This window comes from Schistocerca gregaria, chromosome 3, assembly GCF_023897955.1.
Source record: "Schistocerca gregaria isolate iqSchGreg1 chromosome 3, iqSchGreg1.2, whole genome shotgun sequence".
Taxonomy (NCBI): Eukaryota; Metazoa; Arthropoda; class Insecta; order Orthoptera; family Acrididae; genus Schistocerca; species Schistocerca gregaria.
In genome coordinates, this window is record NC_064922.1 from 624722069 (window position 1) to 624794157 (window position 72089).

Below are 72089 nucleotides of genomic sequence, written 5' to 3' on the forward strand. Positions count from 1 at the left end.
ATTCATGGCACACAATGAATAAACGCAGCAATCTAGTCCAGGAAACTATGCTGCTATGCCGAAGGTCACTCAACAACATACAAGAGATACTGAATCCCACACAATGATTACCATTTTTCTCTGTCCATCTTGCGCTACATATTACTAATTTAATGATGTTACTTCACGGATGGTTTAGTCCCAAGCTTAACTCAAGGTCTGTCCCATATTGGAATGAGGACTGGGTCGACTGCCAGGATACAGAAGGTAACTAACAACGACACGAAATTGGACACGGATATTTACTGGTCTTCTAAAGAGACCCCGATGGCCGGACGATGATAAATCACAGCTAAACAAATTTCCGAAGACAGATCTCTGTCCTTGAAACAGGATTCGAAATGAGCAAATTTTGTAACAAGTAAAGTGTCCGAGAAAGACGAATAGCTCTCTTTGAAATCAGTATTTGAATGAAAAATGCACGGATTTAGTAGCTGTGTGTGGTATATTTAATTAGATGAATCTTAAATGAAAAATCATGCCCCGTTATTTTGTGCCTCTCTCGCCTATCTTGCCGCTCAATTGGAAAGGCACAGTAGAAAAAAAACCTCTGGACCGAACACGTAGATATCGTTAGCTGTCCTGAAATATTTGTCTTGTTATCGTGGAACTATCTGAATGGAGCTGCGATCCTACATATTGCAGGTGGTGCTGAATTTCATACTCCTAACGCCTCCGCTCATAAGCAGTGCTCTGCGTCGTCCACTAGAAGCGGGCAAAAAATAATTCAAAGTTGCAACAGGCGTGGTTCTCGTTCGAAAAGTAATGCACGCACTTGGCAATAAGTATGAGTGTCCAACGCTAGACTGTAACTTACAACATCCATTTGATTTTCGTGCGCTTGGAAACATGCCAGTGTTTGCGCTGGCAAACGACACGCGATGTATGAGCCGTGCGTAACACAACGAAAGCGTAGTGGAACTAAGTACACGATAGCTGAAGTGTCTCTATTTACAAGGTGAATGGTACATTCGACTTCTGCAGTGTACAGAGCAAATTACGCAAGCAACAAGTAAAAAGCCACCTACGCAACTACAAAAACTATAGCTAGCAGTTTTTTTTAATAAAATGCCTACTCTTAGAACGGTCTTTGCCCTAAAATGATTTTCAAACGTCTTCATAACGACTAATTTAGAACTGTCAACGTTACTTATTGCAGTGTTTGGAAGAATGAAAAACAGAAATATAGGCTTCGTTCTTTTACTGATAATTTTGATATGACTTCGAAAATGCACTACTGGCCATTAAAATTGCTACACCAAGAAAAATGCAGATGATAGACGGGTATTCATTGGACAGATATATAATACTAGAACTGACATGTGATTACATTTTCACGCAATTTGGGTGCACGGGTCCTGAGAAATCAGTACTCCGAACAGCAACCTCTGCCCGTTATAACGGCCTTGATACGCCTGGGCATTGAGTCAAACATAGCTTGGATGGCGTGTACAGGTACAGCTGGCCATGCAGCTTCAACACGTTACCACAGTTCATCAAGAGTAGTTGCTCGGCCACCATTCACCAGACATTATCAATCGGTGAGAGATCTGGAGAATGTGCTGGCCAGGGCAGCAGTTGAACATTTGCTGCATCCAGAAAGGCCCGTGCAGGACCTGCAACATGCGGTGGTGCATTATCCTGCTGAAATGTAGGATTAAGTAGGGATCGAATGAAGGGTAGAGCCACGGGTCGTAACACATCTGAAATGTAACGCCCACTGTTCGTGCCGTCATTGCGACCAAGAGGTGATCGAGATGTGTAACCAATGGTACGCCACACCGTCACGCCGGGTGATACGCCAGTATGGCGATGACGAATACGTGCTTCCAATGTGCGTTCACCGCGATGTCGCCAAACACGGATGCGACCATCATGATGCTGTAAACAGAACCTAGTTTTGTCAGAAAAAATGACGTTTTGCCATTCGTGCCCCCAGGTTCGTCGTTGACTACACCATCGCAGGCGCTCCTGTCTGTGATGCAGCGTCAAGGGTAACCGCTGCCATGGTCTCCGAGCTGATAGTCCATACTGCTGCAAACGTAGTCAAACTGTTCGTGCAAATAGTTATTGTCTTGCAAACGTCCCCATCTGTTGACTCAGTGATCGAGACGTGGTTGCACGGTCCGTTGCAGCCATGCTTATAAGATGCCTGTCATCTCGACTTCTAGTGATACGAGGCCGTTGGGATCCACCACGGCGTTCCGTATTATTCTCCTGAACCCACCAATTCCATATTCTGCTAACATCAATGTCGCGATACGATGAACCACAATCGCGATAGGCTACAAACCGACCTTTATCAGAGTCGGAAACGTGATGGTAGGCATTTCTCCTCCTTACACGAGGCATCACAACAACGTTTCACCAGGCAACGCCGGTCAGCTGCTGTTTGTGTATGAGAAATCTGTTGGAAACTTCCCTCATTTCAGCATTGTAGGTGTCGCCACCGGCGCCAACCTTGTGTGAACGCTCTGAAAAGCTAATCATTTGCATATCACAGCATATTCTTCCTGTAGGTTAAATTTCGCTTCTGTAACACGTCATCTTCGTGATGTAGCAATTTTAATGGCCAGTAGTGTATTTTTTAACAACTAGAATCTCTGCAAAATTCATCAGTCAAGGATGGCAATCAGATAAAATCATGGAGCACGAAAAGAAGCTCTATAGGTCTCAGGTCACTTGGAAAAGTAACTAAGGATGGGAATCTTGGACTACAATTTATAAACGTATTAACGTATGTTATCGAGCTTTAGTAATTCTGATCTAGCATGGGAAGAGCTGATAAAGTAGTACTACTTTCGGAAAAATAAAGTGTATCCATTCCCGAACTTACGTTACGCAGATAAAACACATTAACGATACAAGATTGTCCAGAGCTGTACACTACCATCAGGATAAGTACTATGTACTTGTATTGACCATTTATTTAACAATAATAGTTACAATTGTCGTCGTAGTGAAAGACTTTATAGTAATTAAAGAGTTTTAATGGAGGACGCAAACAGCCACGAACAGTTTTTAAAAGGCTGAAGATGGGTCTGATAGCCTGAAATTGGTAATGACAATAAAATAAAGCTTCCTTAAAGATATTTGTGGCTTCTGTTTATTAGCTGCAAGCAGTGACCAGACGCAGCACGGATATATAGCAATTAACAGTAAGTTTAATTATCCACGCAGGTGAAAACATTATGAAGATTTCGGTTCAAATGGCTCTAAGCACTACGGGACTTAACATCTGAGGTCATCAGTCACCTAGACGTAGACCTACTTAATCCTAACTAACCTAAGGACATCACACACAGCCATTCGCGAGGCAGGATTCGAACCTGCGACCGTAGCAGTAGCGCGGTTCCGGACTGAAGCTCCTTGAACCGCTCGGCCACAGCGCCCGGCGAAGATTTAGGGCATACCGCTGTGTCAACGATGAGGTTATTTGAGATGGGTAAGAAAATCGAAATGAACAAAAGCAGAGCCTTTTGAGAAAGAAAAAGCTATAGTGGCGTTCGCCGTAACCGATGTAGGGAAACCACAAGGAACCCAAATGTCTATAGGTAGACGGCGTCTTCAACCCCGCGTCTCTCAAATGCGAGTCCAAAACCACTGCCCCACGCCAGTCGGTTGTGACAGAATGGTAATAGTGTAATGTTGTTACTTTAATTTGTTATGTGAAAGCGGTGCTGATAGACAATAAAAGAGGGTTAAAAGCTGTGAGCTATCTGAGGAAGTTAACGTTGCATTACTGAGCAACTGTTTCACCAGGTATCCAATCTAGCTTACCAAGTTTCCAACCAGACTAACATTAATTATAATCTTTTAATAGTCATACGAAAACCGGTGATACATACATAGAAAAGAGAATTTAAATAAAAATAAATAAATCAGTTTATATTTGGAAATTTATTTTAACATTGATCATTGAAATTTCAGCATATTAAACTTGAGTCATAACTAAGCTGGTGCCTTATTTTGGATTGTGAAAATGTGAGTTTGTAATCTTACGGAACACATCAAATAGGGAGCTAAGATTAGGAGACTGCATACAACACTACATTCATAAAATAACACACGAAAAACATTGAAACATATGTAAGAGGAAATTAACCACAACCAACCGATTCAATTTTCACCCAAAGAAGTAACGTTCGTAGCGCAATCCTGTCCGTCATGTAATTACCACACCCTGGTATACTAAATTCATACTAATTCTCTGTGAAATTTTCCCGAAAAGAATAGCTGAGAGCTACTTTGATGATTACACCACATGCTTCACGTGGTTAACTTGCTTTACACAAAGAGTGTAATGCCACAATAATTTTGGTAATTAAAATAAATTAGATCGAAAAGCAATTTACAAAAGAAAAACCTCGAACTGGTTACTATCGTCTTACTATTAACCTGATGGGTCAAACAATTGTATAAGCACGTGGTACTGGTCTCACGAAGTACACCCCACGTGGATTGAACATAAAGAAAAGTTGCTATATTGAAAAATGTTGTTAAGGCGAGACGTTATAATCTCACGCACATTCGCATTTAAGATTGATGATCTTAGTTAGAGTTACTGATCAACACGTGGTTCGACTTTACTCAAAAACTAGTGACAAAGCAACTAATGTAAAATAATCTGAAGTTCGCACTCGAAATACACTGCATTGCAACTTAAGATAACATTAGATATTTTAGAGCTAAACCTGAAATAAAGTTGATTAAATTTTCAGTTAGGCTGAACTTAAGAAATCCATTGTCCTGCGGACTTAGCAGACACGCGCTTAGCCAGAGATCTTACCACTTCAGACGCTCGCCGCGGACAGACTGCCCTGGGCTCCTACCGAGCGTGCTTCCCGATACAAAACGGAAGTGACCAGAGGGGCAGCTTCCTATACCAACATGACAAGGGACGGACAGAACCATACTGAGGATAGAAACCTGTTTGCTTTTAGAAAGCATAGCTACCTGTTCCGACGTTGGTCCTATTGTTCTCTAGCAGACAGGCTTGTCTGCTACCCTCAAGCATGCAACTAGAAATACATTTGCTCATTCATCCTCTCACACAGAAGGGAAGGGGGATGACAATATCTTATCATATACAGTACATAAAAGAAAGCGGATGTAGGTTCCGTATGAGACTGTGTGACATGAATTACATATAAACCGTGTTTTAAAGTGTAGTAGTTCCTGTTTATGTGGAAAAGTAACACTGCTCAGTCTCCTCCCAGATAGTCAGAAACACCACAGTGAATTTAGAAGAGGAATTTGTGCCGTAAATGGCAACAGATTTAAGAAATTAACATAAAAGGAATCCAACAGAGACCTTTTAATAGTAGTAGTAGTGGTACACGGTCCAGTGATACTAATGTGCAATAACCACTCGCAGACGGCAGGTGGTAGCACTACTAACCTTGGAGTGTATATAAAACGCTTTGTGGAAAAAGAGGGTGGGGGGGGGGGGAGGTGGGGGTACGTGGGAAGCAGTACAGTCGTTGTCGTAATGCAAGATCGGAGAGATTTATCGGACGTCCAAAAGGGCACAATAACTCTCCTTGGGGTTAAGGATGGAAGCATTTCCGAAACGTGTAAGTTTTCTAGCTGTTCCCGTGCCGCCGGGATTGCCAAAACGGCGCTGTTCATAACCGGCGCTCAGGCAACCGTGGTGCAGCATGACAGGGACGAATGACAGCTCCGGAGATGCGTACGGGCGAACAGACGTGTAACTGTTGAGCAAGTGACGGCCTAATGAAACAAGGGGCTACCAGTAGCGTCTCGTCAACGACCGTTCCGTGAAAGTTGCTGCTTGTGGGCTACCGCAGCAGGCAGCTGGTTTATGCACCGATGCTGACTGCTGTTCATCGACGGCGAAGACTGGAGTTTGGATGGCAATACCGCAACTGGACGTACACTGGATGGCAACAAGTGGTCTTTTCGGATGAAACACGTTTTATAGTCCTTTGGGCAAATAGCCATTGGTGTACAGCGTGGAATGTCTGTAAGCAAACACGCTGCAACAGTCGTCCGAGCATTGTGGTCTAGGGAACGTTTTCGTGCTACTCGTCATTCTGGAAAGCACTTTGGGTCAACACAAGTATATATCTGTCCTTGGGGACCATGTTCGCCTCTACATGTAGTTTGTGTTTCCTCGACGAGATGGCATCTCCCAGCAGGACCACGCAATGTGTCTCACAGCTCGCAGTATGCGCGTGTAGCACAGGATCGGTTTACTGTACTCCCCTGGCCACCAGACTCCCCGGATTTAATCCCAGTCGAGAATCTGTGGGACCACCTGGATTGGGTTGCGTGCGGTAAAAATAGAGAGAAACCTCGGGCTGCTAGCAGCGGTGCTCGAGTCGGCGTGGCTCCGGATTCCTGTTGGTATCTTCCTAAGCCTCACTGGTTCTCTTCCTGGACGTCTTGCAGCGGCCCGCGTTAGAGAAGTTGGTAATTCAGGCTTTCGACAGGTGGCCACATTAAATGGGGGAAGGGGGGGAGGGGTAGGAACAACAAACCGGACGGCTTGGAGCAGGAGATGCGCCCAGGACATTTTAATTTCCACTGTTTATACCTTTACAAATAAATTCATAAAACTTTGTCAGCATGACCATGAAGGATTCAGAATTCACACTCATGGGATTGGAAGTTCAAAAACACAGCAAAATTAATTCTTTTTACATGTGAAATTTCAACATTTTTTTCACTTACGGTTGGCTGCAATTGTTGCTGTAGGTACTCTTCATAGGTAAGAGAGATTGGCTCTGTGGCGCTTGACATCTGAGGTCATCAGTCCCCTAGAACTTAGAACTACTTAAACCTAACTAACCTAAGGACATCACACATATCCATGCCCGAGGCAGGCTTCGAACCTGCGACAGTAGCGCCGGCCGGAGTGGCCGAGCGGTTCTAGGCGCTACAGTCGCAGGTTCGAATCCTGCCTCGGGCATGGACGTATGTGATGTCCTTAGGTTAGTTAGGTTTAAGTAGTTGTAAGTTCTAGGGGACTGATGACCTCAGCAGTTAAGTCCCATAGTGCTCAGAGCCATTTGAACCATTTTGCGACCGTAGCAGTCGCGCGGTTCCGGGCTGAAGCGTCTACAACCGCTGGGCCACCGCGGCAGGCGAAAAGAGTTTCTTCAATGAATTTCCACAGCATACAAACCATACTTGCAGGTGTATGAAACTCAAGAATTTGTTTAATTTATGAAAAAAATGAATGCACTGTTACATTTTAAACTTCATGTTTAGAAAAAGCTCAAATTTTATAGTTAATTATCTCAGTTTTACCATAGTTTTTAGTAGATTTCGAAAATTCTAGTGCGTAATACACCTCTAAGTATGGTTTCTATGCTGTGCAAAATTCATCGAACAATCACTCGTACTTACGAAGAAAACTGTATCTATAGCAACAAATGAAGCCAACAGTAAGTGAAAATTATGATGAAATTTCACATGTAAAAGAAATGTATTTTGTTATATTTTTGTACTTCCAATGGTTTGAGTGCGAATCGTGAATCCTTCCTGGTCACGCTTGCAGATTCTTATGACAGTGTAAATCAAAATGTCCTGTGGTGCCCCTCCTGCTCCGAGCCGGCACGTTTGACATCCTGCCTCCCATCATGTGACTGGACAGTGTAGCAGCACTGGTAGTAGTACGCCTGTTTAAGGTCCCTACTGATTGTGGATTCGCCTACCTCGTTACAGCACTGGGCCGTTAGTACGCAAAGGCTGATGGCACGACGTGGGGTGACGAAACATACAACAACAAAGCGACAAAATTGCAGTCTAAATGGCTCGGTAACAAGAACATGTGCCTGAAATAAATATACTGATAACGCGTTTAAATCATTAGGGTGTTTATGAGAACTCACGTAGTATAACGTTTAAATCATTTCGCCGTGAAATGAAACTAAATGTAAGCGCACAATCCTTATCTCTAAATCTTATTCGCTCTAATTTTAACATTAAACCGATTCCATGCAGTATCTCTCGAAGGCGACGTTCTAATTATCACAATACTCTCTTAACTAGGGCCCAGGAGCTCTCCTAGGAAGTGTCCGAACCGTCAAAGCGCAATCCAACATCTGAGACGGCGTCACTGTGTAGCCTCTCCTAACTGAAATGAAACAACGTGAAAAGTGCTCAGGCAACAGATCCATTGTTCTCGAGCCGTCATTCGCAATAAGTACGAGTTTTATGCCATGCAAAGTACAGTCGTAAGAAAGTAACTGATTTCACTGAGGTATGCAGTATGACTGATAAGTAGAATGGTCATAAACATTGAAATTTAAGCTTCTGATTGGTCTGTAGAGTAACGGAACGAAGACAGAGGAGGCGCCTGACCCTAGGTACACCATTGCACGTGTTAGCCCACCGCCGGAATTTTGTAACATCATTCAGGAGTGATGCTGTCTGACTCACTTCGTCTGCGGGCTAGACATCTTCGCAGAAAACTTGCTGCACGCATTTCCTCTCCCTACAACGGTGTGTGGCACAGACTAGGAAAGTCTGTACTACTCTTCATCATTCTGCCAAAAAACTACGCTACTTAACCCAACCAGCTATTTAATTGGTTCTTAATAAATTCCTTTGGTTACTCCCTTAATATTTATAATGTTCAGTTACAACAGGGAGTACGTAGCAGGACAACTATGTAGTAAGAATAGTTGTCGTTCTAAAAATAGAACTTCCGGTAGTGGCAGTGCTAGTGACAATTATAGCCACGATGGTAACAGAATGGAATCAAAGCTAGAAGTAGACTGTCATTCTTCTCCTGCAGCAGTAAAGAACACCCTAAGTGAAATGCCACCAGAGGAAAATTTCCACATAGCGTAGTACAATAATGGTTCTTGGTGGTTGTTGTGGTTGTTGGGATGTTTAAGGGGGTCTAAATAGCTAAGGTCATCAGTCCCAATAATGGTTCTATAGTAACCTTATCACAATAGCAGTACAGTACGCAGAGAAAGACAACATGTCAAAAAATTTTACCCATTTACTAGTATTTAATCTTTAATGAAAAATTATGAATGTGAATTAAAACTGTAGGAAATATCCAATCCATAAAACGGATGTAAATGCATTAACAAAACTTTCATCAGTTCTGGTTGTATTCTTTACTTGTACGTAACGTTGGCTGCCAGGTTTTGTAAAGGACACAGTTAGGATCTCAATCAGATAACGCAGTTTCCGTAAACTGCTCAAAACGATAATTGGTATACTCCCTTCAAGAGCCAGCTCCTTAGTAATTTCATACTTCACGTAAACGGAATGATCCCCAATCAAAATGATATTGCTGCCAGGCCAAAATCGTACCCTCAAAGTATGAAAGTGAAGGACTGCAAGCTCAGGAGGAACACATCCGTAGAACATCAGGCGCCCTTTGGGGCTTTAGACTTGGGCCGAGATTTTTGATTCCGTGCAATCTCGCTCCAGCAACATGTAACATTTACGAGGGCTGGATCCAAAGGATTTACAGCTAGCGTACATGGAAGAATTCATAGATGATGGATCCCCTTTAATGATACGGATAGTGTTGCTGAAACATTTCCTTCGGTAAAAAGTAAATAACCTAGTGAAGAACTGGCAACGACTGTCGAAGATTCGACATACATTGAAGCGCCAAAGAATATGGTATACAGAGATATGTAAACAGGCTTAATACGACGCTGGGGTTGGCAATGCCTACTATATTAGACAACAAGCGTCTGCTGCCGTTTTTAGATTTGGTACTGTTGCTGCAATGGCAGATTGTCAAGATTAAAGTCAGTTTGAAGTGGGGATTTTCTCGTACGACCATTTCACGACTGCACCGTGAATATTAGGAATCCGCAAAGCATCAAATCTCCTCCATCGCCACGGCCGGAAAAAGATCCTGCAAGAACGAGATCAACGACGACTGAAAAGAATCGTTCAACGGGACAGAAGTGCAACCTTTCCGCAAATTGCTGCAGATTTCAATACTGGGACATCAACAAGTGTCAGCATGCGAACCGTTCAACGAATTGTTATCGATATGAGCTTTCGGAGCCGAAGGCCCATTCGTGTACCCTTGATCACTGCACGACACAAACCCTTGCGACTCGCCTGGGCCCGTCAACAACGACATTGAACTGTTGATGATTGGAAACATCTTGACTAGTCGGACAGATCTCGTTTCAAATTGTATCGATCGAATGGACGTGTACGGGTATAGAGATAACCTCTCGAATCCATGGATCGTGCATGTCAGCAGGGGACTGATGAAGCTTTTGAAGGCTCTGTAATGGTGTGGGGCGTGTACAGATTGAGTAACATGGGACCCCTGATACGTCTAGATACGACTCTGACACGTGACACGTTCGTAAGCATCTAGTCTGATAACTTGCGTCTATTGATGTCTATTGTGCATTCCGACAGATTTGGGCAATTCGAGCAGGACAATGCGACACCCCACACGTCCAGACATGGTACAGAGTGGCTGCAGGAATACTCTTCTGAGTTTAAATGCTTCCGCTGGTCACCAAACTCCCCTGACATGATCAATATTGAGCATATCTGGGATACCTTACAACGTGCTGTTCAGAAGCGATCTCCACCCACTCGTCCCCTTACGGATTTATGGAGAGCCCTGCAGCATTCACGGTGGTAGTTGCCTCCAGCACTACTTCAGACATTAGTCTAGTCCACGCCACGTTGTGGTGCGGCACTTCTGCGTGCTCGCCGGGGCCCTACACGGTATTAGGCAGGTGTACCAGTTTCTTTGGCTCTTCTGTGTAAGTCAAATTTGCCATTAAAGATACGTTCTTTCTTCATCTAATAAATATGTGGGATCCTGCCCACTCGTCTCTTATACGGTGCCTAGGAAGCGGTTTTCTCGGATAGCTGGACAACATGCAAGCAAACTATATTAATAGAGTTTATTACAGAAACTGCATTGACAATACTTAACTTTCGTTTCTACATGATGGGTCGAAAGAATTGGCGACATGCAAATAATCAACGTCTTTTGATACGTACAATTCCATGCAAGCTAATCACTCAAGTTCATAAGTCACTGGTATCTTTAATATCATTACGGCTCTTCTAGTGCGCGTTTTCTACTGTCCTGCCGAAGCTAGGCAGCGTTCCGTTTTTATTCTTTTCACGCCTGGCGTGGTGACGTCGTAGTCAGCGTGCTATTGGCTGACGACGTCTCACAGCCCTCTCTGCCGTTGTATCATTCTAAATCTTCGTGCCGGCGCTTGTCGTTACGCCGGAACAAAATGTAATTTGATAACAAGTTCTAACAGAAGAACAAGAAAAATTTTCATTTAATTGCAAGAACATTGTTTTTGAGGCCATCACAAGGAAAATTTGAAACTGTAATGTTGTTATTAAGCAAATGTACAAACGTCTCAGTATAGGTGACGTAGAATGAAATAAAGTGAACAATCTTTTTCAGATGAATACGTTTTAACAGAAATGGTATGAAGTGTCTAATTAATGCCTGTAAATACGTGGTTTTGCGATGTTTGATATTGAGCTATACCACTTCCACGAATAACGCCCCAAGTACAGTCCTCATCATATGTTCATTATAGTTCCCTAATAACGAACTAAAAATCATTGTGTCTCTAGACCAAAACCATTTTCTTGCTCTTCTGGAGAATCACCCATGTTCTCAATCGATATATATAGAGATGGGCATCAAGTACACAAATAATGAAACACATGCTGCAGCCTATTTTCTTATAAGTCGTTTTTACAGTCTCAGACAATTCAACATATATCATAACTTCCATACTTCCAAGGAATACTTTTAACTACTTTAACATAAACAGTTTGTGCTGATTTTCCGTGTTCTTTAGAAATGTTAGGAAAATCTTAATTACAAACAAATGTCTTGATTCGAGGACCAAGAAAAACGCAACGTTTCCCACGGAAAACGATGGCAACAGATCTGGCAAACAACTGAATGCCACAGATCCTTTGAGAAAAGCTGGTACAACTATTCCACGCGTTCCAATATGATCAGAAAAGGTAGCCAACACTTTTGAGGGTATACACGTTGTTCCTATGTAATGTGCTATGTCCCCAAAGTTAACGGTAGGTTTACGCCAGTATCTTCTTTGATAATGTTTCATACTGTATACGCTACTCCAGAGACAGACGGTACCTAAATCTTAATATGTTTTCCTTGAAGACCCATCGTGAAGTAATTTGGTTTGAACCCCCCTATAACTTAATAGTCCAATTTAGTTGAACATAGTAATTCCATTTCTGTGGCCAGAATCCGTGTATTCTGGGAGATGTGCGTCCTGCAAGACAAACTACGCGACGTATTTCGCCGCACATATATTTTGAAAAGTTTGTTGGATAAAACTCAGCCCTGCCACATGATAATGCACTCTAACACAAACAATCCGAAGCTCCACGGAGAAATTATCTAAAGGGGATGGAAATTGGTATGCGTGATGCACAATTACAAACAAGCAAACGAATACAATTTCCCGAAAAACTGGATGTTTTATTCAAGAGAAAGAGCTTCAAAATTCCTGAAAAATCGCAAAATCCTGAACTTACATTTCAGCAAAATTCCAAGATGCTACTCCAGGCGGGTGTAAAATGAATGTGCGCAACGGAAAAGAATAAACGCTAAAATGCAGATTTGGCCCGGTCTGTTTATCCCCTGAAGCAGACCTTAGGATCTCTTATTTCTATAAATTACAATCTAAACATAAATGAATGAAGAAGGTAACTACTCCCAGCAAATGAAAACGTTGTTCCTGTTTATATATTTATTGTAGATTAAAAAAAGACCTTTATATTACAAAGTTTATATTTCCTAAGTGAAATTACTAACGTGTTGCCCAACTCTGCCCCTTATTATGACTGCTCGGTCTAGTATCACTAACGCGAAATGACTGACATCATCTATGTAACAAGCACTAGAAGGCACTACTTTCAAAAATGATCTACCGTGGTGTGGGACCTCAGTGGAAAGAAACTAACGTGATCACAGCTGTTTAGCTTTTACAGCACTAATAAGCCGAAGCAATTTGCGATATCACCGTATGTACTGTGTCCGGTGCGTCGAAGTGATGGTTCTCGTACTCGTCTGTGACGATGGAAGAACTCCAGCCACAAACAACCTCTTTCAAACACTAGGACGGCACAAGGCGGTCCTCTGACTAATATAATCTAAGACTGTCTTCTCCTCTCTGTGTTCTACAGACGAGAAACGCCAACTCACAGCCACAAGGACGGAGTTCAGATAACGCCTCAACGTAAGTATATGCAGATGAAATGCTCTCAATTAGTGAACGCTGCGTACTCAACGACGACTTCCGACCCGGAAGTGAAGTCCAGAATCGTATAGGTTCGCAACGGTACAGTTCCTAACTGTTCTAACTATAAACTCTCCTGAGAGCAAAGACAGCAAGCCTGTCTGTACCAACAAAACGCATCATTTTCCGGAAACCACGGAATATTCTCCCTCTCTACTGATTCTTCCGAACGCCGACCAAACATATTTTAGTCTTTTGTCGTCCAGCGCGCAAAGTTTGTGAGGAAATACCTATACTCACACTAAGGTACGCTTCTGAGTAAAAAGCCTTGGAAATAATCCAGCCTGCGTGGTTTCCGAGGTGCCGCTTCTTCGTTCCTCTCACCCGGTTTCCTAGATTTGCAAATTTCAGAAGTATTATCCGGTGATCTTTACAGCCCTACTACAATAGCGGCCGGTCGCGACTCTATTGTGCCCCAGCGCTCAGGTGTATGAACGTCCGTCTTGCTACTCCCTGTGTTTAAGCAGGATCAACACACCTGTGTGGGCCTTCCACCCAGGGCTTGAGTTCCACCTGCCGATTCATTTCCACTGGCATTCCAACTTCTACTAGTATAGGCAATCATCCATCACGCCATTTTTATATTAAAGACACTCCATCACCTTTCAGTCATTAGCTGTTACCAGTTATTTACAAGCCGCATGTGACAATGTCAATCTCCTTTAAATATTCATATATACGAAGGACAACCTACCAAATGATATATAATTGTGGTTGTAGTTCACGGCAAAGTATGTGGATGAGTGTTTGTAAGGCGCGAAATTGTAGCCATCTTACAAAATAATCCCCGCCAGAAAACGACAAGAGCTTGTCAAACCCTGCCTTGACCAACAAGGTCACCGGGTGTTTCCCAATTGAGGACGTTTGGAACGTTGTAGGGAAGGCCCTCCAGCCAGCTTGGATTTTTTGGACAGATTTTGGCATGATATCTCTCAGGTGGATATCAATGCTAAGCCGAATAGCTGGTTGCTTACATGCCAGCGGTGCACCAACGTGCTGTTGTCTTGTTCAATTTCTGAAGCCCTTTGCCTTTAATAAATCATCCAGTTTTTCTGAAGTGGTCCTCACTCTTATGTATGTACATGAACATCAGAACTACTGATTTCCGTCCCTGCGGACAGTTCCTTCGGGGGTTCTTTTTTATCTTTGAGTGTATAAGTGTAAATAAGGGTCATCAACCTCGTTTCGACCCATTGGACACACAATAATTGTCACCACTCCAGCTTCCTAATAAAACCCCAAGGCAATTGAACTACTCTCAGAAAGGCTCTCAAATCTGACCGCTGGACTGGTAGCGACATACACCTTAAAAAGCCACGGCTATCGTTGTCTAGAAAGTTCCATCGATAATCTCCTTCAAAACAAAACGAGATACGTCTACATCTACATCACTACGCTGCTGTTTACACTCAAGTGCCTGGCAAGGGTTCATCGAACCACCTTCAAGCTATTTCTCTCGAACAGCGCCGGAAAAAGCGAATACTTAAATATTTACAACGAGCCCTCATTTCTCATATTATGACGAGCAGTCTTACCTATATAGATGAGTGCTAACAAAATATTTTCGCATCCGCAAGAAATAGTTGGTAAGAGAAATTTTATGAGAAAAACCTACCGCAACGTTGAACGTATTTACTTTAATGTTAGCCATCCCAGTTAGCGCATTATATCCGAGGCACACTGTCCCCTATTTCGCGATAATACAAAACGAGCTGCCCTTCTTTGAACGAGCGGTTCTAGGTGCTTTAGTCCGCTACGGCCGCAGGTTCGCATCCTGCCTCGGGCATGGATGTGTGTAATGTCCTTAAGTTAGCTAGGTTTAAGTAGTTCTAAGTTATACGGTACTGATGACCTCAGATGATCCATAGTGCTCAGAGCCATTTTTAGCCTCCTTTGAACTTCCTATCTGATGCCGAATGGTTACCACGCAACAGTACTTCAGAAGAAGACGGACAAGCGTAGTGTAAGCGGTCTCTTTAATAGACCTGTTAGACGTCTCGGTATTCTGCTAATATATCGCAATATTTGGTTCTCCTTCCCAACAACATTATATATTTGATCATTTCAATGTGAGCTATTCTTAATCGCAATCCGTAAGCATTTACTCGAATTCACACGCTTTAGCTTTGTGTGATTTACAGTGTAATCGAAACATAGTGGATTCCTTCTAGTAGTCATGTGGATGATTTCAAGCTTTTCATTATTTGTAGTCCATTGCCACGTTTCCCATCATACAGATATCTTGTCTAAAACATTATGCAGTTGGTTTTGATCGTCTTATGTCTTTACAGGACGATAAACGACAGCATTATCGCAAACATACATCAAAACAGCAGAGGACCTTATAATACTTCCTTAGGAAACGGCAGATATTACTCCTGTTTTACTCGACAACTTTGTGTCAGTTACTGCGAACTGTGATCTTTCTGAGAGGAAATCACAAATGCAGTCTCGTAACTGAGTCAATACTGCGTATGCACACAATTTTATTAGCTTGCGACGAACGGTGTGAAAAGCCTTCTGGAAGTCTAAAAATATGAAATCAATCTAACATCCCCTTTCGATAACACTCATTACTTCATGAGAATAAAGAGATATTTGTGTTTGACAAGAATGATATTTTCTGAATCCTTGTCGGCTGTTTCTCAACAAATTGTTTTCTTCGGGGTTCATAATGTTCGAGCACAAGATATATTTCAAAATCCTACTGCAAATCGACGTCTCTGATACTGGTCTGTAATTCGGCGGATTACTTCTGTTTCCTTTCTGAATATTAGTGTGACCTTTGCAACATTCCAATCATCAGGTGCGGAGCTTTCGATAAGCGAGTGGTTGCATATGATTTGCTATAGCTATGGAGCTGTTGTATCAACATACTCTGGGTGCTGAACGCAACCTAACTGCTATACAGCCTGGGCTGTATAGCAGTTAGTGATTTAAGTTGCTTTGCTACACTGAGGCGATCTATGTATATGTTACTCATGTTGATAGTTCTCGATTCGAATTCTTGAATATTTAATTCGGTTTCTTTGGTAAAGGAGTTTCGAAAAAAGGTGTTTAGTAACTCATCTATAGTGACACTGACGTCAGTAACGTTACCTTTTCTATCGCGCAGTGAACGTGTTGATTGCGTCTTGCCGCTGATTCACTTTACAATGGCCAAAATCTCTTCGATTTTTCTACCAAATTCGGAGACAGTTTCGTTGCGGAAACTATTAAAAGCATCTCGCATAGAAGTTTGAGCTAAATTTTAAGCTTCTGTACAATTTCATCAATGCTGGTGTTTTTTTCTTTTAAATTTGGCATAATTTTCTTGTTTCTTCTCCAACAGTGTTCTCACCAGTTTCCTGTACCATGAGGTATCTGTACCACTCTGCTCAACGCTTACATTGATTCAAAGGAGTGGAGGCTGCCTCTCTGGAAGGAGCCAACCGAATTTTTATCAGCTTCTTTAAATAGATATATTTTGTGTTTAGCTTCGCTGGATCTGGATGTTACGGTTACGGTATTCAGGCTTGCAACAACAACATTGTGGTCATTAATCTCTGTATTCGTAATGAAGCTCCTTATTTTCTCAGGATTAGTCGTTGCTAAGAGCTCAAGTAAGGTTCCGCATCCATTCACACTTGGAGTGGGCCCCTGAAATACGATTTCTGACGATGTTTTATGCCTACCACCTACTTTATAAATGTAATTTCGTCAACGTATCGGGAATAGATGGAAGTCTAGCTGCAATTGTTTCAGTAGGGTCCCTATTTCAAATGAGACTCTAATGTTCTTTGAACTGTTCAGCCCCATATCATGTAAGGGGCAGGGGGCATGTAAACGAATCAGTTATTAATTTATTCTGGTTGTCAAGTAAAACATCTACAAATACTACCTCAAGGAAATATTTGCTTCAACTTCGCTACATGGTTAAGTATACTGACAACAATAAAAACTGCACCATCGGTTATATTTTATGTAGCCTTTCTGATCGCGCTTAGGTCTTTTGCAAAAGTTTCGGCTAGAAGGATTTGAGCTTCGTTGGTTTCTGTTAGCAGCAGTTCAAAACATAAAAAAGCAAAAAACACAACCTTTAAATATTCACAAGAAAATCTGAATTTATAGAAATCAATTAAATTTTGTCTAATTCATTAAACACTAACTCTGACTTCATGCTGTCATGTGAGCCCCTGATTACTGAACAGGTGCTCCCAAAGTAAATTGCAGTACTTGCCCAAAATATCGTGAAATGACTGACTCGAATTTCACAACTGCTCACACGGACATACTTCCTGTAAGAAATCTTTATAGATCACTATGAGTCTCTCAGGAATTCTACATCTACATCTACATCTACATGACTACTCTGTAATTCACATTTAAGTGCTTGGCAGAGGGTTCATCGAACCACAATCATACTAACTCTCTACTATTCCACTCCCGAACAGCGAGCGGGAAAAACGAACACCTAAACCTTTCTGTTCGAGCTCTGATTTCTCTTATTTTATTTTGATGATCATTCCTACCTATGTAGGTTGGGCTCAACAAAATATTTTCGCATTCGGAAGAGAAAGTTGGTGACTGAAATTTCGTAAAAAGGTCTCGCCGCGACGAAAAACGTCTATGCTTTAATGACTTCCATCCCAACTCGTGTATCATATCTGCCACACTCTCTCCCCTATAACGTGATAATACAAAACGAGCTGCCCTTTTTTGCACCCTTTCGATGTCCTCCGTCAATCCCACCTGGTAAGGATCCCACACCGCGCAGCAATATTCTAACAGAGGACGAACGAGTGTAGTGTAAGCTGTCTCTTTAGTGGACTTGTTGCATCTTCTAAATGTCCTGCCAATGAAACGCAACCTTTGGCTCGCCTTCCCGACAATATTATCTATGTGGTCCTTCCAACTGAAGTTGTTCGTAATTTTAACACCCAGGTACTTAGTTGAATTGACAGCCTTGAGAATTGTACTATTTATCGAGTAATCGAATTCCAACGGATTTCTTTTGGAACTCATGTGGATCATCTCACACTTTTCGTTATTTAGCGTCAACTGCCACCTGACGCACCATACAGCAATCTTTTCTAAATCGCTTTGCAGCTGATACTGGTCTTCGGATGACCTTACTAGACGGTAAATTACAGCATCATCTGCGAACAGTCTAAGAGAACTGCTCAGATTGTCACCCAGGTCATTTATATAGATCAGGAACAGTAGAGGTCCCAGGACGCTTCCCTGGGGAACACCTGATATCACTTCAGTTTTACTCGATGATTTGCCGTCTATTACTACGAACTGCGACCTTCCTGATAGGAAATCACGAATCCAGTCGCACAACTGAGACGATACCCCATAGCTCCGCAGCTTGATTAGAAGTCGCTTATGAGGAACGGTGTCAAAAGCTTTCCGGAAATCTAGAAATACGGAATCAACTTGAGATCCCCTGTCGATAGCGGCCATTACTTCGTGCGAATATAGAGCTAGCTGCGTTGCACAAGAACGATGTTTTCTGAAGCCATGCTGATTATGTGTCAATAGATCGTTCTCTTCGAGGTGATTCATAATATTTGAATACAGTATATGCTCCAAAACCCTACTGCAAACCGACGTCAATGATATAGGTCTGTAATTAAATTGATTACTCCTACTACCCTTCTTGAACACTGGTGCGACCTGCGCAATTTTCCAATCTGTAGGTACAGATCTATCGGTGAGCGAGCGGTTGTATATGAGTGCTAAGTAGGGAGCTATAGTATCAGCGTAATCTCAAAGGAACCTAATCGGTATACAATCTGGACCTGAAGACTTACCCGTATCAAGCGATTTGAGTTGCTTCGCAACCCCTGAGGTATCTACTTCTAAGAAACTCATGCTAGCAGATGTTCGTGTTTCAAATTCTGGAATATTCCATTCGTCTTCCCTGGTGAAGGAATTTCGGAAAACTGCGTTCAATAACTCCGCTTTAGCGGCACAGTCGTCGATAACAGTACCATCGGCACTGCGCAGCGAAGGTATTGACTGCGTCTTGCCGCTTGTGTACTTTACATACGACCAGAATTTCTTCGGATTTTCTACCAAATTTCGAGACAATGTTTCGTTGTGGAACCTATTAAAGGCATCTCGCACCGAAGTACGTGCCAAATTTCGCACTTTTATTTATTTATTTATTTATCTTATTTTTTTATATCAGTCGTCTGACTGGTCTGATGCGGCTCGCAACGAGTTGCTCTCCTGTGCCAACCTCTTCATCTCAGAGTAGCACTTGCAACCTACGTCCTCAATTATTTACTAGATGTATTTCAATCTCTGTCTACCTCTATAGTTTTTACCCTCTACAGCTCCCTGTAGGACCATGGAAATTTTTCCCTTACGTCTTAACAGGTGTCCTATCATTTTGTTCCTTTTTGTAAATTTTGTCTTGTTTTCCATATATTTCTTTCCTCTCCGATTCTGCGCAGAACCTCCTTATTCCTTAGCAGTCCACCTAATTTTCACAGTCTTCTGTAGTACCACATCTCAGATGCTTCGATTCCCTTGTGCTCTGGTTTTCCCACAGTCCACGTTTCACTACCATACTATTCTGTACTCCAAGCGTTCGTTCTCAGAAAGTTCTTCCTCAAATTAAGGCCTATGATTTATGTACTACACTTCTCTTGACGACTAATGCCTTTTTTGCCGTTACTAGTCTGCTTCTGATGTCCTTCTTGCTCCGTCCGTCATGGGTTATTTTGCTGCCTAAGGAGGAGAATCCTTAATTTCATCTTCTTAGTGACTATCAATCCTCATGTTAAGTTTCTCGCTGTTCTGATTTCTGCTACTTCTCATTACTTCTGTCCTTGTCCGTCTCACAGTTAATCCATATTGTGTACTCATAAAACTGTTCATTCTCTTCCGCAGATTCTTTAATTCTTCTTCAGTAGCAATGTCATCAGCAAATGTTATCATTAATACCCTTTTGCCATTAATTTTAATCTACTCTTGAACCTTTCTTTTATTTTCGTCATTGCTTCTTCGATGTATAGACTAAATCATAGGGGAGAAGGTCTACATCCCTGTCTTATATCCTTTTTAATCCCAGCACTTCGTTCTTGGTTCTTATTATTCCCTCTTGACTCTTGTACCTTTTTTATATTACCCTTGTCTTCCTGTAGCTTATCCATCTTTTCTCAGAATTTCGAACGATATGACATTATCTAATGCTTTTTCCAAGTCGACAAATCCTATGAACGTGTCTTGATTTTTTTGTCTTGCTTCCATTATCAGCCGCAACGTCAGAACTGCCCCTCTGAAGCCTTTGCCTTTCCTAAAACCCAACTTATAGTCATGTACACATCGTCAATTCTCTTTCCCAGTCTTCTGTATATTATTCCTGTCAGGAGCACGTATGCACGAGCCTTTAAGTTGATTAAGTGATAATTCTCGCACTTTTAAGCTATTGCTATCTACGGAATTGTGGGTAATATTTTTCCGAAAGTTAGAGTGCATATCGCCAGACTCATACATTCTACAGACCAATGCGATTAGTTGTTTTGCTGTCACTTTCCCCACTGATTCTGAAGGAATTTTTCGATCCCTTCCGCCTTATTTGATCGTAAGTCTTCCAAACTTCGTTTAAATTGTGGTTCCAATACCGCATCCCTTATCTCTTCAGTATCGACTCCTGTTTCTTCTACTATCACATCAAACAAGTATTCCGTCTCACAGAGGTCTTCAAAGTACTCTTTCTACCTATCCGCTCTCTCACCTGCGTTTAACACAGGAATTCCCATTATGCTCTTAATGTTACCTTCTTTGCTTTTAATTTCACCGAGGGTTATTTTGATATTTCTATATACTGAGTCAGTCTTCCCGGCAATCATTTGTTTTTCGATTTCTTCACGTTTTTCGTACAACCATTTCGTTTTAGCTTCCCTGTACTTCCTGTATATTTCATTCCTCAAGGACTTGCATTTCTGTATTCCCGAATTTCCATGAACATTTTTGTATTTCCTTTTTTCATCTATCAACTGAAGTTTTTCTCCTTTTTCCCGTGGTTTCCTCGAAGTTACCTTCTTTGCACATACTTTTCCTTTTCCAACTTCTGTCATTGCCCTTTTTATAGTTCCATTCCTCTTCAACTGAAATGCCTGCTGAGCTATTTATTATCGCTGTATTTATAGCCTTCGAGAACTTCAAGCGTAACCTTTCATTTCTTAGTACATCCGTATCCCACTTCTTTGCCTCGTGATTCTTCCTGACTGGTCCCAGACATAAGTCTTGTTTTCATCACTATTAAATTGTGATCTGAGTTTGTATCTAGGTACGCCTTAAGTCCAGTATCTGATTTTGGAATCTATGCCTGATCATGATGTAATCTAACTGGAATCTCGTTATCTCTCCGGGCCTTTTTCAAGTATACCTCCTTCCCTTGTAACTTCTGAACGGAGAATTCGCTACTTCTAGCTGAAATTTATTGCAGAACTCATTTTTTCTCTTGTCTCACTCCTAGTTACAAGCCCGTATTCTTCCGTAAACCCTCCAACCGCATTCCATTCCCCCACAGTAACTCACTGTCTGCCCTACCTTTCTACTCACAACGAACCCTATTCCCCTTCTACCATTTTCTGCTGCCGTTGATATTACCTCATAGTCATCAGCCCAGAAATCCTTGTCTTCTTTCGATTCACTTCACTAAACCCCACAACATTTAGATTGAACCTTAGCGTTTCCCTTTTCATATTGTCTAGCTTCCCTATCACCTTCAAACTTCTGTAATTTCACGCCCCGGCTTGTAGAACGTTATCCGTTCTTCGTTATTCAATCTTTTTCTCAAATTCATCTCCTCTTTGGCAGCCCGCTCCTGAAGATCAAACTAAAGAACTATTCCGGAATCTTTTGCCAATGGAGAGATCATCATGACATTTATTCAATTACATACCACATGTCCTATGGATACACATTATGTGTCTTTAATGCAGTCATTTCCATTACCTTCGGTATCGTCATGAAGCTGATCATTACTAATTCCTCAGCCTTTAGTCGCAGTTTTCCACTCCCAAGGGCAAGAGACTGCCCTGAAACTCTATCCGCTCCTCCGCCCTCTTCAAAAATTCCGTTGGCAAAATGAGGGTACTTCTTACCCCGGAAGTCTTCGGCCGCCATTGCTGATGATTTTTATTAAAAATTTAAATGGTGGCGACGTTCTAGCCCGGGAACGAGGACGTCTTGATTGTTAGTGCAAGACGCTAGCCCTTCTCCACAGGTACTATGAACGTTCTTAAATATTATCTCGACTCCATGTCCTCGAAGTGTTTTCTACACCCCAAGGGGTACCAAACGTCTCCTCGAATTGTGAACTCCAAGTACATCCACGAAATTGTTTTGCAGTTAGGTCTCTCAGTTAACCAAACACATTAACAGAATGTGAGCAAATTTAGAGACCAGTGTTGAAATACAACAGTTCGTACCGTTTAGAAATGACGAGAATAAGACACACCAGGGCACATATCGAGCCATATGAACAGTGTTTCTTTCTTTCTCAGTACTTGAATCGAAAAGGGAAGTATGTCCCTGATAATAGTACAAAGTAGCTCCACCATGCATTGTACGATGGATTTCTGAAAAGTATCTTGTATGGATATCTGCTCATTAATATTTGATAGTTATATATCGAAATAATGAGCAATCAGTTTCATGAAAGAAATTTAATTGCTTAACTAGTTTCGGGCACTTATTACCTTCCTTCAGAAGGCCGTGCGTAAAATATACCACAAACAATCAGAAGTCAGATAAAAATATTAAAATTAAGGACAAAAAACTGCCATGGTCATAAAAAAAAAGCAAGACAACGAGCAGTACAGTTCTGAATCCATTAACACAACAAGATCTTGTAAATGTACATTTGGCTCTTAGTGAATATGCGAAAATGATATAAAGAAGCCAAACAACAAGTGCAGACATCATGCCAAAACTTGATGGAATTCTCGTCCTACGTGGGTGTCCGTGTTTCCTCCTGCCTCACTATTGACATCTCCACACCAATTCAGCGATGTGCTCTAAAACACACCATACGATTGGTATAAATGCCGTTGGATACAGTTCTTTCACGAAACGGACTTGCGATCTGTATATACTGCAGTATAGTGGTTTCACTGTAATATAATTATGCCAGCACTTCTTTTCCTCTATAGTCACTTTCCGATACTTAGTATTAGCTAACGACTGAGAATTCTCCCTCCACTTGCTCCAGTCAGAAGTACCAGTCCCATGATGCCCTTGGCATTTTATTTTTGCTTATATGTTCCCCACTAGCATACTACTGACCTCGCTGCAGCTGCCTGGAGATTAGTTCCCAAATTTCCCATCCATAGCGCCTTTTGTCGTTGATATTAAATTATTTTAATTATCATTAGATCTTTTATATTACTTATTACCCTGCTTATGTCGACTTATATTTTTATTTATGTCTTACGCCTACTGTAGTTGCGTAAGATTTTGTTTTGTAATTTTATAGTACTTTCACTCCACCCTGAGACCAACTTCAAACGTGCGTATCATTAGCTGATTAGTTTCAGTTCTGGCTTGATGTCTGCAATGGTTTGGCTTCTTTATATTATTTTTGTACAGGTACTAAGAACCACATTAAGCATGTAAGAACTCCTACTGTATTAAAGGACTCAATATTATGTTACTTATTGTTCCCGTACTTTTAGGACCACATTTTGCTGTATGCATCTTACTGCTGACACTCGCAAATAATGCGATAGGTATAAAAGAGTACCACTTTTTATCTTTAAATTTTTTAAACATTTTTAAAGCTTTTCGTCATTAATTTTAATATTCCTATCTGACGTCTATTATTTGTGGTGTATTTCCCAGTATAGTCTTCCGAAATTTAATTTCTTAACCAGTTTCAGGCAATTATTAACCTTCCTTCAGAAGTCTGTGCGGAAAATATACCACATACAAGCAGAAGCCAGATATTAAATTTCTTTTATACAGCTGGCTGCTGACTATTTCGATATATACAAATATCATTACTGATGTTGGATAGAATTCGTCATAAATATTATATTTCAATTAACGACAGTTTTAGCTATTACTCAATATTTCTCAGGTCGTCGGTGACACGTTGTTATCAGAGGACAAGAAGGAACCTAAATGTGTGTGTGTGTGTGTGTGTGTGTGTGTGTGTGTGTGTGTGTGTGTGTGGAAGGAGGAGGAGGGGAGAGGGGGGAGAGTGAGATCTGAAATCCATTACCTTCCAATTCATCCATTATTTCAAGCCACTGATCAAAAGCTTCTGTCAGAAACCAACAGTTTCGTTATGGAAATGAACTGTCTCGTTGGACGGTTACTTTGGGAGACCTACGCTGAACGAAAGTGCTGGAGTGGTGGTTAAATAATCCGTCGTGTAAAAGAACTGAATACTTTACTGATGCCATAGCCACAGACGATTTGTAACGCTAGTGTTTATTATTATACTGCACCGAACTACGAATTAGGACGAAGCAGAAGCCCAATTTAAATGTGAGATTGTAGAGAAGAGCCGGACTCCGAATGCGGCGCAGGATCTGGCACGGCATTCATACGCCACGGATCTTCAGTGGCTGCTTTTCCAGGTCAGGTCGATAAACGAGCAGGAGACGACCTCGTAAAGGTCATTCACTTTGTGGGAAACGCTGGAGATTGAGGTCGGCGGCCAATTACGCGGCTGATGGCGGCCATTAGGGTGGTTTTTTAGCCGCCGAACTCCGGGGGGAAGGAATGTGGCACCGGGCTGCCGGGCTGCCCCCGTCGTCGCCGCCGGCTGCTCCAGTTCTTTTGTTACGCCCTGATCGCACCCGCAGCAAGCCGCCTGCGGGGACGGGTGGCGCCTCGGATGGCTCCCGTAAGGCACTGCTGCTACCTGAAGAGTGTTCAGACGCCGAAACATCGTGTCCGCCGACTATCGAACGCCACCTGCGGTTTTGGTCGTGTGTTCGTCCGTCAGGTGCCAGCTATTGTTGCCTTTTACAGTTGCTGTCTTTTACTGACGATGTTCCTCTTTTCATATTCTCGTTGTCTATCCTAGGTGTCTTCATCCCGGGATGATATGTAAACACACCTTTCGGAATACCAATGCAGCCTACTCTATCTGATTTATCCATTTTGGGTTATAGTTGTGCATTCAAACACTTACATTTCGTATTTGTAATAGTGTAATTTTGTTAGTATTGCTACTACTTTAGCCTAATAAAGACCACGATAAATAACTTACGTCTTCTTTCTTTCCTCCTTCCTTCCTTTCCCTATGATTTTCTCTTTTTTTTTCTGTTCATATTGGGCCTCTATTTATCTTGGTTTTGGTCCTGGAAGTCCTTGGAACTTTTTTACTTTTGCCCTGAGCTTCCTCTTCCTCCTATTTCTTAGTCCGTTATTTCCATTTCTTTCAAGTATGCATTAACTTCGTTGATCTACATCACTCATGTTTTTAGGTTTTTGTCAAAAAAGTTAAAAGTTCTTTTTGTAATCCTCTTTTCATCTATCCTTTTAAGGTATACATAGGATACACCTCTTCTCTTCCTTATTGTGTCAGATATTGGATATTGCTTTATTTCTTTATAAACGTCTTTATTACACCTTAATTTATATTTCCCATTCTCACATTTTGCACCCAACACTTTCCTGATTGTTTTTCTTTCCTTCCTTTGTACTTCACTTAATTGTTTAGCTGTATTTAACGAAAGGCGTTCTGAATCATAGCGGCTTTCTGGCTAAATAACTATGTTGTTGCACCAGAGTTTTGCATTTATGTAAACAGATTTATCGTTATAGTGGTATTTTGTTAGTCGAACGCCATTTGCGTTTTCCTTGCGCTTGTAAAGTCAGCTTCTTTGTTAAAAGCATTTGGTTTTGTTATTTCATTTAAAAACTTCAATTCTGTAGTCTCTTTTAGCCCCCGTAACCAGCCTCCATGCAATTTGGTGCCTTCTTCGCATCTGTTGCACACTTTTTTTTTAACAAAAGATATGCGTATCCCCACTTTTGATCCTGTCTCTTCTAGGAGATTCATCTGTATTGTCGCATCTTCTACAGGTTCAGCTAAGATGGCAATAACGTCTGTAAAAGTCAGTCAATCACATTAAGATTGTCCCATTTTTCCACAGTTGTGCTACTTTTCATTCCTTCTTCTTCTTTTCGTTTTCGCTACTCCATAATTACCTTTTCTAGTATACAACTGAACAGTAGTGGGGACAATACAACTCCTTCTCTTGCCCCAGTTCCGATCTCAAAAGCCTTGGAATTTCACCTAAAAATTTAATTTTTGATTTTGTTCAGTGTGTCTTCTATGACTGCCACTGATCTGTTGTCAGATCCAAACTCTTTTAAGGTGATGAATAATGTTTTCCTATCAATTGAATCACATGTCTTTTTGAAGACTACAATTTTATATGAATGCTTTTCGATCTCATTCTTCTACAACTGTTTATAAATTTCTGTGAAGCCTGCCAGCTGTAAATGCTGTTTCTCTCATTTAGAAAGTATCTCACTACCATGCAACAGATTCAGAAGAGAGCGCTTTTTTTTAATTTCTAATATCGTCCGGAAGCTCAGTTCCCAGCGAGCTAAATGTTTCATTTGTAATGAGACAAATGCCATTTTCTATTTTCTTGTCAACATAGCGATTACAGAATATGACTCTACTGATTCAGTGACGCTCTTTCCCATTTTTTTTTCTCTGGGCTTTTCACTAATGCAGCGTTCCCGCATGAAATACTGTGAAAAATGTATATACTGCAGAACCATGAGAAGTGTATCTCATTCTCAGTGATTTTACTTAGGCTGGTTGCTTCGTAGGAGACGCTGTGTCATCTTCTGCACTGTCGAGTGAGGTCTTTCGCATAAAAGAGAGACTGTCTGTACGTACGTAAAACTTCAGGTGAGGTGCGGAATGTTGAATTTCAGGGCGAAGTTTTTTAGTTGAGCAATGGTGTATAGTAAAAGCCTCGATACCGTACCGTACTGCAACTAGTATTTAAAACATTAGCGACTTGAGTGTTCAAATGGTTCAGATGTTTCTGAGCACTATGGGACATAACATCTGAGGCCATCAGTCCCCTGGAACTTAGAACTACTTAAACCTAACTAACCTAAGGACATCACACACATCCATGCTCGAGGCAGGATTCGAACCTGCGACCGTAGCGGTCGCGCGATTCCAAACTGAAGAGCCTAGAACCGCTCGGCCACAATGGCCGGCGACTTGAGTGTCTTAATGCGTTGTCTTAATTCATTTAAACCATTCGCTCAGTTGTGAACTGTTAATCATGCATCGCTGCAGTTCAGTGGAACTGTATTACGTCTTGTATACTGCTTTGGGTTGCAGAATAGATTAGACCACCTGCAGTAAATTATTTTGATGACGAGACGACTTGAGTCTTTACCTTCTTTTCATATTGCTCTCTCTCTTTCTCTCTCTCTCTCTCTCTCTCTCTCTCTCTCTCTGTTCATCTGTAAATTGCCGTGCGATGTGTTGCAGAGTTGATGCACTAGATTCATATTCGGGAGGAAGTTGGTTCAAATTCCCGTCCGCCCACCAAATTTTTTTTTTGTTTTCCGTTATTTCCATAAATCACTTAAGGTGAATGTTGGGACGGTTCCTTGGAAGGAAGCTGGTGATTGCTTCCTCATCTTCCGTAATGCCAGTTTCTGCTCCGTCTCTCTCTTTCTCTCTCTCCCTCTCTGTCTCTGCAAGGTTCGTTATTATTTGCTACTAAGAATTTTGCTAGTGACACTCAAGTTGACTTCCATGACCGTAATACACTGCCCAGCCACATTAACGTGACCGACTGTCGAAAGTCTAAATAACGACATTTTGCAGCGGACCGCTGCAAGACGTGCAAAAAGACAGTCAGTGAGTTTCTGGAAGATACCTACAGGGATGTAGAACCACCCTGACCCTAGCGCCGTCGCCAGATGCGCTAGGTTTCTCTGTTGAGGATCCATGGCGTGAACAGCCCAATCCATGTGGTGGCACAGATTCTCGATTGGATTTAAATCCGGCAAGTTTGATGGCCACGGGAGTACAGTAAACTGACCCTAGTGACGTTCAAACCACGCACGTACACTGTAAGCTGAGTGGCACATTGCATTGCACTGCTGTTAGATGCTACCGTGCCGAGGAAAAAAAACAGCACATGTGGGAGTAGGCATCATCCCCAAGGATATATGCATACTTGTGTTGATCCATTGTAACTTCAAGAATGACGAGATAACCCAGAGGGTGCCACGAAAACATTCTCCAGGCATAACGCTCTCTCCTTAGGCCTAGACGCTTCCGATAGTTGTTACAGGGTGTCTGACATCTTTCCGATGGAGCATAAAACGTGATTCATCTGGAAAGGCCACCCGTCACCGCTCAGTTGATGTCCAATTGTGGTGTTGGCGTGAAAATCCCAGCCATCGTCACCGATGGACAGCAGTCAGCATGGATGCACGAGCCAGTCACCTGCTGAGGTGGCCCAAACACAGCATCGTGCGCTGACCGACCGCTAAGGAGACACTGCTGGGAGCCTCTTGGTTCATCTGAACGGTTAGTTGCTCAATAGTCGCACGTCTATTCACCCTTACACATCTCTGCAACCGTCGTTCACCCCTCTCAGCTACGGTCCTGGTGCACCACAATTGTCTCGACCCCGGTTGTAGACGGTGACATTTTGCCATGCGTAATATACTCTAACCTTGGCGACGGCAAAATGTTTAAAAGCTTAGCCGTTTCGAAATATTTTGAACCCTTGGCCAGAAAGTCAACGATCATGCCCTTTTGCACGATACGATAACGACTACACTCTTCTTTATGTCTCCCTCCGCCCCGCTCCTCCCTCCCCCTCCACCGCCTTATACGTCTTATGTACAGTCCTCCGCTAGTAATGCCGTCTGTGAGCGGTTATTGCACTTTGACATCGAGCGCGCATGGCAGCTACTCTGATGCGACTGGACTTTATATTAAGAGTATGTGGAAAGTACCAAACTACAGGTCATTGTCTAACATTCTGCGTGGCTTCCGTTGTTCTAAGTCATGTCTCCCTACCACTTTCTCACAACGACGGTCTGTGCGTGATTTTTAGGGAATTGACTAGTTTGAACCTGGGACCTGTTGCTGGTAAGGAGACGTCAGACCACACATGACATGTAGAGTTCAGAAGAGTTCAGTGAGGCTAGCGATGATATAACCAAATACTTAATTATTTCAGAGGCAGCTCCACTGCACTCCCCGTAAAGGAATCTTAATAATAACTAAATTTAGTGGAAGGGGTTCAAGGCTTCCCTATATTTAGTTAGGTGGTAAAATAACGTCGAAACAGCAGTTAAGTTTTCCATTGGAAATTTTATTCTACTCACAAAACATTGTTTATAATGCACTATTGATAAAAAGGAAATATTTTATTACAGGATGATAAAAACCAACTGCGTTCAACAAAAATGTGAACGAATATTCCCTGAATGGGTTTCCAAGCTCTACAATGGATCGAAGGATGACCTATGCCATATCACATCTATAATCTAGGTTTAAATTAAGTTTCACTTAAGAGAAAACTATCAAAATGGTCTACAGTAACCCTCAATTATCTTTAATTACTTATCTAACTTGTCGTAAATTAGGGTGACTGATGTGGCTTCTCAATAACTATATAACAGAAAAATCATCGCGTTTCAGATTTTTACTTCAAGTGGCAAATGTGTCCACCATGACCTTTAATTGACGATCGACACTAGTATTACGCAAAAAGGAGGTGTAACAGATGAGACTTCTGCAGTTCTGAGTGAAGCCTTATGGGCCCAAAAATGCGGCATCTTCGGCGTTCATTACCTTGTTGGTGTTCGTCAGGGGGCGGCGGACGGCACAGCTCCCCGCACCTTGCCGTCTCGGAAGCAACTCTCTCCTAACTTCCCCTTACTACAATTTACAGAAGTTGGTTTGAAGAAAACTATCTGGCTGTGTTTTCATCTGACCAATCAGGGTCTCTATGTTAACCTTAAGCTCCGCCTACAAAAATTCTGTCTATCCAATGAGAAACGTTATACTTTTCGTGGTGGGGCAATGTGTATAAAGTGTGCAACGTAACAGAGACGCGAAAAAGTGTTACGCTAAAACTTGCAGCTGGTGTAGCCCTTTTAGTGTTATCGTAAGTGCTATACTTTTCTTCTGGAGGGCTCTAGCTTTTAACATGGGCTGGGGGGTGGTCCTGGTAGTTAGCTGGCGACGTGGCAGACCGTCCCTTATCGTAGGACCTTCTATCTTAACACGGTTCTACTCTCGGCTTCTGTCCTCGTTTCTCCCCTCGGAACTGCGTCTGCCTCACGGTGGGAAGGTATGACATGCATTTAGGCATTCTTGTGCTAGTCTGTGGTATTCCATTTGCTCACTCGTTACTCGTGTTGCTTTGGTTAATTTAATGTTACGTTTTATTCGGAGGTATGTGACATACTACTGGACTTGCTTATCATGTCAGGGTTTTCATGGAAGGTGTTGGATTTCCCTGGCACCTTACAATTGGGATTCACATTAAAATTTAGGTTTCACGATAGCTTTGCAGCACATCTGTTGGCGAGTTTGAGAAAATAATCATTCCACATCAGTGGAGCGTTACCTAGCAAGTCACAGTCATTCCAATCATTTTAGAACGATTAACTTTTTATTATAAATATTTTTAGCTTTGCTGCGTAAATCAATTCGTCCTGCTGTAATTCTAAGCAAAATCTGGTTTCTTGGTTCGTAATTCTACGGCCGTGTATTTCCAAGAGCTGAAGCAATTTAAAAGAATCTCAAAAATGGCTCTGAGCACTATGCAACCTAACTTCCAAAGTCATCAGTCGCCTAGAACTTAGAACTAATTAAACATAACTAACCTAAGGACATCACACACATCCATGCCCGAGGCAGGATTCGAACCTGCGACCATAGTGGTCTCTCGGTTCCAGACTGTAGCGCCTAGAACCACACGGCCACTCCAGCTGGCTATAAGAATCTATAGGCATTGAACTAGAAAAGAGGCATCTTGTTATTTGAATGTGTTTTTTAAAAGTTTTCGGAGATTTGGTACCTACAATTGAGTTCCATTATTGAAACTCGTTCTTACGTGAAATGATGTATTTTAACGAGACCCAAACTAATAGTAGAAATATATTTTCATGGAGCACTATTTATTTTTTTATAATATGGATAATAGAATATAGTACAATTATATCACTTTGACCATCGAGTTCAGTATTACAAAGGGAAGAGTGTAAGTCAACATATGTTTCATCTGAGGCTATTTAATACAATGAACAGCAGACTAGCTAGCTAAAAATGCAGTTGGTAACCAAAAATTAGTTGAACCAAAAATCTTTTGTACAGACTACCTTGTGAAAATAAAATAAAAGTAAGTTCTTTCTTTGAAGGGGAATGGATTGAAATTTTAAAAATAAAGTTGTAACACCTATTCTAGGTTACAGCCTTTCATTCGGAGACAGGCATGATTTACAAATTTAACTGTATGTGCAGAAGCTACTGACCCTGCTGTAACGGCTGCATAGTGTGTACGCTAAAGACCAAATTAGACAATGCAGAATTTTCATGTTTCGTGCAAGACCTCCAACTACTCCAATGTCTTCTTCATCCTCACTGAAGTGTCAGGGATTATCTTGTTAAATACCAATTTTACATATTTTTCATTACATAGATTTCGAAAAGTACTTCATAATACATTCAGAAATTAGAAATTACAGAAGTACAGATAAGAAAACGCGCACACAGTATATATTCGTAGAGGGTAAATAAGGCAATAGTTAAAAATTGCTGTTAGACGGGGTTTTAATAATGAGTGCTAACAATAATGGGAATGAGGAAACGGGTGGAAGAGGGAGAGAAAGGGGAACGTGATAACACATGGTTAATGAGTAGGAGGTGCTATCCAAAAGATCCCTAAATTTGCATGACCTGCGCTTACAAACGATAGTACAACAAAACGCTGCTAGGATCAGCATAAGAGGTTTTTCGTGCGTTAGTGTACCTAGCTGCTTCGCTCTAAATCAGAGGCGTCCAACCCAGTGCCCAAAGCAAACATCAGTGTGTAAATGAGGCCCAAAATGTAATCGTCTATCGCACGACAGGCAAAAAAATAAATTAAAAAAAGATAAAAATCTCTTTCATAAAACTTCGTTATTGTAAAGTTATCATAAACTGAATATTTTCTATCTGAAACTTCCGGCTCACGAAGCTATTCTCTCATTTATTGCTCAGCGGCTAGTATGTTACGTGTGGCTCAAATATCTTCTTCCATACTGACCCATGTAAGCTAAATGAATGGATACTCCTGATCTAAGTGAACATTTTTGTTGTTGGAGGGCACTTTTCAACTGTTATGTTTCCTTGTGTTCTAGATTTTGCAATGATAGACCTGAGAGAAAACTGTTGCAGTACTAATTTGTTTTAAACTTGGCACAACAGCCGCAGAAGCGAACAGAATGTTGATAAAACCATTCGGTAATGACGCTTCGCTCCAGACACAAACGTATGATTAGCTTAAACGCTTCAGAATTGACAGACCTCGGTTGATGATGAACGTTCGGCTCGAGCACGTAACGGCGTTACACCAGAAAATGTCAGTGATGTACGGAATGCGAATTTGAAAAATCATAGGCAGACCATCCACGACATCTTTAATATCGTAAGAAGGTCATATGCCACATGTCAGCGGATTTAGTTAGAAAAATTTAACACGAGAAAAATTCCTGGCCGGCCGCGGTGGTCTCGCGGTTCTAGGCGCGCAGTCCGGAACCGTGCGACTGCTACGGTCGCAGGTTCGAATCCTGCCTCGGGCATGGATGTGTGTGATGTCCTTAGGTTAGTTAGGTTTAAGTAGTTCTAAGTTCTAGGGGACTGATGACCACAGCAGTTGAGTCCCATACTGCTCAGAGCCAGAGAGCCAAAAATTCCTGCGAAGTTCGCTCCACGACGATTAGAAAGAGCACTGCATGAACGTCTTCTGGGGACGGAAAGAACTACTTTGGACTGAGTCAGATTATGTTTCTAGGGTCGACTTAGGTGACGAAAGTTGGGTATACGAATATAACCCTGAAACTCAACAGCAGTCATCCCTGTGAAAGAATCCATCTATACGATGGCCTAAGGAAGCCCGTCAAGTTCATAGAAACATCAAATCCTTATTTATCTATTTCTTCGATTCTGATGGGATTACCCACAAAGAGTTTGTACCTCCTAGTCTTAAGTTGTCTGATGGAGGATGTGAGGAGGGAACGTTCAGAGAATTGGCGCTAGAGTGAGAAGTGGCGCTGGAGTGGCTCGGTGCTTCACCTCGACAATGCAAGGCCACATACAACTTTCATTGTGGCAGTTTTTTGGGCAAAAAGCAACACGGTGGTTCTTCCTCATTCACCTGACTTGGCTCCGTGCGATTTCTTCCTCTTTCCCAAAGTGAAAATGAAGTTGAAGGGACGAAGAATTGACACGAGAGACTAGCGATTTCGCAAATGGTGCTGAAGATACTGACTCAACAAGTCTTTCAGGATGCACTCCATTCGTGGCAGAAGCGCTGGAACTGGTGTCTGAGCTTCCAAGGAGTCTAGATTGAAGATGAAGTTGGTGAAAAAGACCTGATATTATGTGATTTTATTTAGTTTAGATTTCGGAAAATTTTGGTTAGCTCATCGTGTAAGAGGTAAAGAAGGTGGCGTGACTCTCAGAGGAAGGAAAAGAGAAAGCTGCATAACTGGGAGAAGACAGGAGCGTTGGCTTTGCTATTTGACAGAAGGAAAGTTGGCCTTATACGTTAATTTTTCAGAGAATCGTTATGATGCAGACAGAAGTAAGTGAATCAACGTCTTCCTACAAGCAGCAGGGAACTGCAAAGTGCTCAAAGTGCAGGACAGCTTCTTCTAGAGACAGACAGGAGCGGCTGCGAAGATTTATGGAGTGGGAACGGCAAGGATATTAGATAAGTCAGACATAGTGTTTCGATTGTGATGGTTTGAAAAGTGATTAATCTCTTATGTGAGAAAAAGGGATGTTTTTCTAACCGAAGCTGATGCAGTAGGCCTGTATATCGTGTGGTAGTTACGTAACTTGTCTGGCCACAACCAGTGCAACCGGGCATGTGAAGCACTGAATGGTCAAATCGATTAACATTGCAGATTTAACTCAGACAAGTATTCATAGTTCGTTCTAACCATCTTGTGTTTTCACTACTCGTTCCATAATAAATTACGCCAGAGGAGCAGAGATTCGGCACAACGAGTGCTTGTACGAGTTTGTGTTTCACATCCTGTTCCGAAACTTTTTGAGGACGCCGAGGCAAGCTGTAGTTATCCGGCACAGTGCGACAATTTTCTCTGCCCAGTTGAGACGCTCATCCAAAGATCCACGTTCTTCACTGTTTTCTCATATGGTAATTGCAACGCACTTGTCCTCATTGACAGAATAAAACGTGACAAAGATGTGCATTTAAGAATGGTTTTCCACAGAAAAGTGTGATGGCACGATGCAGTTACCATTCTTAACGTACCGGGTGATCAAAAAGTCAGTATAAATTTAAAAACTGAATAAATCATGGAATTATGAAAAAAATACAAACGTTAAAAAAATGTCCGACAGATGGCGCTTCATCTGATCAGAATAGCAATAATTAGCGTAACAAAGTAAGACAAAGCAAAGATAATGTTCTTTACAGGAAATGCTCAATATGTCCATCATCATTCCTCAACAATATCTGTAGTCGAGGAATAATGTTGTGAACAGCACTGTAAAGCACGTCCGGAGTTATGACGAGGCAAAGGCGTCGGATGTTGTCTTTCAGCATCCCTAGAGATATCGGTCGATCACGATACACTTACGACTTCAGGTAACCCCAAAGCCAATAATCGCACGGACTGAGGTCTGGAGACCTGGGAGGCCAAGCATGACGAAAGTGGCGGCTGAGCACACTCATCACCAAACGACGCGCACAATAGATCTTTCACGCGTCTAGCAATATGGGGTGTTTTATTTTTTTATTTTTGTTCTAATAAAACTTCATGTCATTCCAAGCATGTGTGTCAATTTTTACCTCTCTATCTACATTATTCCGTGGTTTATTAAGTTTTCAAATTTATACTGACTTTTTGATCACCTGGTATATCAAGTAAAAATGAATTATCATGAATAATCTCAACAAATGTTCTTAATCATGTATATGCCATCTCATTTAGCTTCTGCTTTTGATGTGGCTATTCCATCGTACGTCTTCATTGTTTGAAAGCATACTTTCACCGAGAAAATACCATATTGACTTCCACGGAAAAAAATGTGATAACGAGTATTAGATCGGACGTCACGAAAAAAGGATAGGCAGTTTCGACTTTGTATGAAAGTAATAATTATTTAAACAGCGCGACAGGCTACAGCTTTCGGTCACTCTGCTCTAAAACAATGATTGCATAAAACTGACACATAGGCCTATAACTGAAACACAGAAAAAACTCAAACAAAAAATTAATTTGATCAACTGCAGGATTCTCAAATGACTTTCAGACACCTTTCAAACAAAATTAAGCTTAGGATACAATAAATAGTTTAATATACACAGAGCCTTGGAAATATCACTCCTGTCAAGTCGTCTGTAACAGCAGAAGTGACATACCAGATGAGGAAGTCCTCTTTTAACAAATATTTTGTTTACAAAAATGAACGTGTCACAGAGAATGTCTTTTTAACATCTCACTTGCAATGTCTGTGCTCTATGCTTGCTACTGATTCTTTGGCTTTAAATATATTTTAAGTACATGATACATTTTTCTTTGCATAGTTACTGGTTCATCACAAAAGTTACCAAAAGTGAAAAATTAACACACCTATTAGAAGACACGGAATATATTCGAGCTGAATAGGAGACAATTGTTCGTGGAATTCTGAACTTATTAATGTCTGCTGGAATACGAAGATTACTTGTTACTTTTTTAGCTTTAATTTAAGCACGAGATGTTTCGCCAGTTCTGCTGCTAAAGACAGACCGTCATTTACCTGGACGATCACAATTTTTATATTTTCAGGTCTGGCACTTCGGTAAAGTTGTTGGTCTTCGGAATAGAAATGATATCATCGAAGGACGTAAACAACGAAATGCCATTCTCATATTAGGGAAACAAGACCGGACCTAAGACTGACTCCTGTGGCATTCCTGAGAGAGAATGCTGCCAGGACATGTTTTTCTTCCCGCAGACAATATACTACTATCTATTTTACAAGTCGGTTCCAAGGTACATAAACGCACTATACGAGGAATTTGTTTGGTGCATTTTTTATGAGCAGATCGTGAAGTTGGCAGCACCTAAAGCTTTACTCAAGCCTAATGGTGTCAATTTTGTGACGCCACGGTTGTTGATGGCATATTTTCGATGACATATTTCAAGCCATCATACAGTGTTTGTCATAGTGTATTCACGAAAGCCAGACTGATATTTCCATATAGGCTGAATTTGCTCAAGTGTTCAGTGATTTGGTAGTGAAAAATATATTACAGTGCTTTGGAAACGGTAGGCAATATACTAATTGGTTAGTAGCCACTAGGCGATTGGAGTTGTTACTACCCATCTTCTAGCCTTCCTTTACCGAGGGAAACACGTCATGCCTTCGACGCCACTTCCTTTGGTGGCGGAAATGTGGCTCTGGTGTTGTTTGTTTACTGCCAGCGCTTCTGCGAAAGGACCAGTGTGTGGCTGGTGGCCAGGCGGATCTGGTGATGCACGATGTTGATGGGGAGACATGTCACAGATCATATCGTCGCCGTTACTCAGATTGCTCTGGCACTCCATGACGTCGGCTGCATTGATACTCTTGTTATGGCTGCAGTACAACTACCTCTGGTGTTCCGCCACGATTTTTCATTTGGTTGTTGCGTTGCTTTCTTTGCATCCTGTTCACTTAGGCGACAAGCTAGAAGCTGAAATTTGACAACTGTGACCGCTGCCAAAACGCAAAAAACTTGCTCATACATTATATACTGACGTCGGCTCCCACTGAAGTAAATGTTTAGGTTGACAGCGCAGTTAGCCTTAATTCTTTGTCGGCTTTGTTCTGTTTCTATCTAAAATGCCCTTCATAATTCTCCCGCATCGCCTAAGCTCTCTCTCTCTCTCTCTCTCTCTCTCTCTCTCTGTGTGTGTGTGTGTGTGTGTGTGTGTGTGTGTGTGTGTGTGTGTGTGTGTGTGAGTGTGTGTGTGTGTGTTTATGTGTTCTTGCGTGTGTGTGCTTACGCAGCAGTAATTGTCAACTCATTTGTATATTCTGAAGTATTATAAATTACTTCTCGGTTGAACAGAAGTGTAGCACTTGCTACGTAAATGAATATAGAAGAAATTACATACGATTAGTAGGTAATTTAAATACATCAACAAGTGAGCTCACATTCTCTACCACCGAACCTATTACCCTTCTCGTGTTTGACTCTGGAAGGACAGATGACATAGTTGTTACTCTTGACGGAGTAAAATATGACGCTGATAGAAACCGAAATTAGTATCGTTCTCTTACTGCGAAAAATATGTTATGTAATGTTGTAACGTCATGACGGGATCACGCTGTATGAACAGACGCCGCTGCCTATAATTTTGATGCCATCAGCGTCGTGGATAACGTTTCTGGACATGGGTTCCTACGTAATTGTACACTAAGTGCCCTCTACAAACTCTAGAAGAGTGTAACATGAATTGTGAAACACATTGACAGAAAAAAATATCACAAAACCAAAAACCAATCAGAGCAATGAAATTTCGGGAATACATTTGTCTAGGTAACATATTTAAAGGATTAACACTGCAAGAGCACAATGAAGGTAAGCAAGGAATTAGCCACTCAATGTGAAATGCTGATACATTAGTAACCGATGTACCCGCCAGAATGCTCAAAGCAAGCCTGCAAACGTGCATGCATTGTGTTGTGCAGGTACCGGACATCAGTTTGTGAGGTGAAGTTCCATGCTTGTTGCACTTGGTTGGTTAGTATAGGGACTTAATGCTGTTTGTCGATGACACTCGAGCTGTCGTCCGATGATGTCCCATATGTGACGGATTGGAGACAGATTTGGTGATAGAGCAAGCCAAGGCAATATGACGACAGTCTATAAAACATGTTGGGTACAACAGAGGTATGTGGGTGAGCGTTATCCTGCTGGAAAACACTCCCTGGATTGCTGTTCATTCATAGCAGCATGACACGTGGAATCACTAGATTGACGCACGGTTTTGCAGTCATAGTGTGTGCGACAACCACGCGAGTGCTCCTGCTATAATATGAAATCGCACCCCAGACTATAACTCCATCTGTGGGTCCAGCGTTTCTGGCACGCAGACAGATCGGTTGCGCGCCCTCAGCTGGCCCCCTCCTAACGGACACAAGGTCACTACTAGTGCCAGGACAGAACCAGCTCGCATCAGAAAACACAACAGACCTCTACCCTGCCCTCCAGTGAGCTCTCGCTTGACACCACTGAACTAGCGAATGGTAGTGGTTTGGGGTCAATGGAGTGAACGCTACCGGAAGTCTGTTTCGAAGCTGCCCTTGAAATAACGGATTTGTAACACAGTTCGTTGTGTTTCGTCTATTGTGGCAACTGCTGCTCAAATCATTGCTGAAGATACAGTTCGATGCGCCAGAGCCATACTCCGAACACGATGGTCTTCCCTCTCGGTAGTGCCACGTGCCTATCTGGAGCCCGGTCTTCGTGCGACCGTACAATGACGTAACCACCGTTGTCAGTAATCATGTACAGTGGCGACATTCATGCCAAGTCTTTCAGGCAGTATCGCAGAGAGAACATCGAGTTTCTCTCAGCCGCATTAAAAGACCTGTTTAAAACTCAGAGAGCTGTTGACAATGGCGTCTTTGTCGCCTTAAAGGCATTCGTAACTAACATTAGCTCACCACCTCCAGTCTCAAAGGTGATCGCTACAGGGTGTATTTAAAGCAAAGCTGATTTGTATCCTGCGGCTGGCCCAGAATTTGAATGGACATCATCTTCCAGATTTAGAAACACATCTAGCAATTTTCGTTTATGTCGCACAACTCCTTTTTCGTGTTGCGTTTTTTTTCCGGCAGTGTATATTTCTACTAACCCTTGTAACGGTTGGTGGGAACAGAACCCTGTAACATAAGCAGTTATAAATGAAGCAGTTTCTGACTGCGAAGATGGTTTAGAATTTCTTTAATGAATAATCGGCTTGGGGACTGCCGGTCCCATATTCAGATGCACCTGTGCAAATGGCTCCAGTAGCAAAAGTTTAATTGTGATCACAGTGTATTTCCCAATTTCGTTAGAATTTCCTTGTTTAACACATGGTCTTATTATTCATAATCATAGACAAAATATTACTACAATAGTATTTGCTATCTGACGTGTTAAATGTCATCAGTGTGTAGTTACATTAACATTCCAAACACTAGAAATTTTTTTTCGCAATATTTGGTCTCGACTATGAGTAGCTTCTGACTTCAGTACAAGAATTTTAACCCGATTTTATGACCGGTAATGTACAGACATCCTATACTAGAAATTCTGTTGTATATGTATTGATGTAATTTTTGAGAAGTTTGCTGTGTGTGCAGATAGATATGTAGTTGGGACAGGTAATCGATTATCCATTAAAAAAGTTATAAAGCGTACTTACAGCCACAAGCTTATTTATTTATAACTGCTAACAATACATATTCTTTTGCGATTGTGGTCATTGTGTTCAAAACATTTTAATGGACGTCTATAACTTGGTGTTCCCTATGTCGCTGTCTGTCATCTGCAGTACAGCTTGTATTACAGTAATGTTTGCGCCGTCTGCAAGTAAGAAGAATATCTCTGAAGTGTTGTCCTTTATTGGGAACGAAAACTGGTTTTACGACTAAACTGAAAATTTTGAAATATGATTTATTTTGCGCTTTGTTAATATTATTTATTTTACTGCTACTATTAATTTGTTAATTTTCATTGTTAATACTATGTCAATTAAGTTTATCGTTTGTTTACTAGGGGATTGTACTTTATGAGAAAAATTATGCTTGTTGTTGAGTATGCAACTCGGTACGTTGTTACTTCACATATTTGTGTTCATTTTGCAATTTACTGGTTACATAATTTCGTTCATGCTGTTACATTATTTGTGAAATATAGTTTTTTCGACACATATGGTCTCTGCGTTGGGAAGAGTCTATGATCACAATACTTGTGATAATACCTGACGGACTCAGTGGAGAGCTACTCATGTCTTTCACAGTTATCTGAGTAAAGGAGACGAGTATATGTAAAAAGTTGTCGTAATACGAAGGGATATGGTGAACATCGACCTTTATTAAAGCTGTTATGTTTCAGATTAATCTTATAATGCCCCACCTGTTTGTTGTTTCAATATCGCCTTCTAAAACCATCTGCTAGCGTTAAGATATTTAAGTGCGTAGAAGAATTCCTCTTAGAAACGTCAAGGTGCACAGTTAAGTCATAAATCATGTTTCTTTGGTGGAATAAAGTTTCTAAGTTTTAGTTTTGCGTATGTCGGTATGACTGACAAATCATTCATTGCGTGGATGGTTATAGCCGCCCCGATATGCTTCATATCATGTTATAGGGTAAATATGTCATTTAAATTCTATCCCGGCTTCGATTCCCAGCGGGGTCAGGGATTTTCTCTGCCTCGTGATGGCTGGGTGTTGTGTGATGTCCTTAGGTTAGTTAGGTTTAAGTAGTTCTAAGTTCTAGGGGACTGATGACCTAAGATGTTAAGTCCCATAGTGCTCAGAGCCCTTTGAGCCCTTTTTAAATTCTAGGGCAAAATTTTTTCCTGTCCTGTATCTTAATGAATGCGTGTGGTATTCCAGTTCCTGTGACTTACTGAGCTGAAGACTGCTCTTGTCGAGAGGGGAGAAGTGTCCTTTAGAAACTCATTAATAACACTACTGAAACCATGACACTCAAATGTGAAGCAGTGCTTGTTGTCTGTGAAGACCACACACACTATTAAGGGACGGTTGCTTCGCTTGCTTGTAAGATGTTCCACGGGTGTCGGAATTTTCCTCTCGTTTATTGGGTTACATAGTTTACGAAGTAGCTACAGAAGTATTTTGTACTCCGTCAAGAAAGTATATCTTTCTACGTATAATATCAGTTACGTTAAGTACCTGTCTTTGTAATATGAGTGATAGTTCGTCTTAATTTCATTTTATTTCAACAGGTTCTTCTCTGTTTGCCGATTCACATGGACAATATAAAATCCTTCAAATAAAATCGTCATTTCTTGTTTGCAGAAGTATTTGTTTCTTAATAAATTTATCATATTATTCACATCTCGGTTATCTGCTGCAGTATTTCTTTATTTTTCTTTACAATTCTGTTTTCTTTACTTATTTCAGTTAGTAAATAAAAGTTGTGACTTGGTTAATTTATAAGCTAGATACCCATTTTCTCATGATTGTCATTGTAACTCTAGTAATTTTCCTGGGACTATTACTATTACTTCGCCAGTGTGTAGCTAAAGACTTCTCAGGAAAGAGTTGTCATACATAACATATTTTTAAAATTTTTTAGTATTTGCGAAGCTTGTCTGGTCTGTGGGTAGACTTGTGTGACTGTGACGGTACGATCTTCTGCTGCCTATCTCCTCTCCGTATCAGACAGGAAGTTACAAGCACCTGCTGATGTTCTGCCCCGGACCGTAAAGGCGATAGACTTCTCCTCTCGGCAGGTGTTTCGTAGTCTAGCGGAAAACTTCATTTAATAACAATGGGACAGTGAGAAACCATGATAGGCTGTACTGAGATAAATTAGGCTGTATTTTACAGTAACATAAACGAATGGGAGGTAGCGCTGTTACAAGTTTTCTAACATGTATTCTCTAGTCTGAAAGATGTGTCACGAAGCTACCTTGCTGTTGGACAGGGAATAATACATTAAATAAAATCCAAAAACACACCTTATGGTAAACGATAATACGTAAAATCCCTAGAGAGAGCGAGTAACGGTTGAACGAGAGAATGATCCTAGCTAGGAGATCCGAATTACGAAAACCGACACAGGGATTAATTCAGAGTGCTCGCAGTACGTACGGTACAATGGCTTGGTAGCAACCAACGTCAGTGCTCCAAGTTCTCGAATACGAATCATGCTAAAACACACCAACGGCCCTAAACACAAGGCTGCTCCCAAAGTAACACACAATGGCAGCAGCTTCCTCAATACTATTGTACGCGATGTGAAGCCGCCTGACATCAGGAACCGAAATGCCCTGGAGTGTGGCTGCCTGTCCTACTTCTGAACTCGTGCATCGAAACGTAGTGTGCGTGCGCAGCTATAAATAGGTCCCAGCAGACAACGTGACGAGGGGAGGGATCGAACCGAAGATGCAGCCTTGTCGGTGGAGGGGGGGGGGGGGGGGGGGAATCTCTTGGACTCCTGATTAAGTGCGAATTCTCCGAACTGAGGAGAACTTGGTAATGCTGTGCCACCGCTTGGCTTCAGCTATCATACAAATGTAATGGCCAATATCTGCAAAGGAAAGTCGCCATATTGGTCATTTTCTACATTAAACTAATGGAGATTGTAAAAATTACTCTGCCTTCTCCATTTGATAGGCCCGTGAAGACAACCCCTCGGTGATACTAACTGATTGGGAAGATTAATGCACGGCCACAAACCTATTGATTTAGTTTGATGAATTGTTTGTTAATAATCCGACTGGTCTCAGATTATTACCAATGAGTTCGGAAATTTGTAGGCAGCTGGAATAGTGGTGAAATTACCGAAATAATTATATTTTGCTCCATTTCTTTGTGATGTGGACTGTCTGGTGCATCCGTAGTAGCTGAGCCATGCGCGTTGTGTGTCCTCAAAAAGTCTTGTGCTATATTTGCGTATCACGGAGAGAATTTCATGCAATGTATTTCTTTATCATTGTTTTTCACACTTTTTTCTTAAATTGCTTCAGCAGAATATTTTGGTAAAGAGATAAGTATTAAGTTGTATAATTTCGTTGTTGTATTATTTTTACCTTTTCTTTTAAGACTAATGACATATGCTGTTGTAAGTACTGAGAGAAAGAAACAGTAAGTTTTCTTTGAAGGGTTTGGTGTGAAGTCCACGAAGAATAAGCAAATACAATAACAGTGCAAATAGCTTCCCAGCAAAACACAGGACTCCAGCTACGAGCCCTGGAGTGACACACAACTTTAAATCATCACAAATGTGCACAATCTGTCGAGGGTTTCGTTGTTGTCCTTTGTACTCTACACGTGTGCTACTCTCAGACACCACCTTCTTACGTTGCTCTCAGGCTCATGAGTTAAATCTGATCACCTTCATGGCACGTTTAAGGCACTGGGTGGAAATCGAATGTAATCCGGAACACATTCCTAACCATTTCATTTATCTGTTAGCGGCCGGGCTTTCTGGCGCTTAGAGATCACTGACATAGTGTAACATCCATTCTGCAATTGGAAGCTCTCAGTTTTTTTCTTCTTTCCATGGTCGTAGGCGGTCCAGGTGTTACAACTTGTATGAGTTCCACAAATCCTTTTCTTCACTTCGTGTGCAAAGATACTATGCGTAGTTTAGGTACTATCTAGATAAGAAAATTAAATAGCATATCACAGTACTTGCTCAACGGCTGTATCTGACCTGGGTATGACGTGACCTAGAAGAATTAACTCTTAGTGAATGATGTGCAAATACTTTTTTGTTTTTAACCATGGAGTTGAGTCCATAGATGCGCTGCTAAAACAGTGCCTTGATTGCTGTGCATAAAAATTGAAAATCCTTCCATTAAACCAACATCGGAGTTCACTGTGTAAATTGCGAGCTGAACAAAAAGTATATGTGCAACAATTAATTCCGTATCCAGTGCGGGGAAGATTGGAAATACCTCTGAAATGATACACCAGCGAAATTCAACTTGTCCAACCGTACCGACATGATGAATTTATGACATATCACGAATCAAGTGCATTGCCGTCCACGTAGAAGACATAGTCTAGAGTTTCAATCAGTTGCGATTTCAGGCAAAAACGCCTGAAATATTCTTATGGCTGTGCCTCACAAAATGTCTTAGCACTTGTAACTCTGGATGTTAAAAATATACAGGCTTGAATAGTATTCGTTCTAGTTGATAAGGTCAAGTGGTCCCCACTTGGTACACTATGCGATGAAAGTATCAGGATACCCCCAAAAACATACGTTTTTCATAGCATATGCATTATGCTGCCACCCACTTCCAGGTACTCCATATCAGCGACTTCAGTAGTCATTAGACATCGTGAGAGAGTGAAATGGAGCGCATTGCGAAACTCACGGACTTCGAACTTGGTCAGATGACTGGGTCTCACTTGTGTCATATGTCTGTATGCGGGATTTCCGCACTCCTAAACATCCCTAAGTCCATTGTTTCCTATGTGATAGTAAAGTGGAAACGGGAAGGGACACGTACACACAAAAGCATGCAGGCCGACCTCGGCTGTTGGCTGGAAGAGACCGCTGACAGTTGAAGTGGATCGTAATATGTAATAGGCACACATCTATCCAGACCATTACACAGGAATTCCAAACTGCATCAGGGTTCACTGCAAGTACTATGAAAATTAGGCGCGAGGTGAGAAAACTTGGATTTCACGATCGAGCGGCTGCTCATAAACCACACATTTTGCCGATGAATGCCAAACGACACCTCCCTTGGTGTAAGCATCGTAAACATTGGACGATTGAACAGTGGAAAAAAGCTGTGTGGAGTGACGAATCAAGGTACACAATGTGGCTATCCGATGACAGAGTGCTGGTACGACGAATGCCCGGTGAACGTGATCTGCTAGCGTGTGTAGTGCCAACAGTAAAATTCGGTAGCTGTAGCGTTATGGTGTGGTCGTGTTTTTTATGGAGAGAGCTTACACCCGTTGTTGTTTTGCGTGACACTATCATAGCACAGCACAGTATGACGTTTTAAGCACATTCTAGCTTCCCACTGTTGAAGAGCAATTCGGGGATGGCGACTGCCTCTTTCGACACGATTGAACACCTGTTCATAATGCACAGCCTGTGGCGGATTGGTTACACGACAGTAACATTCTTGTAATGGAATGGCCTGCAGAGAGTCCTGACCTGAATACTATTGAACACCTTTTGTGATGTTTTGGAAACGCTGAGAAGAATGGGCTGCCATTCTTCAAGAAACTTTGTAGCACGTGATTGAACGTATGCCTGGCAGAGTGGAAGCTGTTATCAAGCTTAAGGGTGGCCAACACCATAATAAATGCCAGCACTACCGATGGAGGACGCCACGAACTTGTAAGTCATTTTCAGCCAGGTGTCCGCATATTTTTGATCACATAGTGTACGAGCTGGTCTACGAGTTAGAATAAGCCCTGATTTATTGAAGCTGTGTCTTGTTATGTCAGTGTTCATGACCGAATAAACAACTTCGTGACACACTCTGACATCAAAATTAAGCGGACGATTTAACCAAAGTAGAATACACAATAAAATGCACAACTGGTAATCGGCATGGATAGCTTGCATGAGTGAACACCTAATTTTGTGAAAATCACCCGTAAAATTACATAAAAACTGCAGAATATAATGTGGTCAGCTTGTAGAAATACAGCGCAATGGAATAGTTCCGCTTGAATATAATAACAATACCTTAATCCGAGAATGGTCTATCAACGAATGTACTTCAACAAGGCTATTGTATAATCAGGTGGTTCAAAAGACAAATATCTGCCTACACTACTGAAAAAATCTGAAGGCCTCACTAGTGTTCTAAAAACATTTTTGCTTGGATACATAAATACACACGCAAAAAAAAGCTGCCATACCACAGCAAGTCTCTATTCCGACACTACTGACGAATCTTACTTTTCACAACCTGCAAATTTTCCGTGCAAAATAGCAGGATATGTGTTACTGAAAATGTGGGAGATCTGTGTATGATTGGACAGTTTCATTGTCTGTTCCATGGATAGTCACTGAATAGACAAAGTGAAATGTTGGTAACAGACGTGCTGAAAATGGCTTCATACAAAGACTGCATGAAGATTACGTACAAAAACTAAATAAATGACTGTGAAGGGCAGAAACGATCAGCAGTAATACTGAATTAATACTAACTTCTGGTTATTCAGACACTGAAACTAAAGCACGTGGGATTCACAATACACGTGAAACATGAACCGAATTGTATTTCTAGCAATTACAGAAACAAGTTTTCTAAACCCTTCATCCTGTAATGCATTGAATAATGTACTGTGCAAGAAAGTATGACAAACGTGAGAGCGCAATACGACGGATTGAGTATCTACTACATGATCGTGTAATCAGCTTCCAAATTGCGGAAAACAAAAATCTCTGAGCCTCTGTAATGCCTCGCCCCTAAATACCAGTTCCCGTTCACAATGAAACAACAATTCAGTCCACAAAGTAACACGAATATAAATGTGCAAATGCAAATATCGAACGGCTGAAATGTGTAAAACGTTGCCTCTTAACGATCACTTCAAATAACAGGAACGGCCTCACAAAGTCTCCAACTGCTACTGCCATATCAGCAATGCTTCAGTCTCACCGCGGCGACGTCTGCAAAAAAGTGTAATTTTAAATCATCTCTGTACCATGCTCCGACTTGGCTGAATGCGTTAGGAACTTGCCAGAAGTGATGATGATGTTTGGTTTGTGGGGCGCTCAACCGCACACTCATCAGCGCATGTACAAAGCCTTAACTTTTTCACAGTCAAATTTTTTCCACAGTCCAATCGACGCACTGCTATGAATGATGATGATGAGAACACAAACGCCCAGCCCCCAGGCAGAGAAAATCCCCATCCCGGTCGGGAATCGAACCCGGGGCCCCGTGATCCAGAGGCAGCAACGCTAGCCATTAGACAAGGAGCTGCGGACATCGCCAGAATTGAAACACGCTGCCACAGTAGTGTCTCACAGATGTGTAGAATTTGCACTACTTAGCGATATTACTTGCCGAATATCTTTGTTAAAACTTTTCAAAGACTATTTTGCGATTTGAAGAACACGAAACTGTGAAGAAACATCACGTGGCCGTTTAACAGCATCCTTCGTGGCTATTTTGGTAGTATCCAAAATGAAAATAAAACTAAAATAGGTATTGGAAATAAAAGATGTTTTTTTGTACACGCGACGTTTGTTTTGTATTCAGTAACAAAATAATCTTTCAGTTATTTTTTTAGTATGTCCGTAACATTTGTATCTTGTTTGTTGATGTTTCTCTTCTTATTTCTGTGATATATTCTTTTCTTGCGTCCAGAAGTGAATTGTGTTACATATGCAAGACGTTCAAATTATTATCAAATTTATCTCCATCTGCAGAATAAGAACCATCGGCAACAATACATACACAAAGACCACATTGCAGTGTACTTTAAATGCATTTGCAATTGCTAATATGGACACCATCAGCTGTAGAATGGAATGACAACAATGAAAATTTGTGTCGGACCGGGACTCGAACCCATATTTCACGCTTATCGCGAGCGGTCACCTTATCAGTTTTTTAAATCTCATTTTGTTGGTCACTATTCGTTGCCTTTCTTCTTTGTTCGGGGCAGACCTCTCATGACATCCATTCATCGTTGATCCATTCATTAAGTTTTCTTTTTATTTATTTTTTTATATTTTTATATAGAGGATCGCTAACCCTCTGACTGATCACGCTGAACTACCGTGCGGTCATTTTGGCTATCCGTGTGTGACTCACTACTAGCTCCATCTTTCAGATCCTGTCAACCATGCATCTACACTACTGGCCATTAAAATTGCTACACCAAGAAAAATGCAGATGATAAACGGGTATTCATTGTACAAATATATTACACTAGAACTGACATGTGATTACATTTTCGCGCAATTTGGGTGCATAGATCCTGAGAAATCAGTACCGAGAACAACCATCTCTGGCCGTAATAACCGCCTTCAAACGCCTGGGCATTGAGTCAAACATAACTTGGATGGCGTGGACAGGTACAGCTGCCCATGCAGCTTCAACACGATACCACAGTTCATCAAGAGTAGTACTGGTGTATTGTGAGGAGCCAGTTGCTCGATCACCATTGACCAGACGTTTTCAATTGGTGAAAGATCTGGAGAATGTGCTGGCCAGGGCAGCAGTCGAACATTTTCTGTATCCAGAAAGGCCCGTACAGGACCTGCAACATGCTTTAGTGCTGAAATGTAGGGTTTCGCAGGGATCGAATGAAAGGTAGAGCCACGGGGCGTAACATATCTGAGACGTAACGTCCGATGCAGTCAATGCGAACAAGAGGTAACCGAGACATGTAACCAACAGCACCCCATACCAACACGCCGGGTGATACGCCAGTATGACGATGACGAATACATGCTTCCAATGTGCGTTCACCGCGATGTCGCCAAGCACGGATGCGACCATCACGATGCTGTGAACAGAACCTGGATTCATCCGAAAAAATGACGTTCTGCGGTTCGTGCACCCAGGTTCGTCTTTGAGTACACCATCGCTGGCGCTCCTGTCTGTGATGCAGCGTGAAGGGTAATCGCAGCCATGGTCTCCGAGGTCATAGTCCATGCTGCTGCAAACGTCATCGAACTGTTCGTGCAGATGGTTGTTGTCTTGCAAACATCCCCATCTGTTGACACAGGGTTCGAGACGTGGCTGCACGATCCGTTACGGCCGTGAAGATAAGATTCATGTCAACTCGACTGCTAGTGATACGATGCCTTAGAGATCCAGCACGGCGTTTCGTATTGTCCTCCTGAACCCAACGATTCGATATCCTGCTAACAGTCATTGGATCTCGACCAACGCTAACAGCAATGTCGCGATACGTGAAACAGGAATCGCGATAGGCTACAATCCTACCTTTATCAGAGTCGGAAACGTGATGGTAAGCATTTCTCCCCCTTACACGAGGCATCACACGAACGTTTCACCATGCAAGCCGGCCAACAGCTGTTTGTGTATGAGAAATCGGTTGGAAACTTTCGTCGTGTTAGCACGATGTAGGTGTCACCACCGGCGCCAACATCTACATCTACGTGACTACTCTGCAATTCACATTTAAGTGCTTGGCAGAGGGTTCATCGAACCACAATCATACTATCTCTCTACTATTCCACTCCCGAACAGCGAGCGGGAAAAACGAACACCTAAACCTTTCTGTTCGAGCTCTGATTTCTCTTATTTTATTTTGATGATCATTCCTACCTATGTAGGTTGGGCTCAACAAAATATTTTCGCATTCGGAAGAGAAAGTTGGTGACTGAAATTTCGTAAAAAGGTCTCGCCGCGACGAAAAACGTCTATGCTTTAATGACTTCCATCCCAACTCGTGTATCATATCTGCCACACTCTCTCCCCTATAACGTGATAATACAAAACGAGCTGCCCTTTTTTGCACCCTTTCGATGTCCTCCGTCAATCCCACCTTCCCACCTGGTAAGGATCCCACACCGCGCAGCAATATTCTAACAGAGGACGAACGAGTGTAGTGTAAGCTGTCTCTTTAGTGGACTTGTTGCATCTTCTAAGTGTCCTGCCAATGAAACGCAACCTTTGGCTCGCCTTCCCGACAATATTATCTATGTGGTCCTTCCAACTGAAGTTGTTCGTAATTTTAACACCCAGGTACTTAGTTGAATTGACAGCCTTGAGAATTGTACTATTTATCAAGTAATCGAATTCCAACGGATTTCTTTTGGAACTCATGTGGATCATCTCACACTTTTCGTTATTTAGCGTCAACTGCCACCTGACGCACCATACAGAAATCTTTTCTAAATCGCTTTGCAACTGATACTGGTCTTCGGATGACCTTACTAGACGGTAAATTACAGCATCATCTGCGAACAGTCTAAGAGAACTGCTCAGATTGTCACCCAGGTCATTTATATAGATCAGGAACAGTAGAGGTCCCAGGACGCTTCCCTGGGGAACACCTGATATCACTTCAGTTTTACTCGATTATTTGCCGTCTATTACTACGAACTGCGACCTTCCTGATAGGAAATCACGAATCCAGTCGCACATCTGAGACGATACCCCATAGCTCCGCAGCTTGATTAGAAGTCGCTTATGAGGAACGGTGTCAAAAGCTTTCCAGAAATCTAGAAATACGGAATCAACTTGAGATCCCCTGTCGATGAATGCTCTGAAAAGCTAATCATTTGCATATCACAGCATCTTCTTCCTGTCGGTTAAATTTCGCGGTTGTAGCCCGTGATTTTTGTTGTGTAGCAATTTTAATGGCCAGTAGTGTATTATCTGTAATAGTACATCCCTTATGTATATTCTTGTTCATGTGACACAAATTTTACTTGAAAGTGTCTCGCCCGGTGTCGGCGGGTGAATACGATATTACAGTCGTTCTGAATTAGGAGAGAGGTTCCTTTGGAGATGCATGCATGGATCAACGCTGAGCTTCAATCGATATCGTAGGACGAACGCCCCGAACAAATGCAACGAACAATAACCAACAAAATGAGATAAAAAAAATGTTAATGCGAGCGCTCGTGAGAAGCGGAAAATTTGGGACTCGAGTCACGGTCCGTCATGAACTTTGGTTGTTGTCATTCCATTGTACAGCTACTGTTTGTTCATATACGCAATTGCGAATACATTTAATGATTTCGTGCTGCATGTCCAAAAAGAACCTTGCATTGTAATTTAAAAGAACATAGCCACTGCAATATCGCATTTATTCGCCGACACCAGGCAAGCGACTTTCATGTAAAATGTCTCTCTTCTATAGGAATAGGCATAGTGGATGTACGAGTACAGGTTGTAGACGCATGGATGAAAACATATGAAAGTTCGTGTCTGGCCGTGAGTCGTCCACGGGTAGCCAAATATAAGGCGACCGCTTGCGATAAGTGGGGGATCCGAGTTCGAGTCCCAGGCACAAGGTCTCATTGTCGTCATTCCACTCTACAGCTGATGGTTGTGTGTATTCGCAACTGCGAATACATTTAATGTATTTCACAATGACTATAGTCGCCGCTGTGCGTGCTCATTTGAACATGCACAAATGTCTAAAGGAACCTTGCATCGTAATTTAAAATAACAAAGACACTGCAATCTCGTACATAACGCATTGCAGTGTAGTTATCGTGACTACAGAGCAAGTCGCACACAGAAAGTCCCTCAATTAAGACGTCTTAGTGAACTGGGGAAATAATTATTCATCAGCAAGAATTTGTGTACGTTGTTGTTTAGCAGACAAATCAACTAGAAGAAAAGAACTGGTCTTAAACCTATAACAGCATTTCGTGATAGATAAATGCTCAGAATACAACGTGATTCAAATGGCTCTGAGCACTATGGGACTTAACATCTGAGGTCAGCAGTCCCCTAGAACTTAGAACTACTTAAAACTAACCAACCTAAGGACATCACACACATCCATGCCCGAGGCAGTATTCGAATCTGCGACAGTAGCGGTCGCGTTGTTCCAGACTGAAGCGCCTAGAACCGCTCAGTCACAGCGGCCGGCTGAATTCAACGTGATTACCACTTAAATCTCTTTACAAGTATAAGGGCAACATAATGCATTAACCATTCCTTTCTTTATGCTACTTAATACAAAACCGTTTTTTATTATGAAAAATTAATAACATTCTTCATTACTCCTTGGTACATACATATCTGGATCTAACTCGTGTAACATTAAATAACGAAAAATCCCACAACACCCAAACCTGCTGTCCAAGCGATAAAAATTTCTGGTCATTTTTACCCTTGGTTTAAGATTATAATCCTAGATTGTTGTTCAGTAATGAGCTACACAACATCTCCGTCCTTATTCTCTTCTCTGAATGTATACGTATCATTCACATATGGTTGCTAAAGCTCCTGGTATTATTCCTTTCTGAAAGAAAACAATTATGCAATGGCAAAGAAATCTCATAAACACAATAGCAGATTATAATAACTGTACAACAAAAATGAAGAATCATTCATTTTAGAGCGCCATGCAAGAAGAGAAAAAAAACTACCGTCACATCAGAACACCTAACAAACAAAGATTTCTTTTTATTCTTATTCTTCATTTCCCTCTTTAGCCAGTATAATCAACTGACAAACGAAGATACCTCCATATTCAGCCACTTCACTAGGCTCTGTGCCGTTAGGTACCACCAAGTTCGCAACATATGCCCTAAATACAAGAAGGAAGATAAAAGTTAAGTTCTACACACTCACACACCCACACGCACTCATACACACACACATACGCACGCACGCATAAACAAATGCGCGTGCGCGCGCACACACACACACACACACACACATACAGAGAGAGAGAGAGAGAGGGAGAGAGAGAGAGAGAGAGAGAGAGAGAGAGAGAGAGACCCTGCAGTTGTCGAGTTTAAAAGTAACTGCTGTTTTCAAATCATATCCGGCAAAAATCACGAAAGCAAATTAATATTAATGAAATAAATAAATCTCCTGTACCGAATCTTTTTACAAGTTCTAAGTTTTGATCTGAAGATGGCAGTAACCGAAGCGATGTTATAAATAAAGATTTACATTAAGTGATACAGGCGGTTTCGTTCACGGAATATTCATACTGATTGTGGACGCATACAGGAAATTTATTTCCTTTGTTTTTCTGGGTGTGATCTAAAGACAGCAGTTACGTTTAAACTCGACAACTGCAGGGACTCTCTCTCTCTCTCTCTCTCTCTCTCTCTCTCTCTCTTTCTCTCTCTCTATATGTGTGTGTGTGTGTGTGTGTGTGTGTGTGTGTGTGTGTGTGTGCGTGCGTGCGCAGAAGTTTTATCTTCCTTCTTGTGCTTAGGGCATATTAAACGACCTAGGCGGTTTTATTCACTAGAAACTAAGAAAATTATGACATTACATAACACAGGAGAACGTGTCTTCTTAAAAATCTTTTCTAATAAATATATTGCTTATTTTGGTGTTTGGCGAGGAAGTTCTCCATACGGCACAACTGGTTACATGCTTACCTATTCAAGCTGTTTCTTAGCTACTCTTTATTTTTAACCAGTTTAAGTTTCTTCCCGAGAGAGAATGAGGAACAGCATTAACCGCTGATGTCCTCGTGTGGAAGTATCTAGAACACTGCCTTAGGCAAACGAAAGGTTCCATTCAATCAAAGGGCTTTACGCAATTCCAAAATTTTCCCTCATAATCTGCAAGAAAATTCCAGGGCAGACGGTGTTGTTGTCCTTTCCCCTCTCCCCTCGACTCGCCCATTACATCACCACACAGACTCACGCTGGTCGTTATATGGTCGTTTGTTTGTCTTCCGGAAAATGCCACAGCTGTGAACGGCTGAAGACGGTGTGATCAGTGCAAAATAAATGTCTCCGCTATCAGCGGGAGTAGGTTTTACGCGTTTAAAGAAAAATTTCTCTAACCTACACAAAACTTTCAGTGACAAATTTGTAAGACAGATGCTTAATAAAATCTAAATATTGTTGCGCGTGATTTCTGTCTAACTGACTTAATCCTTTTTTTTTTATTAAACAAGCTATTATCTGAACATGGGTACTTCTCTCTTTTCTGCACAATCTCTTCCACGAAGTAGAAAGTTATAGCGATTTTAGTATTTAGTGGCCTCAAGGATTGGATTTAAGTAATAACTCTCACAAGTTGCTGTTCCGTGCGTTGAAGTCCTACATTTCAGGCTCGGATGAATTAGCCATCAAACAAGTTTTTAATACAAAACTCTGCGAGTATGCGCAATGAATAAATACTAAAATTCTTCTTCGAGCCCAAAATATGCATCTGACTGCGTAAGCTCACCTACTTCAGCGAACAAGGTGGCACGGTGGTTAGTACCCTGGACTCGTATTCGGGAGGAAGACTGTTCAAATCACTGTCTGACCATCCTGATTTAGGTTTTCCATGATTTTCCCTAAATCGTTCCAGTAAAATGCTAAGATAGTTCCTTTGAGGGGGAGAGGCCGATGTCATTCCCCGTCCTTCCTAATATGAAGTTATGCTCCGTCTCTACTGACCTCTAGGTCGATAGGACCTAAAACATTAATCTTAGTTGCGTTCTTCATTCCCCATGTACAGTTCCACCGTTCCAGACAAATGCTGTGCTTTACCCCAGCAGAATCTTGCAAGACTGACAAACAGCACCGGATTCGACATCATAGCTTCCTTCAGATATCAACCAGTGTTCTACGCTTTCCATCCACAAAATTCGATTCCTTCGGGTATCTGCGTGAACAGTACTGCTTTCATGTAGTTCTTAGTGAGACAGAAAGGATTGTGACTGGCTGCTAACTGCTTCGTTCTATTAATAAAGCCCTGCAGGCAACAGGAGCACCCGACTTCAGAATCAAGTGTCTTTATAACACCTCACTGTTACCTCTTTCGACCAAGTATTGCATGGCCGTCTGTCGCTAAACATGAAACAGTTTTTCAGAACAGAAAATATAATGATTATCCCCCACTAATTCCATCACACAGCGAATATTTTTACGCCATCGACGTAGCATATTCGCTGCAAAAGTGGGAAATAAAAATGTACTTGTACCCCTACATAGTGCGTCTACCCCAGGAAAATCTTGCAAGGTAGACATCACCGGGTTCTACGTCCTAATGTCTTCGGATATCAACCAGTTTTTTTATGTTTCTCATCGACAAAAGTCGATGCTTCGGGAATCCGCACGCGAAACTCCGCATCCGTGTAGCTCTTAATGAAGCGGAACCGACTGTGAATGGCTACTCACTTCTCCATTCTATCAATAATGTCCTTCCCCAGTTTGTCCTTGATTTCCTTTACTACTGGCTCCATGTAAATACTGAATAACATCGGTGGTAGGAGACAGCACTTCTCAACCGCTGCATCCATACCGTGTCTTTCGACTCCTGTGACTGCAGTCTTGTTTCTGTAAAAGTTGTAAACATCTGGCCGGCCGTGGTGGCCAAGCGGTTCTAGGCACTTCAGTCTGGAACTGCGCGACTGCTACAGTCGCAGGTTCGAATCCTGCCTCGGGCATGGATGTGTGTTATGTCCTTAGATTAGTTATGATTAAGTAGTTCTAAGTTCTAGGAGACTGATGACCTCAGATGTTGAGTCCCATAGTGCTCAGAGACATTTGAACCATTTTGTAAACAACTTTTCGCTCTCTGTGTTTTACCCCTTCTGTCTTCAAAATTTCAAAGAATATTGTCAAATCACCATTGTCAAAAGCTTTCTCTAAGCCTATAAACGCTTTAACTGTAAGACTGTCTTTAAAACTGCGAAGTGTCAAGATTTTCAAAAGCTTTCCGTAGCTCTAAGAACGTTGCGAACATAAATTTAGTTTTTTTCAATCAATCTTCTAAGATAAGTCATAGCGTCAGTGTTGCCACCCACTCGTATTTTTCTGTATTGCGCCGGAAACGAAACTGATCTCTCCCAAGATAGGCCTCTAGCAGTTTTTCCATTCTTCTGTAAATTAATTAGTGTCAACATTTTGCTAGCATGTCTTACTAAACTGACGGTTCGATAATACAGAGGGGTCCAAAAAATGTATCTACTGTTTAAAACTCTATAACTGGCAAACATATTGACGGAGTTGTCTCATCTTTGGTAGTGTAATAGTTTGTAGTTCAGGCAATCGCTACACAAGCGTTGTATTTCGTTGTTTTGTTTTGTCAGATGACAATCGCCAGTAGTCAGTGTTTTGTTCTTAGTTCCACCTAGTTACTCGAGCAAACATGGCTGGTAAAAGGCTTACATTCGATGAAAGGAAGTCAGTTTTGAAATGGTATATTAAGTACGAAAACATTAATGAGGTTCAACGGCAATGGCGAAATGAGTATCAAACAGAGCCACTGGCCCGTTTAACGATTCGTCGCATTCGAGACAAATTTGAAGCCGAAGGCTGTGTTAAAGATGTACACAAGCAACTATCTGGACGACCTGTAACAGTAACAAGTCCAGCTAACTCCCGTCGTGTGTTACAACAATTCACTCACTCACCACAGAAGTCTGTGAGACAGTGTGCCCGTGAAACTGGAGTGAGTCGCTCAAGTGTTCGGCGAATTCTGAAGACAGCAAAGTGGAAGTGCTACATCCCACGATTGCTACACTAAATGAACGAGGCGACCCAGATCGTAGAATGTAGTACTGCGAGTGGTTTGTCCGCAACGATCAAGAATTTGCAGAGATGATTGTGTGGTCTGATGAGGCACGGTTCAAACTCAATGGTACAGTAAATCACCACAATTGCATCTACTGGGCCGCCGAAAATCCGAACGTCCCTGTAGACAACGCCGTGAATTTGCCAGGAGTAAATGGGTGGTGTGGGTTGTTTTACCGGGGCTTCATTGGGCCATTCTTCTTGGACGGCAGAGTTACCGGTGAGGTGTACCTTCAGAAGCTTCAGACATCCATTTTACCTGCCATCCGAGACTTGTATGGACACGGAAGAGTTTATTTTCAACAAGATGGTGCCCTAGCCCCCTACCTAAATCGTGTTAGGGAAGATTGATAGGCCGTAGAGGTGCTGTGGAGTATCCAGCATGTTCCCCAGATATAACTCCTCTGGACTTTTACCTGTGGGGAACAATGAAGGACGTATTTTGACAAAAGCCACGCACATTGAATGAACTTCGAGAATCCATGGTACATTCATGAGCAAATATCCAACTGAACACGTTGCAGTCAGTAGTTCGTGCTGCACTTCGGCGGCATCGTTTGTGTGTGGATGTTAATGGTGACCGTTTAGAACATCTACAGTGATATCTTTAAGTTGGACTTTAAGCTACACTTTCACCAAAAATGAGACAACTCTCTCAATTACTTTGCAAATTATGGACTTTTAAACAATGGATACATTTTTTTGGACACCTCTGTATTCACACCTTTCAGAATCTTGCTTGTTTGAAATTGGAATGATTACGTTCTTTTTGTACACGGAGGTTATTACCTCTTTCCCACAAATCTTGCACCCTAGGTGGAAACGTTTTGCCGTGGTTGGCTCTCTCAGGGATCTCTGTGCTTCTATAGGAATGTCGTCTACCCCAGTGGTTTTGTTTCCACTACCGTCTTTCAGTGATCTGTCAGATTCTCCTCATTGTATGTCATCTCCATCTCATCATCACCTATTTCCATAATATTTTCCTCAAGTTTGTTGCTCTCTATATACTCCTCCAATCTTTTTAGAGTATGACTAGTATTTTGTCAGATGAGCTTACATGTTTCTAACTCGGCTGATTGTGATGGTAGTCGCAGTGTTTTTAATCGTGCCACCGACGGACACTTCTGCCATTACTCGTGGCATCAATATACCGGGTGATCAAAAAGTCAGTTTAAATTTGAAAACTGAATAAATCACGGAATAATGTAGATAGAGAGATACAAATTGATACACATGCTTGGAATGACATGGGGTTTTATTAGAACCAAAAAATACAAAAGTTAAAAAAAATGTCCGATAGATGGCGCTTCATCTGATCAGAATAGCAATAATTAGCTTAACAAAGTAAGACAAAACAAAGATGATGTTCTTTACAGGAAATGCTCAATATGTCCACCATCATTCCTCAACAATAGCTGTAGTCGAGGAATAATTTTGTGAACAGCACTGTATAGCATGTCCGGAGTTATGGTGAGGCATTGGCGTCGGATGTTGTATTTCAGCATCCCTGGAGATGTCGGTCGATCACGGTACACTTGCAACTTCAGGTAACGCCAAGGCCAATAATCGAACAGACTGAGATCTGGGGGCCTGGGAGGCGAAGAATGACGAAAGTGGCGGCTGAGCACACGATCATCACGAAACGACGCGCGCAAGAGATCTTTCACGCGTCTAGCAATATGGGGTTGAGCGCCATCCTGCATAAACATCGTACATTCCAGCAGGTGTTAATGAGCCAGGCTGAGAATCATGCAATTCTGTAACATATCGGCGTACCTCTCATCCGTCACGGTAGCAGTTACAAAACCAGAATCACGCATTTCCTCGAAGAAAAAAGGCCCGATAACGGTAGCTGTGGTAAATCCAATCCATACAGTGACTTTCTCATTGTGCACTGGAGTTTCAACAACAATTCTAGGGTTTTCGGTAGCCCAAATTCTGCATTTGTGGGCGTTGACAGACCCTCGGAGGGGGAAATGAGCTTCGACGTTCCACAACACGTTACTCAACCAATCGTCCTCTTCCGCTATATTTTGAATTGCCCACACCGATGATGTCCTCCACATCACTAAACAGTTCATGATGCCGATGGATTTTGTACGGACTGCATCGGAGGGTACGCTTGAGTGCCAAAAAACAGTAGTGTATGGAGTGCCGGTGCGACGTGCGACTGCACGACCGCTGACTTCCCCATGCATAGACTAACCCGCTACAGTCTCCATTCCTTCCTGAACTGTCTCAGCAGCATTACGCCTTGTGCTCGATCGGCCACTACGTGGTCTATCGTCTAAACAACCCGTGGCTTCGAATTTCGAAATCATTCTCGCCACAGCTGCATTTGTCAACAGACCTTTACCCTTTCGAATCCCCTTCCTATGGCGATAGGACATTCCTCATTCTGATAAAACAGCTTCACTAAAAGCGCCTTTTCAGGTAACGTCAACATGCTGCGACTGCTGGCGCATCTGATTCTCTCTCTTTTTTTTTTTTTTTCCTTTATTGTCATTTTATACCTACAAAGGTAGGCCGGCAGCGGCCTAATATGCCGCTCTTCGGCCACAAGAAACATACAAGAGATAAAAACAGGAAGACATAATCTCAAAACACAGACATGGAGGACAAAAATCAGAAGACAACAGAGAATAAAAAGAATTGAAGTCGTTCACCGACGCAGCACTGTTTAAGTTTTAAAAAAAAAAAAAAAAAAACGGGCAGCACAGCACGGAACAGAGAACACTAGCACAGGTGAACGGTGGAGCAGAAAACGAAGAAACACTCGAGGCACAGACGGGACGAAAGACACGGACACTGCGGAGATGGGCTTCGGCGCCTGCAGGGGCACTGTCCACACCGAAAAGCTGGGGGCCTGCCAAGGGAAAAAACAGGGGGAGGGAAGGAGATTCTCTCTCTCATTACAGCTGCTTTTATACACGATTGTCATGCGCAGTCACTGACGTTTTGCTGTCCAGCGCCATCTGTCGGACATTTTGTGAACTTTGTTTTTTTTGTTCTAATAAAACTCTATGTGTGTAAATTTTTACCTCTCTATCTACATTATTCTGTGGTTAATTAAGTTTTCAAATTTATACTGACATTTTGATCACCCGGTAGCTGTACTACTCTTTAAGTTAAACTGTGTTTTGATGGCCGCAGCAAGCTGCCGTCAAACTGCCATGACTATTCCATCTCCTCCTGACACTTACAGAGCTACACTCGCCAGAGGTTTTGGAGAGCTGCAGAGAGCGAAGTGCCAGGAGGCGGTGCGTGTGGTGCGTGGGAGGCGAGACGGTGTGTGGCTGGCCCAGGCCCAGGCCCAGGACGACAACGAGGAGCCGAACGCCCGCGGGCACGCTGCCCTGGCACGTCGAGCGGCACCGGCCGCGCTGCCAAAGGCTGGCCAGGTCTGGGTGAGTGACACGGCTCAAACGGGGGCGACCAGTCCCAAGGCGAGGTAGCCGTCTGCTGGTGCAGGCGCAGGCCCGAATCACTTCCAGGACAGCCATCTAGTATAACCTGAGTTTTCCCCAGCGTATACAATGCTCCAATACTGATAAAGGTGGGTGACGAAGGCCTCCCGTCGGGTAGACAGCTCGCTTTGTGCAAGTCTTTCGATTTGACGCCACTTCGGCGACTTGCGCGTCGATGGGGATGAAATGATGATGATTAGGACAACACAACACCCAGTCCCTGAGCGGAGAAAATCTCCGACCCTGTCGGGAATCGAACCCGGGCCCTTAGGATTGACAGGCTGTCGCGTTGACCACTCAGCTACCGAGGGCAAATAACATCTTCGACAACCGACGATACTTCATCAGGTGGCCACCCGGTCATTTCCAAGGCAAACCTGCACAAAATAAGAGCCGCGCAAAGGAGTTCAATATCTGATTTTACAGAGCAATTTCGGAAAGATAACACAGACGTGCACTGTAAACTTTTGAGACGCCACACACCCAAGGATGACCGACGCTGGAAGTTGTCGATGGTCAAAACTACTAAACAACGGGTGAGGTAGCACTAACTCTATTCCTCTGTTTTTTGACAAGGGAGAGAGCAGCATTCCATGCAGACTTAAATCACAGACCTCCATTTATATTTACAAGGTTACTTGCTAATTTACCGACCGTGTGTGGCCGAGCGGTTCTAGGCGCTACAGTCTCTAACCGCATGACCGCTACGGTCGCAGGTTCGAATCCTGCCTCGGGCGTGGACGTGTGTCATGTCCTTAGGTTAATTATGTTTAAGTAGTTCTAAGTTCTAGGGGACTGATGACCTCAGAACTTAAGTCCCATAGTGCTCAGAGCCATTTGAATCATCTGAACTAGCTAATTTAGTTCCAACTGCTTCCTTCATAACGCTATCCCAATAGCTCGATATGCATTCCAGACTATCCGTGTTGTTATATTCCATAAGATCCAATCGAATTTTGTAACAATCTGAATTTCTGCAAAGTACCTCATCACATTAATTTTGAAAAATGAAAACTTTTGCTACAGCATGAATTAAAGAGGCTTTGGAATTACATACATCCACGTGTACCAAAGCTAGTTTCTGAAATAACGTTTTTGGAAAGTAAGCTGTACTCAGTGTGCTGTCTGAGTATTTTCAACATACCTAATTAAAATATTTAAGCGTTCATTATTAGTCTAGTTATTTATTTTATTTATATTTGTTTTGCACTGTAAGTTGTTATTTTACTTTCGACATTCATTTTTCTTTTTATCAGCTTACTGTTTCACGTAGGTGTATTTTGTTAATGAGAAATAATAAGTAACTCATTATTATGATACAAAGTCATCACAATAATGATAATCTGTAAATAAACGCTTAAAACATAACGTTTCCTCACAGCGTGCTTGCGTGACCTTCTAAATGTCGTGTTTTGTATCAAACCTAGTTTGGTACTCTGATAAGCCTTGGCCAAGAGAACCGGCCGGGGTGGCCGAGCGGTTCTAGGCGCTACAGTCACGAACCGCACGACCGCTACGGTCGCAGGTTCGAATCCTGCCTCGGGCATGAATGTGTGTGATGTCCTTAGGTTAGTTAGGTTTAAGTAGTTCTAAGTTCTAGGGGACTACTGACCTCAGAAATTAAGTCCCATAGTGCTCAGAGCCATTTGAACCATTTTGGCGAAGAGAACTGATTACGTACTGCAGGCTGCAGTTTGACAACTTTTTTTTCTCAAATGGACATTGACAATACAATCATTCAACAGAACCGTATGTGAGAATCTTCCCATAAAGTTCTTCCAACATCAAAAGCCACATACGTCTTACGATTCCAGCTGTGCTGTCGAGCCCTTTGGTAAATAAAATTCTTGTACTTGGACCTGATGGTCGAAATGGTTTTTTCGCCCAGACCACCCACCTATTTACAATTTTGTAAGAAACTAGTGATGACTTTGGGCCTAGAATTCGAGAATCACGTTTTGAAGCCCCAAATGTCCTTGTGACAGCATCAAAACCTGGTAAACAAACGTCTGAACAGATCAAAAGATATTTGACAGATGTTTCCTTCCCTGCGAGGGTGAAAAATCTGCAATAATGTTGAGATTCTTGGGACTGTATAGAGCATCGTACCAAGGACAAGTAACATGTTAATCTTACGATCCCATGGGCTCGATGGCAGGGCAAGGGTACAGTCGTACGATGTATGCGGCGATCGACGTTGGAAGAACTTTACGAGAAGATTTTCTGGTTTAGTTCAGTTGAATGATTATTATACCAATTTCCACTTCAGAAACAATATAATCACGCTGCAGTCACCAGTAGATAATCAATTCTCTTCGACAAAGTTTGTAAACGTACGTCTCTAGAGAAACGGGAGGTTCCAAATGATTCGAAAAGAGCACATGTAGTCCCTGTCTTCAAGAAGGGTCGTCGAACAGATGCGCACACCTATAGACCTATATCTCTGACGTCGATCTGTTGTAGAATTTTAGAACATGTTTTTTCTCGCTTATCATGTCATTTCTGGAAACCCAGAATCTACTGTGTAGGAATCAACATGGATTCCGGAAACAGCGATCGTGTCAGACCCAACTCGCTTTATCTGTTCATGAGACCCAGAAAATATTAGATACAGGCTCACAGGTAGATGCCATTTTCCTTGACTTCCGGAAGGCGTTCCATACAGTTCCGCACTGTCGCCTGATAAACAAAGTAAGAACCTATGGAATATCAGACCAGCTGTGCGGTTGGGTTCAAGAGTTTTTAGCAAACAGAACACAGCATGTTGTTCTCAATGGAGAGACGTCTACAGACGTTAAAGTAACCTCTGGCGTGCCACAGGGGAGTGTTATGAGACCATTTCTTTGCACAATATATATATAAATGACCTAGTAGATAGTGTCGTAAGTTCCATGTGGCTTTTCGCGGATGATGCTGGAGTATACAGAGAAGTTGCCGCATTAGAAAATTGCAGCGAAATGGAGGAAGATCTGCAGCGAATAGGCACTTGGTGCAGAGAGTGGCAACTGACCCTTGACATAGACAAATGCAATGTATTACGAATACATAGAAAGAAGGATCCTTTATTGTATGATTATTTGATAGCGAAACAAACACTGGTAGCAGTTACTTCTGTAAAATATCTAAGAGTATGCGTGCGGAACGATTTGAAGTGGAATGAACATAAAAAATTAATAGTTGGTAAGGCGGGTGCCAGGTTGAGATTCATTGGAAGAGTCCTTAGAAAATGTAGTCCATCAGCAAAGGAGGTGGCTTACAAAACACTCATTCGACCTATGCTTGAGTAATGCTCATCAGTGTGGGATCCGTACCAGATCGGGTTGACGGAGGAGATAGAGAAGATCCAAATAAGAACGGCGCGTTTCGTCACAGGGCCATTTGGTAAGCGTGATAGCGTTACGGAGATGTTTAGCAAACTCAAGTAGCAGACTCTGCTAGAGAGGCGCTCTCCATCACGGTGTAGCTTGCTGTCCAGGTTTCGAGAGGGTGCGTTTCTGGATGAGGTATCGAATATATTGCTTCCCCCTACTTATATCTCCCGAGGAGATCACGAATGTAAAATTAGAGAGATTCGAGCGCGCACGGAGACTTTCCGGCATTCGTTCTTCCCGCGAACCATACGTGACAGGAACAGGAAAGGGAGGTAATGACAATAGCACGTAGTGCCCTCCGCCACACACGGTTGGGTGGCTTGCGGGGTATAAATGTAGATGTAGATGAAATGTACGTGATACAAATCAGGATTTGAAATCCTACTGAATTTTCTATGATAATGTGTTCTCTATCGTGCATATTGGTGTAAGAAAACGCTATTTCTTAAGGATTTATTTACAGCCTACCAGTATTGTAGCGATTTTGTATCATAATAATGAGGTACTTATTATTTTCAGTTAACAACATACACGAATGTGAAATAGCAAATTAAAAAAAAACACATAACAAAAATTAAAATTAATGTAAAAGTAAAATAACAATATAAAACATAAAACAAATATAACAAATGTTTAGTTATTTTAATTAGGTATGTTGAAAACACTGACAGCACACTATGTACGGCTTTAGTTCCAAAACATGATATTTCAGAAATCAGCTTTATGTCTCAAGCATGTGTGTAGCTTGAAAGCTTCCACAGTTTATGTTGTAATAAATGTAATGGTATTTTGCAAAACTTCAGATTATTACAAAATTCGGTCACACAGTTTTCAAGAATGTTAATAATAGATCAACTTTTATATGAGAACCATTTTTATATATCGTCCTTTCGAAGATATTAACTCCAAATCTCATATACCAAATTACGTTTCAAAGTGTGATTTACCCCCTAAAAGTGATATTTGGCACAAACAATAAGTATTTAATTAATTTTCTCCCTTTACACACCATCCAAGTTTCATCAAGATCGTCTTATGATACTTCGAAATGTTCCTACATGAGTGACTGACACACGAATGTAGATATTGCATCTATAGCACAAAGAGATTTTAGACACTCAGGAACACTCTTTGATTACATTCTGTCTAGAAACTTTAAGCCGAGAATGATTTTTCAACGCGAAATAAAAACTTACAGTATATTTTAAAAGAGCCTATAACATAAAAATATCACCATTGATGAATAGCCAAGTTTCCACTTACCACCTATTCCAGCGACATATCCAGACTCAGACCACAGAAGGTGTAATTTCTATACATTACACATCGTTACCAAAATGCTGTGCAGTCACGTATAGAAGCAACGGCAAGAAACCCTTTGGCGCCTCCTCCTGTGCCCTACCCTTTCCTCACGTAAGTTCCCTGTACCGGTTCATCAACTGATTTTAATAATGTACCACTTATTCAGGAGGAATGCTGGTCCAAATGCCACCAGATTTTTCTGGCGAAAACAGACTCTCTGAATTTCTAATGTCTTCCCCCACGGACGAGGGATGCTATGTCTGGAAGTTGAAGCTGATGTCCTTCGCCAACCGATCCGGTTCCTGGACGTCCGACGCGCTTGGTTCTCTTCGTGCATCAAGCTGTCCTAACAAGGGCCAATAAATACACTGCACAACGATACTCAGCAAATGGTTGCCGGCGTGTGCCTGTCTCCGCTATCTAAAAGCCGTCCTACAGAGCGTACAGTTCATCACGTTCGGCTACTAGAAACGTGTTTCTTCGTTTATAAGTCCTTCCATGGTAGAAATTATACCAATTTAATTTCCATAATATCATGTGATCTAAGCACCATTTCAAATTTATCTTCCTCGGTGTCGAGCTAATTTCTTACTGAGTTACATTAACTACATTAAACAAACTACATCCTGTTTGTCATCCTGGTTCTTATGTCTTCCTTGTTCGTGTTATCGCTTTTCCTTTCTTTGGTAATTGATTTCATTTAGTGATGTCTTTGATTTTCCCAAAGTCTCCTACTTGTTTACATGTTGCATTATCTGAGTACGTGCTGCATCCCTCACCTTCAACATTTGGCATTTAATTTGTCATTTGATTGTTGTATTTCGCTCTACTGCTCCTTCTTGGATTACATATTTCACCATACATTTATTTCTTTTCGACTACTCCTTTAGTCAGTACTTTAACTACCTAACTTCTGCTCTGCACCCAGTTTACAATCGTACACACACTGTTGTGCCCCATATGAACAGCTTCTGAAAAGTCCCTCCCCCCCCCCCCCCTCCCCAATTGAACTCTACGAGTTATATTACTTTCATTGTGTAAACAAAGGTTTTTCACTAGTACCTCAGTCCCAGAAACTGTCCAAGTTTTAACTGCTAAATAGAACTCTCACAGACCACTGAAAAGCCATATAAACTTTTCTCCCACCTCCTATCTCTCGAAAGCTCTACAACACTTATAATGAAGTGATTCATAAACGTCTAAAATCGACGAAGGTGTTTCAGTTTTACTCATTGGTCTGGCATTTTCCTACTCAAGTCATCTTACCTCAAACATAGTTGGGGTGACTTACGCATAAGCTCTTCCTGGATTATTTTTCATCCATTCCTTTTGTATAATTTTCTAGCAAGACTACTGATAAGAGCAAGGAAGTAGCATTTAAAATTTATTTTATGAACTAGTACATTTATCTTCATAGTATGAATTAAGGTTTAAATCGTAGACTATTATTTTGTCAACCTTCCTTTTTTTCGATAGGACTCTAAACACTAAAACCTAGCTACTAAATTTCACACAGAAATATGTACGTGTAAGAGGCTTGCTGTAATATTCATACCACTGTTTGAGCCATTGAGAAGATTTTCGGTAATGGAGGAGAGTGGAGGAGGAGGAAGATTGGTTCTGACGTCCGGTCGACGTCGAGTTCATTAGAGGCGGAGCACAAGCTCGAATTTTGTCAAGGATGGGGAAAAAACCAGCCGTGCCCTGTGAAAGGAACCATCCCGGGATTTTCTTGGAGCCGTTTAGGGAATAAAGGATGGGGAAGGAAATCGGTAATACCATATGAAAGAAACCATCGCGGCGATTGCCTGGAGCGGTTTAGGGATGTTATGGAAAACCTAAATCTGGATGGTCAGACGTGGGTTTGAACCGTCGTCCTCTCGATTGAGAGTAAAGTGTGCTAATCACTGCGCTGCCTCACTCGGTTCTACTACATGGCAGAAACCTCAGTGAAATTGTATTATTAATATTACTGTTGTTGTTGTTGTGGTCTTCAGTCCTGAGACTGGTTTGATGCAGCTCTCCATGCTGCTCTATCCTGTGCAAGCTTCTTCATCTCTAAGTACCTACCGCAATACCTACTGCAACCTACATACTTCTGAATCTGCTTACAATATTCATCTCTTGGTCTCCCTCTACGATTTTTACCCTACACGCTGCCCTCCAATACTAAACTGGTGATCCTTGATGCCTCAGAATATGTCCTACCAACCGATCCCTTCTTCTAGTCAAGTTGTGTCACAAACTTCTCTTCTCCCCAATCCTATTCAATACTTCCTCATTAGTTATGTGATCTACCAATCTAATCTTCAGCGTTCTTCTATAGCACCACATTTCGAAAGCTTCTATTCTCATCTTGTCCAAACTATTTATCGTCCATGTTTCACTTCCATACATGGCTACACTCCATAGAAATACTTTCAGAAACGTCTTCCTGACACTTAAATCTATACTCGATGTTAACAAATTTCTCTTCCTCAGAAATGCTTTCCTTGCATCGCCAGTCTACATTTTATATCCTCTCTACTTCGACCATCATCAGTTATTTTGCTCCCCAAATAGTAAAACTCCGTTACTACTTTAAGTGTCTCATTTCCTAATCTAATTCCCTCAGCATCACCTGATTTAATTCGATTACATTCCATTATCCTCGTTTTGCTTCTGTTGATGTTCGTCTTATATGCTCCTTTCAAGACCTTGTCGATTCCGTTCAACTGCTCTTCCATGCTGTCTCTGACAGAATTACAATGTCATCGGCAAACGTCAAAGTTTTTATTTCTTCTCCATAGATTTTAATTCCTACTTTTTTCTTTTGTTTCCTTCACTGCTTGGTCAATATAGAGACTGAATAACATCGGGGAGAGGCTACAACACTGTCTCACTTCCTCCCCAACCACTGCCTCCCTTCCATTCCCCTCTTATAACTGCCATCTGGTTTCTGTACAAATTGTAAATAGACTTTCACTCGCTGGATTTTACCAGTGCCACCTTCAGAATTTGAAAGAGAGTATTCCAGTCAACATTGTCAAAATCTTTCTCTAAGTCTACAAATGCTAGAAACGTAGGTTTGCCTTTCCTTAATCTAGCTTCTAAGATAAGTCGTAGAGTCAGCACTGCCTCACGACTTCCGATATTTCTACGGAATACAAACTGATCTTCCCCGAGGTCGGCTTCAACCAGTTTTTCCATTCGTCTGTAAAGAATTCATGTTAGTAGTTTGCAGCTGTGACTTATTAAACTGATTTTCACATCTGTCAACACCTGCTTTCTTTGGGAGTGCAGTTATTATATTCTTCTTGAAGTCTGAGGGTATTTCGCCTGTCTCATACATCTTGCTCACCAGATGGTAGAGGTTTGTCAGGACTGACTCTCCCAAGGCCGTCAATAGTTCTAATGGAATGTTGTCTACTCCGGGGGCCTTGTTTCGACTCAGGTCTTTCAGTGCTCTGTCAAATCCTTCATGCAGTATCATATCTCAGATTTCATCGTCATCTACACCCTCTTCCATTTCCATAATATTGTCCTCAAGTACATCGCCCTTGTATAGACCCTATATATTCTCCCTCCACCTTTCTGCTCTCCCTTCTTTGCTTAGAACTGGGTTTCCATCTGAGCTCTTGATATTCATACAAGTGGTTCTCTTTTCTCCAAAGGTCTCTTTAATTTTCCTGTAGGCAGTATCTATCTTACCCCTAGTGAGATAAGCGTCTACAGCCTTACATTTGTCCTCTAGCCATCCCTGCTTAGCCATTTTGCACTTCCTGTCGATCTCATTTTTGAGATGTTTGTATTCTTTTTTGCCTGCTTCATTTACTGCATTTATATATTTTCTCCTTTCATCAACTAAATTCAATATTTCTTCTGTTACCCAAGGATTTCTACTAGACCTCGTCTTTTTACCTACTTGATCCTCTGCTGCCTTGACTACTTCATCCCTCAAAGCTACCCAGTCTTTTTCTACTGTATTTCTTTCCCCTATTTCTGTCAATTGTTCCCTTATGCTCTCCCTGAAACTCTGTACAACCTCTGGTTCTTTCAGTTTATCCAGGTCCCATCTCCTTAAATTCCCACCTTTTTGCCGTTTCTTCAGTTTTAATCTGCAGTTCATAACCAATAGATTGTGGTCAGAGTCCACATCTGCCCCTGGAATTGTCTTACAATTTAAAACCTGGTTCCTAAATCTCTGTCTTACCATTATATAATCTATCTGAAACCTGTCAGTATCTCCAAGCTTCATCCATGTATACAGTCTTCTTTTATGATTCTTGAACCAAGTGTTAGCTATGATTAAGTCGTGTTCTGTGCAAAATTCTACCAGGCGGCTTTCTCTTTCGTTTCTTACCACCAATCCATGTTCACCTACTACGTTTTTTTCTTTTCCTTTTCCTGCGATAAATTCCAGTCCCCCATGACTATTAAATTTTCGTCTCCCTTCACTATCTGAATAATTTCTTTTATTTCATCATACATTTCTTCAATTTCTTCGTCATCTTATCCACATTCATATTTTCTAAACCTACTCCTGCATTACCCCTATTTGATTTTGTGATTTTGTGTTTATAACCCTGTATTCACCTGACCAGAAGTCTTGTTCCTCCTGCCACAGAACTTCACTAATTCTCACTATATCTAACTTTAACCTATCCATTTCCCTTTTTGAACTTTCTAACCTACCTGCCCGATTAAGAAATCTGACATTCCACGCTCCTATCTGTAGAACGCCAGTTTTCTTTCTCCTGATAACGACATTCTCTTGAGTAGTCCCCTCCCAGAGATCCGAATTGGGGACTATTTTACCTCCAGAATATTTTACCCAAGAGGATGCCATCATCATTTAACCATACAGTAAAGCTGCATGCCCTCGGGAAAAATTATGGCTGCAGTTTCCCCTTGCTTTCAGCCGTTCGCAGGACCAGCACAGCAAGGCCGTTTTGATTAGTATTACAATGCCAGATCAGTCAATCATCCAGACTGGTGCCCCTGCAACTACTGAAAAGGCTGCTGCCCCTTTTCAGGAACCACACGTTTGTCTGGCCTCTCAACAGATACCCCACTGTTGTGGTTGTACCTACAGTTCAGCTATCTGTATCGCTGAGGTACGCAAGCCTCCCCACGGCAAGGTCCATGGTTCATGGGGGGGGGGGGGGGAATTTATTATTATTATTGAACCACTATAATAGTAATAATAATTATTATTACTATTATTATTATTATTATTATTATTATTATTATTATTATTTCTTTCTTATCTCAGGCGTTATGTCTGGTCAGAAGTAGAAAGTGATGCGGACCTTGATCAAGTGGGACTTCCTTTTAACTGTACAGTATATGTTATATTGCATTTAGGAACTTTCAGGTAATTGAACATGTATCAATAATTACGGACTTCTGTAGTTGTATATATAGGTTTCGATGTAGCTGTATTGCATTGATGTACTGGTGGATATTGTGTAGTATGACTCCTGTAGTTGATAGTATAATTGGTACAATGTCAACTTTATCCTGATGCCACATATCCTTGACTTCCTCAGCCAGTTGGATGTATTTTTCAATTTTTATCCTGTTTTCTTTTGTATATTTGTTGTATTGGGTATGGATATTTCGATTAGTTGTGTTAATTTCTTCTTTTTATTGGTGAGTTTGATGTCAGGTTTGTTATGTGGTGTTGTTTTATCTGTTATAATGGTTCTGTTCCAGTATAATTTGTATTCATCATTCTCCAGTACATTTTGTGGTGCATACTTGTATGTGGGAACATGTTGTTTCATAAATTTATGTCGTAAGGCAAGGTGTTGATGTACTATTTTTGCTACATTGTCATGTCTTCTGGGGTATTCTGTATTTGCTAGTATTGTACATCCGATTGTGATGTTATCTACTCTTTGTATTTATGATTTGCAAAGTCTGCATTTATCTGTTGTGGTATTGGGATCTTTTACAATATGCTTGCTGTAATATCTGGTGTTTATTGTTTGATCCTGTATTGCAATCATGAATCCTTCCGTCTCACTGTATATATTGCCTTTTCTTAGTCATGTGTTGGATGCATCTTGATTGATGTGAGGCTGTGTTAGATGATACGGGTGCTTGCCATGTAGTGTTTTCTTTTTCCAATTTACTTTCTTCGTATCTGTTGATGTTATGTGATCTAAAGGGTTGTAGAACTGTTTATGAAATTGCAGTGGTGTAGCCGATGTATTTATATGAGTGATTGCTTTGTGTATTTTGCTAGTTTCTGCTCGTTCTAGAAAGAATTTTCTTAAATTGTCTACCTGTCCATAATGTAGGTTTTTTATGTTGATAAATCCCCTTCCTCCTTTCTTTCTGCTTAATGTGAATCTTTCTGTTGCTGAATGCATGTGATGTATTCTATATTTGCGGCATTGTGATTGTGTAAGTGTATTGAGTGCTTCTAGATCTGTGTTACTTCATTTCAGTACTCCAAATGAGTAGGTCAATATTGGTATAGCATAAGTATTTATAGCTTTTGTTTTGTTTCTTGCTGTCAATTCTGTTTTCAGTACTTTTGTCTATATTTTTCTTTTAGTTCTTCTTTAATATTTGTATTATCTATTCCTATTTTTGTCTGTATCCTAGATAATTATAGGCATCTGTTTTTTACATCGCTTCTATGCAGTCGCTGTGGTTATCCAATATGTAATCTTCTTGTTTAGTGTGTTTTCCCTTGACAATGCTATTTTTCTTACATTTGTCTGTTCCAAAAGCCATATTTATATCATTGCTGATTACTTCTGTTATCTTTAGTAATTGGTTGAGTTATTGATTTGTTGCTGCCAGTAGTTTTAGATCATCCATGTATAGCAAATGTGTGATTTTGTGTGGGTATATTCCAGTAATATTGTATCCATAATTTGTTTTATTTAGCTTTTTGGATAGTGGGTTCAGAGCAAGGCAGAACCTGAAAGGACTTAATGAGTCTCTTTGGTATATTCTATGCTTAATCTGTATTGGCTGTGATGTGATATTATTTAAATTTGTTTGGATATTAAGTGTGGTTTTCCAATTTTTCATTACTATGTTTAGGAACTGTATCAATTTCGGATCTACTTTGTATATTTCCAATATTTGTAGCAACCGTGAGTGGGGTACACTATTGAAAGCTTTTCGGTAATCAATGTATGCGTAGTGTAGCGATCTTTGTTTAGTTTTAGCTTGATATGTCACCTCTGCATCTATTATCAGTTGCTCTTTACATCCTCATGCTCCTTTGCAACAGCCTTTTTGTTCTTCATTTATAATTTTGTTCTGTGTTGTATGTGTCATTAATATCTGTGTAATGACTGAAGTTAATATTTTGTATATTGTTGGTAGGCATGTTATGGGGCGGTATTTAGCTGGGATTGCTGTGTCTGCTTGATCTTTAGGTTTCATATAAGTTATCCCATGTGTAAGTGTATCAGGGAATGTGTATGGGTCTGCAGTGTAACTGTTTTAGTTAGATGTGCATGTGTTGAGGTGAACTTATTTAGCCAGAAATTTGCTATT